The sequence below is a fragment of the Carettochelys insculpta genome, chromosome 29 (assembly GCF_033958435.1).
Source record: "Carettochelys insculpta isolate YL-2023 chromosome 29, ASM3395843v1, whole genome shotgun sequence".
Lineage (NCBI taxonomy): Eukaryota > Metazoa > Chordata > Testudines > Carettochelyidae > Carettochelys > Carettochelys insculpta.
Genome location: NC_134165.1, coordinates 7023886 through 7091949, shown reverse-complemented (window position 1 = coordinate 7091949; position 68064 = coordinate 7023886). Strand labels below are relative to the sequence as shown.

The 68064-nt window shown below is 63.7% G+C and overlaps 1 protein-coding gene across 1 annotated transcript; it reads left to right on the top strand.

The window, feature by feature from the left end:
* The first annotated feature begins 12831 nt into the window (after positions 1-12831).
* On the top strand, positions 12832-59152 carry NOTCH3 (notch receptor 3). Its single transcript, XM_074979555.1, has 34 exons — positions 12832-13000; positions 20433-20514; positions 26853-26995; positions 27223-27558; positions 28571-28693; positions 28981-29214; positions 31242-31397; positions 31693-31878; positions 34103-34216; positions 35237-35350; positions 35881-36114; positions 36543-36653; positions 37008-37200; positions 39033-39178; positions 39252-39365; positions 40200-40319; positions 40396-40548; positions 41219-41447; positions 45761-45962; positions 46314-46467; positions 46948-47132; positions 47470-47602; positions 47778-48029; positions 48556-48668; positions 50214-50743; positions 51295-51615; positions 52421-52569; positions 52781-53003; positions 53241-53325; positions 53577-53739; positions 53975-54279; positions 55724-55871; positions 56243-56340; positions 56595-59152. The coding sequence occupies exons 1-34, from the start codon at positions 12916-12918 to the stop codon at positions 57918-57920; spliced, it is 7260 nt and encodes a 2419-aa protein (XP_074835656.1). The 5' UTR covers positions 12832-12915; the 3' UTR covers positions 57921-59152.
* Positions 59153-68064: the final 8912 nt, after the last annotated feature.

Sequence of the window (68064 nt, the reverse complement as noted above, 5' to 3'; positions counted from 1 at the left end):
GGTGAGTCCCACACTAGCTTTGGGGCCGGGGAGTCTGTGGGTGGAAGGGCTTGCAGGGATCCTGCCTGTGTGTAAGGGAGGGGTCCATGGGAGAGGAGGAGTTGTCCGGAGTCATCAGTACAGGGTTATAGGCAAGGCTGGGGGCTGCCCGGCATGCTGTGAACCTTCCAACAGGGGGCTAGTTTTCCTGCAACCCAAGGAGCTGGGGCCTGCCCTGTGCAGCTATTTGTGTTCCACTTCCTCCTGCCCTGCTGCCCTTTTCTTCCATCCTCCTGTATTTATAATAACTTGGCCTCCACTGACCCACTCATTCCCCAGCATGGGAGCCAGGACTCCTGGGTTCTCTGCCCTGCTCTGGAAGCAGAGGGACAGGGCGGGGGTGTGTGTGAGAAAGCTGAGGGATGGGAATCAGGACTCCTTGGTTCTCTGCCCTGCTTCAGGAGGAGGAGAGCAGGGAGGTCTAGGGAGCTGGGGGGGGGGACTGGGAGCCAGGACTCTTCGGTTCTCTGTGAAGTGAATGGGGGTCTAGTGGTTAGAACAGATGCTTTTGTGAGGGAGCCCAGTGCAGCTGGAGACAGCACCATCCTCTCCAGCCCCACCAATGGAGGGGTGAGCAAAAGAGCCCATGGATGGATCAGTGACAGCAGTGCTGTGGTTCCCTGGGGACTCCTGGCTGCAGTCTCTTCTAGCCCCACAGCCATGGCTGGCACAGAGCTTGAAGCCTGTGGACCCAAAACTCAGTCTGCCCACCAGGTTTCAGCAGCAGAGGTACTATGACACACAATGGAACTGTTCTGGGTCCATCTGGTAGTAGGCACCACACGCTCTCCTATACATCAGCCTAGCAGGGGCAGGGCGCTGTCACCTGGTCCCATTTACCGGGGACAAAACAGGCACTGAGATGGAGAGTGATTTGTGCCCCCTCCAGGGGTTAATGACTTTTTTCCAGCCAAGATCTGGGGGTTAAGTCCAGGGCATCCCACCCTAGAGATGGCTGCATCTCAGCACCAGGGACAGGATTCCTCTCTAAACAAACAGCTCCACGTCTCACCTCAGAGGTGGCTGCATTCCAGTGCCAAGCAATGGACCATTGTATAAACACACTGTCAAGTAACTGGAGCTCTCTGGATGTGAAGGAGCCCCACCAGGAGTGGAGTTCAGAGCAGGACCTTAGGCGGCTGTGTGTAAATGAAGCACCCTGCTCCCAGCAAGAAGGGGACTCATGCTGCAGTTCCTTCCCTGAGCTGCAGGCTGACCCTGTGGCCCTGGCAGGGATGTGAGGTGGGGCAGTGTGGATGAGATGCAGCCTCACCCCCTTGGACGATGGGGCAGATCTGGAGGGTCACGTCCCTGGCACTTGGATCGAGGTGACAGACACTGAGCTCTGGGGGTTTGTCTGAGCAGGGTGTTTGCCCCTTGAAGTCAATGCTGAGGCCAGAATGGCATTGGGGTGCTGTGCTGCAGGGACAGGGTGGCGATGCCCCAGGGTGGGGCTGAGGGGCACTGTGCCATGGGGACAGGATGGTGATGCCCGGGGGGGGGCTGGAGGTGCAGTTCTGTGGGACTAGAGTGGCAATGCCCAGGGAGGGTAGCAAGCACTCCCTTCTCTGGCTCTGGGCAGGGCTCCAGTCTAGGCATACAATGGGCTGCTGTTCGGACCTGCTGCCACAGCTGGCCCCTCTGCTGGAACAGCTGGCTGCCTGGCTGCCTCTCCCTGCTCTGCTGGGCTAAGGACCCTGGGCAGAGCCAGGAGCAGCTGGGAGCTGACCTTCCCCCTCCCCTCCCCCGGCCACCATTCCCAGGGCCCCTTTGCAAGGGGCACCAAGGAGATGCTGAGCAACAGGCCTGGGGGCGGGGCCTGAAGGCTGGGGCGGAGCAAGAATGAGCACCTTGGTATGCAGACGTAGTCTCCTGCCAGCCCCCTGGGTCCTAGAGTCCCCTGTGTCCCTTGGTCAAACAGTCCCTCTTCTACACCACCCCTCCCCCCCCACCTCCAGTGTTACATGGACACCCCGGTCTCTGTCCAGGTCACTCACAGCCTCCTCCCCTACGTCCTGTCCAGTTCCCAACCACCCTCCCCCCGCCACAGCCTGTCCTGGGTGCACAGACTTTCAGCCCTTGTCCTGGTCACACAGACCCACCCCCCAGTTGCCCTCCATGGTTCACACAAACCCACTGTGGCCCTATGGGGCTCACAGACCCCGGCCCCTCCCCAAGTCGCACAGAGCTCACGGTTTGTCTCAGAGTCTCCTCCCTGGGGTGTCTCTCCAGCCTGGGCAGAGCTGGAAAGGGGCTCAGACTGGGGCAGCTGGGGTCAGATGAGCCCTGGGCAAGTGAGCCCAGCATCGGGCAGCCTCTCTAGGTCTGACTCGGCGGTTTCAGGCTCCTGGTCTGGGCAACTCTGGGGCATCACATGCAGATCACCCAGCTTGTGCAGCTACAGAGCCACTTGGCAGAGCCAGGCAAGCTGCTGCCAACCTCCCGCCAGCTCTGCCTATGCTCCTCAAGCGCTGAGCTAGCCCAGACCTGCGACCCCCAGGCCTGGAGAGGCACATAGGTTCCTCTCTGCTGCCCCCCATACCAGGCCCTGACCCCAATGCAATGGGGAGGGCTCCCAGTGTCTAGAGGCAGCAGGGGGTGCGGGTGGGGGGGTCCAGCTGCCCTGGAATGTGCCCGGGCAGCTTTTCCTGTACGTCCTCCCTGCACCAGGGCTGGGCAGGACCCGCTGGTTCCCTGCTGCCAAGGGCCAGCCTGGGGTGGGGGGGCAGCCCCCAGCACAGGTGCCTGGAGCTGGAGAACCAGAAATTCCTGCTCCCTGCAGGAGCTTGCCTCGTCAGAGAGGGGAGGAGAAGGAGGCCTTGGGGTGTGGGCAGAGGGGAGGTGTGTGGGGGAGGGTAAACAGGAGACCCAGGGAGTATGGGGGGCAGAGGGGAGATGCAGTGCAGATGGGGGCAGGGGGAACCCTGGGGGGCAGAGGGAGGTTTGGGGAGATAGGGGCGGCAGGAATCCAGGGGGCAGAAGGTGGCTTAGGGGATTGCAGGGTGAGGGGGAAGCCTGGGGGGGCAGGTAGAGGGCTGGCTAGCAGGGGCCAGGGAGACCCGGGGGAGAGACAAATCCATCCCACCCATAGTCTGGTTGGGGCAGCTGTCCCAGGCCCTGCATTTTGGGGGCCCCCACAGCACCAGCCTCAGCTGTCCTATGGCTGGGGCCCAGTGGGTTACCTGGGAGCCCTGGCACAGGGCAGCAGCTGGAGTTGCCCACCTCCCACACTACAGGCAGTGGCAGGAGCTGGAGTGAGTCTGCAGCCTTCTCCACCCTCTCTGCCTCATTGTGCAAGGGGAGGGGAACCCTGCTGCCACCCCACGCCAGGTCCTCTCCAGGTGATTGCCTGGCTTGCATTGCTTGGGATGGGAGGTGGCTTTAGGCAAGTGGGGAGTAGGAGCAGGTTTGGGGAAGGGGTGACATGGAGGTGGAGCAGAGGCAGGGCAGGGCCTGCGGGGGCTGGCATTAACAGGGCATGGGGAGGGGTTGCTTCAGACCTGTGCCTCTCTAGAGATGGCCTGGGGCAGAAGGATGCCCCAGGAGACCCCAGGGCCAGGGTATCAGTTCAGTGGCTGACCTAGAAAGATCCTGAGTACTTTGGGAAGCAGCGAAGGAGCTGGACGTGGCCCTGGGCATGTCCCTCCCCAGCAGCACCTGGGCTCAGGACTAGCCAAGGGGCCTCTGCACAAGCTCTGTGGGAAGGGAGCATGTCCCAGTGGTTACAGCAGGGGCACTGGGAGCCAAGGCTCCTGTGTTTTAGCACTAGGAATAGGAAGGGAGTGGGGGTGAGTGGTTAAAGCAAGGAGGAGGCTCTCAGTGGCTCACACTCCACATAGGAGATTCTCTCCTCACCCCTTGCCTGAGTCTCTGCAGCCCAGTGGCTGACCCCAGGGATGTGGGAGAGGGACCCTGCATGGGAGCTGCCTCTGGGGAGAATACAGTTCCCCTGCTGGATCCAGGGCAGCCAGAGCATGGTCCCACCTCCTAGCCTTTGGGGCTGGGTTTGGATTGTCTGGGAGCAGGGAGAAGCTGAAGGGGGGATGGAGGGTGGCCTAGGGACAGCAGGGGTTGCCCACCAGACCACTCTGGGGTTAGCTGGGCAGCTCATGACCTGAGGCTGAACCCCCAGGTGGAAGCAATTCACAGCTCAGGCTGTCTGTGCTCCTGTCACCCCACGCCTCCCTGCAAGCACTGGGGCCTCTGACCTCCGCTGCAGGTCCCTGACCTCACCCGCAGGGCAGAGTGGGGGCCTGAGAAGGGGAAAATGAAACTTCTGGGTCTTCCCTCTCTTTGCTTCCCAGCTCACCCAGTGATTCCACTGCGTGAGCTGGGCTCTCACCAGAGCCCACGTGGGGAAACTCCCTGTCACAAATCATGAACGGACGGCTGGCAGGACCAGCCCAGAGCCTGGGAAAGGGGAACCAGCGCACTGCAAAGGCCTTCCCCTGCTCCTCCTCGCAGCATCCTCATCTCATCCCTGCCCTCAGCTGTACCTTCTGCCCACAGCTTCCTCAGTTGCACTCCCAGCCCAGCTGTCCCCCTCAGCTGCACCCTGCCCCTCCACTGTACTTCCTGACCCCTCAGCTACACCTGTGCCCTGACCCCTAACAAGAGTCCCTTACTCCCCCAGCCAGTCCCTACCCATCATCCCAGACCCCCAGCTTGAGCCCCTCAGGAGAGCACAGTGCCCCCAGCTTGTCTGCCAATTGCAATCCTGGGAATTAGTGCTCCTGTGCAGAGACTATCAGCCTCGACCTGGAGGGGAGGGGATGCTCTGTGTGTGTGTGTGTGTGTGTGTGTGTGTGTGTGTACCTGTGCACACACTACAGAACAGGGACTTGGTTCCCACCTTAGGGGCTACTGCACCCTCCCCCCAACTGCACTTTTTCTCCCCGTTGTTCCTCTTTCCGTGGGGGGCGGTGCAAGGGGCTGGAATAGCTGGAGACTGTGTCGGGACTGAGGGGCATTGGAGTTGCAGTGGGTTGTCAGGACTGAGGGGCAGCGCAATGATGTGGGGGGGCTGTGTTGGGACTGAGGGGCACTGCAGTGATGTGGGGCTGTGATGGGGTTCAGGGGTCCCCCTGCACTGCACCCCGTCCGCTGGCAGGAGTGACTCTCACTCAGCAGGTACAACAGGAAGTTTATTAGGCAACAGATGCCCAGTTTCTCACAGAAGCGTCAGTACAGCAGTCAGAGACAGTCCTTCCAACCTGTCCTGGGGAGAAGACCCTGAGGGGTGCCCCCCTGGGGTGTAGCTTTCCCCCTCCTCAGGCTGGCTGCCTTCCAGCTCCTCTTCCCCTAGTCTCTAACTGCCGCCCCCGATTCAAAAACCCAGCTCGGCTCCTCCCTCCTCTTTGTTCAGGGCAGAGGTGTTACCTGCCAGTTGTAGCCCCAGGGTCATCCTTAGCCACTGGGAGCTGCTGCTTGCCTCAGACATCCAGCCTGACTCACACATGCACCCCCCCCACTCCATCACAGGGGGGCTGTGTTGGGACTGAGGGGCACCGCAGTGATGTGGGGGGGGCTGTGTCGGGACTGAGGGGCACTGCAGTGGTGGGGGGCTGTTTGTTGGGAAGGGGGCTGTGCCGGGGAGAAGTGAGAACAGCTAAGAGCCAAGCAGAGCTGGGCCTTGCAAAGGTAATTAAAAACGAGAGTAAAAGAGCTAAATACATAAGAAACACGGAGAGAAGACTGGAGCTGCTCAGCTCTGTGGACGGAGTGGAGATTGGAGGGAGCCTCGGCCTGGCCCAACACCTCAGTGAATATTTGCCTCAGGTTTTAATGAGACCAATGAGGAGCTTAGGGGCAGTGGTAGGGTGGCTAATAGGAATGAGGCTATGGCAGTCGAGATTGTCCCATTGGAGGGGACATCAAACAGCCTAATGGGACTACATCGGGGGCCCGATAAGCTCCATCCAAGAATATGACGGCCACTGGCGCATGGAGGTGAGCACCAGGGGTTATGTCCTGCGGCTGGAGAATTGCTAAAACAGTTCTTCTTTCAAGAAAGGGTGAAAAAATGGTGGAGGAAACAACAGGCTGGGAGGTTTCAATCTCATTGTATGCAAGGTCTGGGGACCAATGTTGAAAGAGAAAGTAATTAAGGCCCTAGTGATGAAGGGTAATTGGGATAAAGTACGACTTGGTTTTACAAAGGGTCAGTCGTGCCAGACCAATCTGATCCACTCAGAGATGGTAACTGAGCTTTAGACACAGGAAATGCAGTAGCTCCAGTCTCCCTGGGTGCCCCGAGACCTGTGATACAGCCCCGCATGGAAAGTCCTCGCTTCCTTTGCAGAAGGTGGGTACAAGAACTGAATGGTGCACAAGGAACTGGGGAAAGGGGGGTCTCCAGCCGATCACACTGACAGGTGACCTGTCACGCAGGAGGGAGGTTATGAGTGGAGTTCCACAGGGACCAGTCATAGGGAATGGTTTATAACTGAGCTTGGACACAATCTGCATGTGACACAAAGCTGGGAGGCTCTGCCAGTGAGGAGGAGGACTAGATGAGGATCTGGATGACCTTGAAAACTGGAGTCATAGAAAAGGGATGAAAAGGGATAACGCAAAGTGCAAGCTATAAGCTGCGGGCTGAGAGGTTGGAGGTGCTGGAGGAGGAGAAAGGCCTGGGCGTGCGGGCTGATCGCAGGCAGACAGGAGCTGTCGCTGGGATACCCCTGTGAAAAGGCCAATGCAGTTCTAGGCTGCACCAGGGGAGGTGTTTCCAGCAGGGACGGGGACGTTTTGGTGCCATTGTACAGGGCCCTGGCGAGCCCTGGTCTGGAACACTGTGAGCGGGTCTGGTCTCCCGGGTTTCAGAAAGATGAATTCAAACTGGGGCAGGTGCCGAGGAGGGCAACCGGGGGGCCCACAGGACGGAACCCAGCCTGGGGCGAGGAGACGCAGAGCGCGTGGCTTGTTCAGCCCAACCACACGCGGCCGGTGAGAGGGACAATTGCTCAGTGTAAATCCCTCAGCGGGATCACTACTGGCAAGGGAGGAGTTAGCCAAGTGACGGTCAATGGCAGCCCCAGAACAAATGGCTCTACACGGCCCAGCCCCAAGTTTAGGTCTGAAATGGGAGGAAGGCTTCTAGGCATTGGAGGGTGATGTTCTGAAGCAGCCGCCCAAGGGGAGCCAAAAACCCAACTGGTGCAGGATGGAGCCTGACGAGTTTCGGGGAGGAGTGAGGACAGCACATAGCTGATTGGCGACTGCTAGCAGCAAACATCCCCAATGGGGGGACAGGACACTCCTTGGGGAGGGCTCTGGGCTGCTGCAGAGAATTCCTTCCCAGGGGTCTGGCCGGTGGCTCTTACCCATCTGCTGAGGGTCTAGCTGGGGGCTAGATTTGGGGCTGGGAAGGAAGTTCCCCAGGTCAGATGGGCACAGAACCTGGGGGGGGCGTGTCTTCCCTGGTCACAGAATCACAGGGCTGGAAGGGACCTCAGGAGGTTATCTAGTCCAGCCCCCTGCTTCAAGCAGGATCAACCCCCACTAAGTCATCCCAGCCAGGGCTTTGCCAAGCCAGGACTTAAAAACCACTAGGGATGGAGATTCCACCACCTCTCTAGGAAACGCATTCCAATGCTTCACCACCCAGCTGGTGAAAGAGTTTTCCTAATATCCAACCTGGGTCTCCTCCACCGCAACTTGAGGCCAGTGCTCCTCTGTCACCAGGGAGAATAGCCTCTCTCCATTCTCTCTGGAACCCCACTTCAGGTAGTTGACGGCTGCCATCACAGCTCCCCTCAATCATCTTTTCTGTAGACTAAATAATCCTAAATCCTTCAGCCTCTCCTCATAAGTCATGTGCTTCAGCCCCCCCCCACATCATTTTCATTGCTTTCTGCCAGACTCTCTCCAACGCATCCATATTCTTTCTGTAATGAGGGCCCACACTTGGACACAATACTTCAGATGTGGTCTCACCAGTGCTGAATAAAGGGGAACAATCACTTCTCTAGATCTCTTGGAAACGCTCCGCCTAATGCACCCCAACATGCCATTAACCTTCCTGGCTACAAGGGCACACTGCTGACTCATCTCCCTTTTATCATTCACTGTAATACCCAGGTCCTTTTGTGCAGAACACCTGCTTTGCCAGGAGGTCCCCCGCTTGTAACGGTGCTTGGGATTCTTATGTCCTAAGTGCAGGACTCTGCACTTGTCCTTGTTAAACGCCATCAGATTTCTTTTGGCCCAACCCTCCCACGTGTCTATTAGGGGCAATCAAACTTTTTACACCAGGCCCGACTTTTCAGGTCCCACCCCATCCCTCAACCTGTCTAATGAGGTGTGGGGGATGTGGGGCTGGAGGGATTTGTAGGGTGTGGGGCTGCAGGGGGCAGGGGATGTGGGGCTGGAGGGGAGATGTGGGGTAGTGATATGGGAGTGCAAAGGAGCAGGGGATGTGAGGCTGGAGGGAAGGTATGAGGGATGATGTGGGGTACGCAGGGGATGTGGGGCTAGAGCAGAGGTGTGGGGGCTGATGTTGGGTACGCAGGGGATGTAGGGCTGGAGCGGAGGCATGGGGGGATCTGGGGCTGCAACGGGGCAGGGGTGGCTGGAATGTCTTGTTCTGAAGCTGAAAAGATGTGACTGTGCCATGCGTGTCTAACCAGGGAACAGCTGCAACGGTTCCAGCAAAGCTCATCTGGGCTGGGACTCAGCAGAGGCTGCTGGCGGGGCATCCTGGGAGATGGTTACAGACAGAAAGAGCCTCCGCAGACCCTGCTGCCCCAAGCCTGCATCCCCGTCCGTCCCCCCACGTGCATGGCCTGCAGCCACCAGCCAGTGCTGAACTGCAGTCACCTCTGGGGTGGGTAGGGGGCAATTTAACAGTCCCACTGCAGCACACGGCCATGCAAACATGGCTGCAAAAGATCAGCAGGTCACAGCTGGAGAGTTAGCATCTGGCTCCCTGGAGGAGAACCTGGCCTGTCCCTGGGGGCAGTCCCTAGAGGACCCTCCCAAGGGTGGCACATCAGTCCACCCTTCCCCTCCCCCCACCCTGCCACTGCCATTGAAGTAGTTCTGACCCACAAGGGGTGGAGCCTGGTCAGGTGGGGGTGGAGCTTACCTTCTAGCCCTGCCTCCCAGCAATCACTTTTAAAGGGCCTGGCCTCCACCTTTCCCTTCCCAGATTCAGCAATGCACTCCTGGTCATGGGGTGGGGGGCAGGCCTGAACCAGCTCTAGGGTATAGCCTGGGCACCCTAACCCCTCATTCTGTGATCCCCTCACACACCCACACCCTCACTGTGTGACTTCCCCAGACACTCCCAAATCCTCACTTAGCACCTACAATCTCTCACTGTCTGAACCCCATATGAACCCTCACTGCGTGAGCTCCTGGACACCCCCAAACCATCATGGTATGAGCCCCCCCACTGGCACTCCCAAGCTCTCATTGTGTGAGCCCCCCAATGGCATCCCCAAATCCTCACTCTGAACCCCCCAGGCACCCCAAAACCCTCACTGTGTGAGCCCCCTGGACATCCGCAAACCCACTGCTGTGTGTGCTCCTCATCCAACTAAACCCACCGCTTTCCAGCCCCATACCCTTCACAGGGAGCATCTAGGCACCAGCCCCCATCCACCATGCTCCCCAGGCCGCCCTGTGCACCCCCAGCCCATTGCTCTTGCTGCACCTTGGCACCCCAAACCCATTGCTGAGGCTGCCCCCAGTCCCTCAAACCTCTGCATGTGCTCCAGGCCAGCTGGGGGCTTGGCAGCTCTCTCCCAGCGCCCAGGCTCTGGCCCTGCCCCACAGCTGGCTTCAGCACTCACACAAGAATGACAAAGAAAAATAAATAAGCTCTGAGCTGTGAGACTCAGCACAGAAAGCGGGGAGCAGGGAGAGCTCACCAAGCAGAAGGCTGTTCGCAAATCCTGGTGCAGCAGGATGGGGAACTAATAGAGGGGCTGTGGCTAGTGTCACTTGCAGAGATCACAGCCCTGACCCTGTTCCCAAGATCCCAGGCCTCCAGTGCTGTGACGCTGGCGATGCCCAGCACAGGACATGTCCCTGTCTGCCTGTAACAGTCCTCGTGATGGCTGTGTCTTGGCCCTCAAGAGATGAGTTGGCTGGGCCTCAGCCTGGAGCTCAGGATTTGCCCCCCTTCCCTCCCCACAAACCAGCCCCAGGTTGGCAGCCTCAGCAGAGATGAATCCTTAGGGCCTGATTTTAGGGGTGCTGAGCACCCATAAGTCCCATGATTGCTCAGCACCCCTGAAAGGAGCCCCACAGCTCCAGCTGTGCCTCATATTCCATCCCCCTCAGTGTCATGCAGAGATCAATCCAGGGACAGGAGCACGGCCTGCCCTGTGCCAGCTGCTGGGTGCTCTGCCAGTTAGCCACAGGGTGCCCCATCCCCACGTGTGCTGTGCGGTAAAGGGCCACCTGGGCTGGCGGGAGTCGGCAGGGGCTGAGATGGCAGCAATGCTGTGGCTAGTGAGAGTAAAATGGGTGTGGGGCTGTGCCATCCCCACCCGACAAAGTGGGTCTTGAGGCCTAGGCAGAGCTGCAGCTCCACCTGGCCTACAAGCCCAGCCAGCACTGCCCTGAGTCCCACCCCACTGCTCCCGGGGGAGATCAGTGTCACCCCTTGATACTGGGGTGCTGAGGCACTTTGAGAGTGGGGACCTGTCCAAGGGCAGCCAGTGCGTCTGGGGTCAGACTAGGCACCAGAATCCAGGAGCACCCCTGCCCCCAGTGAGCCTGAAACCTCAGCCTGACCAAGGACCTTCTTGTTAAGGACAATGGTTCTGCCAGATACAACCCCCCACCCCGCCAGCTTCTCTGGGGCAGCAGGACTAGGACAGCTGTGGGGCAGGGATTCTCCATGCTGCTGGGCACACTGTCAGGGGCAGACAGGCCAAGCAGTGCAGGATGGCCCTGTGAGGAGGGCAGGGGGCTAGCCCCCAACAGACCTGGGTTCTCTTCCTGGCTGTGCTGCAGCTCTACAGGGTCACCTTGGGCAGGTTGCCTCCTCCTCTGGCCTGTTTGTTCTCCCAGCCTGTGACTCGCTCTCCTTCTGCCATGCAGTAGGGCCCTGATCTCACCACAACTCTCACCATTCCCTCTGAGACTCTTGGTCTGGTGTGATGGAGCAAGCTCTTGGAGGCAGGGCAGTCTCTGCTGGGGGTTGGGAACCTGGAGCAGGCAGCTGTTTGTCCCACATGCTCACTACTAGGGTGGTGGGAGGAGGGGAGCTGTCTGTGCCAGGGGGTTGGCACTGTTCCTCCTCTGACACTGACTTGCTGAAGGACCTTGGGTGACTCACTTCCTCTATCTGGGTTTGACCCCCTTTCCTGGGATGTTATTTCCTGCTCCAGAGTTTGGAGGAGGAGGAGGGGGTGGGGACAGCTCTCAATGGGCAGTGAAGCTGCATCCAGGTACAATATTAGTGGTGGGATTAGAGCCCACAGCCCGAGAGACACCTGGTTCCTGGGTCACCCTAGTCAGACAGGAGCTTCCCGGAAGGTGATTGCCCAGGGAGGTGGCACACAAGCCTCCCTATGGCTGGGCCAGCCAGACTCAGGACCTTGGGGGGATCCAGGGGCAGCCCCTTGCCTTGCTATAGACAAATGCTCAGGGCCTGATTTTCAGAGTGCTCAGCACCCCTGCAAAGAGCCCCACAGCTCCTTAGCTCTGCCCCATAGTCCATCCCTTGGGCCCTCCACTTCCTCTAGCAGGAGTCGCACTGTCTGTGCCCACACAACTGCCTCCTCCTGTGACACTCGGCCTTCTGGAGCAGGGCCGAGCTGCCTCTGGCCTCCTGGAGCCCAGCTGCCTTGTCTGAATTGCTTCAAATTTTCCAGGAAAGCTCTGTCTTGCTGGAGCAGCATGAAGCTGGAGGGCTCTGGGCTGGGGACCTTTCAGAGGGGGCAGGGCACAGCTGGCTGGGCTCCAGCCGTGGTGGAGCCAAGGGGGCTCCGCACCGAGGGGGAAGTGGCTCTCTCCAGCCCTTGAGCAGCCAGGACAAACGGGGCAGGAGCTGCCCGAGTCCCCCCGAGGCTAACGGCCCCAGCACCTCTCTTCAGCCTGCCCCGTCTGGCTGGGCTCCCGCGGCAGCCAATGGGTTCAGCCAGGGGCTGTCTGTTAGTCTGTCTGGCTCCCCCAAATACTAACAAGCAGCAGGATCCCAGCAGGCCTGCGGCCGCCCCAGTGCCAGACCCCCCAGTCGCCAGGGCTGGAGTTGCCTCGCCGGAAGCGGGGGCGAGGGGCCGCCCCTCCCCCGCCAGCCAGCCTGGAAACTTTCCCTCCTTGGGGACTTGGATGCTCATAAGAAAACAACCGCATTTTTGGTCACGTTGGACCGAGGGTTCATGACTCTGTGGGAAAGGCCGAGGGATGGGACCGGAGCCAGCCCAGCTCTGTGACCCCAGGGCGCACATCCCCCGGGCCTGCCCCCTCTGGAGCCCCCTGCCCCAGGGGCCGGAGTCCCGCTGCTTCCGACCCCTCCACAGTCATCTGCCCACCGCGGCCCGAGCCCCACCGCGCGCCGCGGGGACCCCTCGGCCCGGCTGCCGCCAAAGAGCCCGGCCAGCTCCCTACCTGCCAGCGCCGGCTCGGGCAGGGGGCGCTGGCTGGGGCTGGGGCTGGGCCTCGCCGGGAGCGGAGCAGAGGGGCCGGGAGGGGAGGAGGCAGCGGCGTGAGAGCCTGAGGAGGCGGCGGCCGGGCCCCGCCCCGCGCAGAGGAGGGGCGGCCGGGCCGGGCCGGGCCGGGCCTCAAGCCGCTGGCGGGGCAAGTTTCCCAGGGTCCGGGAGGGAGGGACGCAGCCAGGGCGCGCTGGTGTGTGGCTCTGCGGCGCGGGGCTCGCGGCCCCTCCATGGATCTCTAGGGCGGGGGCGGTGGAGCAGCGGGATGGGCTCGGGACCCGGGGCCCGGGCGCTGCTGGGCGGCGGCCTCCTGGGCATCGCGCTGCTGGCGCAGCTGGGAGCCGGAGCAGGTAAGCGGCTGGGGAGAGAGGGGGGGACCCGGGCGGGGATCGGGCAGCTGCGGGCGCCAGGGGACCCCCTCTCCTGGGGAGCTCTAGCAGCGCCGCCCGCTCTTGGGGTACTTTCGGGGTCCCCTTGGCGGGGAGGGGCTCTCGCGGCGTGTGGGGGCCCTGGCGGCTTTGGGGTTCCCAGGGTGGAGTCGCGTGGGGCGTCGTGTGCAGGGGGGGGGGGCTCTCGGGCCCCTTCGCTTCCTCCTTACAAACTTTGCCCAACTTTTTTCTCCGGGCGGGGGGGGGGGGGGATCAAAGCCGTGTGCGGGGCCGCCTCCTGCCCCCCCCCCGGCACAGATCGGCGGCTGAATGGGGGGCGGGGGGGCGGCTCTGTCCAACTTGGGAGCCGCTTGTAACTCCTCTGTGGGGCTGCCCCTGCCCGGAGCCCCCTCTCCTGGCCGCGCCGGGGCGGGGGCGGGAGCGGGAGCGGGAGCGGGGTCGGAGCACAAAGGAGCCCTGCACCATTGTGTGAGCCGCGCTCGGGGAGGGGGCGCCCGGCCCCGCCCGCGCACTTGGCTGCACTGATTCGAGCTGCGCGGAGCGGCCCCGCGCTGCGCCTTTTTCCTTACCGACGGGAACAAACTTTCCTCGCAGCCTGCTCCAGCCGCCGGGAGCGCGGGGAAACCCGGCCCTGGAGCGCGGATCCGGCTCCGCCGCTCGCTTCCCGCCCTCCTGCGCTCGCGGCCTCCTCCCCGGGCTCTCCACGCGCCGGAGGGGGTGCAGGAACCCCGGGCCGGGGGGCAGCTGGGACTGCCGGGAAATGGCTTCCCACGAGGGGGGCACTGGAGCTGGCACGTGTGGCGGGCGGCGCGTGGGATGGGGGAGGAGGGGCTGAGGTGCTACACAGATGCCCCAGCAGCTGCTTTGCCTCCTCCCCCCAAACTCCTCTGTGTTGGTTGGAAGGAGTCCTGGGGCGCCCCAAGAATGGCCCAGTCCGGGCTCCGGCCGCTCCCCGGAGCTGGGTTGTGGGGAGCACCCAGGAGGCCAGGTGAGAACTGTGAATGCTGAGGGGGTCTGCTGGGCCGGCTGGCACCTGGCTCTCCTGGCCACCCCTGCCAGGCAAGTAGCAAAGTCAGCAAGAGTCCTGGGAGCCCAGCCACCCCCGCAGTAGCCCAGGCTGCCTAGTGCGTGAGCTGGGAAAGGTGGTGATGCATAGGGGAGATAAGATGATTTAATTGGGTGTCATGCACAGACATGCCAGCACACGGCAATGTGCCCGTGATGAGAGAGTTGCTGCGAAGGGTAAATATGGTGCAGGGTTGTTATTCAGCGTGGGTTTCGCTCACCCATGAAGCCACCCGACTGGTCTGTGCGGCTGCGGGTGCCCATCCTGCTGCTGCACTCCCAGCTCATGGGAGCGCATGTGGCTGGGCCCAGGGCCTGTGGAATGGCTGCTGCAGGTTGGGATGCCCTGGAGTATCATCCCCCCCACCCCCCTCCGCCTGGCTGGACATAGACCAGCATTGTTCTTGTTGAGCAACTCGCTGCGCCGCGGGAGTCCCGCCGTTGGTTTCTCAGCACTGCGTGGCCCCACGGCTAGACAGGGATCTGGGCACGCTGCTCCCGCACAGACTGCTGGTGTCAGCCCCCCCCTCACGGAGCCTTGGGACATCTCAGTCCTGCAGCCAGGAGCCAGTCTCCAGACAGTGCTCTCGCTAGGGAGAGGTGGCCCTAGCCTGTGTGCCAGCCCCTGTGAGGACAAGGCCTTTGTAGCTGCAGCTGCTCGGACCCCTCCTCCAGCAGCCATGGGGGCTGGGCAACAGGGGGCTCAACTTGGACTGCTCTGGGAAAGAATATAAGAATGGCCATACTGGGTCATACCCCAATATCCATCTATCCCAGTGTCCTGTCGTCTCCCTGGACCAATGCCAGGTACCCCAGAAGGACTGGACAGACCAGGCAATCATCAAGTGATCCAGCCCCCATTGCCTATTCCCAGCTTCTGACAAACAGGCTAGGGACGCCTTCCGTGCACATCCGGGCTAATAGCCACCCGTGGACCTGTCCTTCACGAATGTATCTAGTTCTCTTTTGAACCTTGCTACAGCCTTGGCCTTCACATGGCAAGGAGTTCCACAGGTTGACAGTGTGAGGTGTCAAGAAAGACTTCCTTTGGTTTATTTTAATCTTGCTGCCTGTTCATTTCATTTGGTGACTTGTAGCTCTTGTGGTATGAGGAGTAAATTATACTTCTTTAGCTGCTTTCTCAACGCCAATTCCTGCCTGGCACTGTAGAAGTAGAAATCAGGTTGGGGGGAGGTGGATTTAGTGCGCCCCCCCCCCCATCCTAGTGTGCCTGGGGCAGCAGCCTGGGGTACTCTTGTGCTAGGGATGAGCTGCAGGGCTATGGGGAGTGGTCTCCCCCTTCTGGAGTTGAAATCTTGGAGGGACCGGCAATAGCCCATAGCTTTGCCTGCATCCTGGGGCCAAGGTCCTACCTTTCAAATATCAGAGGGGTAGCCATGTAAGTCTGTATCTGCGAAAACGACGAGAAGTCCTGTGGCACCGTATGGACTGAGATTTATTGGAGCAGACGCTTTCGTGGGCAGAGACCCGCTTCCTCAGACGCATCTGTGAGGCTATAAGGTGCCATAGGACTTCTTGTTTTTACCTTTGCAAAGCTGCTTGCTTCACTGAGCCTGCCTGTTTCCAGGGCTTTCCCGTGTGGTTTTGGTCACCCCATTTGTATTCCTCTTTCCGCCAGACCAGCCTGGCTCAGCTTGGCACTCACCAAGTGGCTCCTCTGTGCCCGCGTACGGCACTACAGGCTCCCTGGGGTGTGGGGTGTGACAGCTTGTGGGCCTGCCTGATGTTATCCCCTAGATGAAGGGGCTGGAGGGAGTGGTTGCCTTGCTAGCCCTGTGGAATGGGTGGGGGACAGCAGTTGGGTGGCAGTGGGTGGGTGTTCTCTGCACCTCTCCTGGGAGCTGGCCTGTCACTTCTGCACCCTCAGACAGAGTGGAACCCTGCCTCACTGGCACCGGCTGTGCCCGGGGAGTGTGTAGAGCCCAACAGCTGCCTCCCCTCCAGATGCAGAGAGGGCCAGCCGGCTGAGCCATTCACTCGCCTGTCCCTTTCTTCTCCCCACTGCGTTGCTAGCCTGCGAACAAAGCCGCTAGGCAGCTGGAGAGCTGTGGAATCTGGAGAGGGCCGCGGAGCTGCCTGAACAATCACACTGTCTAATCCGGTTGTAAACACTCCTCCCACAAAGCCATGGGCTGCAGTAGTGGGGAGACCCAGGGACCCCACTGATGTGCTCTCTAAAGTTTTCCTTCCATGTGTGAAATAAATTTTGTGTGGGCCGAGGCATGTGTGATGTGCACCACCAGTAAAAACACATGTTGCTGGCTGAGGGTGCTCTGCTAATTGTCTGGGCAATATTTGACTCTCTCCTGGGTGGCCATTCAAGTGCTCAGGTAGTGGTGAAGGCTGGACCTGACCAGCCCTGGGATGTGTGAGGCTGGAGGCTGGCTTGCCCCAGCACAACCAGTGGAGGCCACATGCTCCCTTGCTCTATCTGAAAGGACGTTGGGGACCTGTTCTCAGGGGATCTCTGCCTGGGCAGGGAGCGCCTTCCCCTGTGGTTTGGAACTGGGGCCTGAACCTGCTTGTCCACCCAGGGTGGGGAGCAGGAATCCAGGGGGCTGGAGTGTGCATCTCTCAAGCCCCCTACTCTCAGGGTTTTTGACAAAACTCAGCCCTTCACCTGCCATGGGTGAGCCTCCCTGGGCTTGCTGATTGCACCCAAGGATGCCTTCTGGGGCCAGTGGTGCGACTTGTGCTGTGCCTTGGGACTGGAAGACAGGACCTGACACTTCCATCACCCCTGCATCTCTAGATCCTTCTCTTCACCTGCCTTCCCCTTCAGCTGGATCACAGCTGGCACTTGCTAGAGGCGAGAGGCCTGGCTCTCTCAAACTAGCCACTGAGTTGGAGTCAGTGGCACTGTTGGGGCAAGGAGCAGTTGGCCAGGTCGAGATGCCAGCCCTGCTGTCCCATCATAGTCAGTTCTGGTCCAGCTATGGGTCCTTGGCTGGCAGAAACAGCCCTCCCCCTGCCCTAGGGAGCTGTAGCAACTGGATCCCTGACCAACAGCCTTGGGCACTGGCCGCACCTTCCCTGGGACCCTGAGCAGGTCAGGGCTGCTTCTGCCCCGGCAGAAATCTCCCTCGAGAGGCAAGTGAGTAGCCCACTTGTTGGCAGCGTTTCAGATAGAACCCAGGAGTCCTGGCTGCCTCATCTCACCCCCCTTCACTTTTCCCCTGGTCTGGATCCTGCATCCTGCTTGGCAACATCCACTCGGTTGGATTGGCCTTTGGGTCCCCCCGCTGCTACTTCAGACAGCTGGGAAGTATCTGCTGGCGCAGCTGGCGGGTCCCTGCCTGTCTGCAGTACTTTCACTGGCTCTGCTTAGGCCACCATTGGGAAGGATCCCAGGTTGGTAGGTGGGGCTGCTGGGCAGTAGGGGTTGCTGGGGGGCGACCCTCACTAGGGATGCCCATCAGGAGAGCCTGCAGGCCCCTGGTGCAGAGGGATGGGGGGCTGTGGCCCAGCGTGCACTGCGCTGGGGGAAGGACCCTGTGCTGCCCGTCCCTGCTGTGTGGGGTGAGAGCGTTCTGGGGGCGGGAGGGCCAGGGCCAGGTGTGCGTTGACACGGTGCGTGCCTTGCTATCCGGGAGCCCCTCACTGCCTGCGGCACCTCGCAGTAGGGACTGCCGGGGGCAGGGTCCCAGACCCCTCCCCCGAGTGAGGGGCTGGGGGCGCTTGTGTTGGCAGCAGGTGCTGTGTTTGAGGTGCCCTACCCTGTGGGAAGTGGGGGAGTTCTGTGTCTGTCCACCCCCCTGGGATCTCGGAGCTCTCTAGGGCAGCAGAGCCTCCAGGGTCATCCTGGCTGACCCCACCTTTGGCAGCAGGAACTCCCCAGCTTCCCACAGGCTCTTATCTCCGCCGTCCTTGAATTTCTGCACTGATGGGGCCTCTGCTGCTGCTGCTGCGGGTGGTGGCTTTGGCCTGGGTGGTGGGGGAGGGGGAGAAAGGGTGCTAATGGGTTAGAATGGGAGGTTGGGCAGGTAGTTGGGACTCCTGGGTTCAGTCCCTGGCTTTGGGGGGGAAGTAGGGGTAATGGGTTCAAGTTGGGGGTGGGGCTGGAAATCGGGACTCACAAGTTCTACGGACTCTCTGGGTGACTGTTGGCAGCCCCCTTCCTAGTTGTGTGCCTTGAGCTCTCGTTGGTGCCCTCTCTGGGAGGCAATGATGGGTGCATGCAGAGGTTGCCCCATGGTGCTTCCCATCTGGCCTCCCTGCTAATGGGCAGTTGGAGCTGGCACCTGAAGGGTTAACGTTCTAGGACCCCTCCCCCCCATTCTCTCTGTAGGGTGGAAGAAGTTAGGACTCATCTTAGAGGCTTTCAGGCCCCCCGCCCCCCTTGGGAGGCAGGGGGGACCCCCCCGGCACACAGTTCAGTTTGGAACAGGCCCTATTCCACTGTGGGGGGCCTGGGCTGGGCTGGGCTGGCTGCTCCCCAGACACATTGGCCTCTGTGCCCGACAGGCTGGGGCTTCCCTGCCGTCCCGGGGGGGGCGGCAGCTCCCCAGGAGAATGAGTCTCTCTGCGGCGTGTCCCCCTCTCCCAAAGCTGCCACGCCTGGGCCCCTGAGGGCGGGGGTTGGCGCCAAGGGCGAAGGAGCCCCGGGATCGGGGTGGGGGCGGGAACTGCCTCAGGCTGATGCCACCCGTGTGGGGAGGGGGCTGGCTGGCCCGCAGAGTGAATTCCACCGCAGTGCTGGCTCAGGGGCTGCCTGGCGGAGCCGGCTGGAGTGGGGGAGAGGGGCGGGGGCTGCATTGTCTCTGAGAGCTGATCTGTGTGCTGGGCACGCAGCATGCTCCAGTTGGGTCTGGAGGAAATGGCTGGTAGGGGAAGGAGTGAGGCCTCTGAGCCCCACGTGGCCTGTGGGGCCCAGGCCTGGGGTGGGGTGGGAGTGGGTCTGTTGGATTTGTGCCCCCCTCCCCAGCCATGGAAAACTGGTGCTGGTTTCCCTTTGGGATCAGCTGCTTTATGAGCCCTGGAGCTTCAGCCATGGGGCAGAGAGACATCTGATCCCCATTCATTCAGGGGCTAATCCAGCCAGGTCCCCTGGAGAGCTGGGAAGACTGGGACCTGTGTGCCTCATTAACAGCCCAGGCAGTGACCCGTTGTGTGTGTGTGTGTTTGGTGGGGAGGATCTTGTGGTCTGCTGGCACAGCTGCCCCAGGGTACGGGGGGACAGGGCTCCTGGAGCTGGGTGCTGTGCCCCTTTGCTCCCAGACTGGGTTCAGCCAGGGCTGGCAGCCGGCACAGGCAGCCTGGCTCAGCCCTGGCATGGGGACACTGATGGAGCTGCCCTGGGCAACAGGTCTCTGGGCTGTGGGCTGGGGCAGGCATTTGGGGACTTTGGCTCCATGCCCTGGAGTGACCCACCCAGCACACAGGGTGGAGACACCTGGCAGGGCTGGCTGTGCAGGGAGCTGGGAAGGTGTCCTGGCCTGTTTGTTGGGGAGCCTCAGGCAGTAACCATCCCCTCTGTGCCCTTTTTTGAGGGCTGAGATGCCCCACCTCTGATCTATGTTGCCTGTAGCCCCTGGCACAGCACGACCCGGCCCAGCTCAGCCCGGCCCATCCCATGGGGCAGGGTGGGGGTGTCTGAGCTGAGGCTGGAGCTGGCAGGTTACTGCTGCAGGAGGGGCAGGGATTAGCAGGGCAGGTTGCTGTCCATTTGATGGAGACACTGGGCAGATTGTGAGGCCCTGACAGGCCCCACATTGGCTCCTCTCCTGGTGGGGTCCTGGCAGCCTGGATCCATGTGCCACAGCTCTGGGGGCATCTCTCCCATAGCCCTGGGGTGGGGGGACCCTAGCATCTGACCAGAGCCTGCAGGTCACTCCCAGGACCTTGGACATCCCCTCTCTCCTGGGGGCAATGGATGGCACTGGGAGCTGGGCAGGAGGGGGTCACACAGACTTCTCTTGGTGCAGCGGGGGACACTGCCAAGCTGAACTTCTAACTGGGAGTGGAACTTATCCGTCAGCTGGGGGTGGGAGTGTCTCTCCCCTTCCCCTCTGCTCCTGGGCTGCACTGCACTGCACAGCTTAGCACCAGAGTCCTTGTGGCCTAATGGTGGCTGTTGAAATCCCAGCCCTAGTAGCAGCTCCACCCGCTCCAGTGTTTCCTGCGGCTTGCCCTGAACGGCTGGACCGAGGGCCGTCTGGGTGTGGGAGCCTGGCTGTGAGGGGTTGCTGCTAGGAAGCCCTCTGGATCCCAGCGACTTGTGCCCACCTTCATGCACTAACTACGCGGGGCTCCCCACCCAGAGGAGCTCCTCTGCTTTAATGGGCCCTCTCTCGCTCTTCCCCTGCAGCTGTGCAGTGCCTGGAAGGCTCCATGACCTGTGAGAATGGCGGCCAGTGCATCATCTACTCCAACGGGAAGGCAGCCTGCATGTAAGTAATCCCCAGCTCTGCAGGTCGGGAGCTGGACGCGCTGCTGTGCAATGCGGGACAGTGAGCATGGTGGGCTCCATGGCTTGGGGGCACCATCCACAGGGTGTGGGGGCCTTTCCCACCTTCCCTGGGGTGGGTGGATGGGCGGGTCTGAACCAAGGGGACGGGAGGCCTGGGGCTGGGTTAGCAGGCGGGAGGGACCTTCCCTGCAGTGGGGCTGTAAGGTATAAGGACAGTGAGTCCGGTGCCTCGGCTGGGGCCGCACAAACCCAGGTTTTAGCGCTGGGCTCTGTTCCCAGCTCGGCCCCACCTTGCTACGCTGTCACCTGGCGCCTGCAGCCCCTGAGCTCAACACAACCCTGCCCCAAGGAGCTGGAGGTAATTGGCGGGTGCCAGGCAGAAGGGAGGGGCCCTGGCACCAAGCCCCAGATGCTGCTCTGCTCCGTGGGGCTGGCAGAACTGCCCAGGGGTAGGAAACACTGGCAGGGCAGAGGGTTCATGGCTGGGGGAGTGTGGGGAGCAACGATTTACGGTGAGGTAACTTCTGGTCAACTCCTCCAGCCCCTGCCAGGCCAAGGGAGGGGAGCAGACCTGCGAGAGTGGCCTGGGAGGGTTGGGGGCTGCTGTTGGGAATGGGAGTGCTGGAGGTGGGGAGGGCTGAGGGAGGAGAAATCAGGGGGAGGGCGGGAGTGAGGCCTTCCCACTGGAGCCTGGACAAGCTGGAGGGAGTGGGGAGCTGCAGAAGAGGGAGGGAGAGCTCAGTGGTTTGAGCATTGGCCTGCTAAACATGGGCTTGTGAGTTCAATCCTTGAAGAGGCCAGTTAGGGATTGGGGCAAATAGATGTCAGGGATGGTGCTGGGTCCTGCCAAGAGGGCAGGGGACTAGACTAGATGACCTCACACAGTCCCTTCTAATTCTAGGGGATGTGTATCTCCAGTTGTTTTCATTTATTTATTTGAGAGGTGGGTGGGGGGCCTGGTGACAGATGGCCTGGAAGGTTCACGGCCCTTGGCTGCCAGGTGGGAATGAGCTGCCCTGCTAGCTCCCTGGGCAGGGAGTGGACAGCCTGGGCTCACCTCCAGGGTTTCTCGGCCTCCCGCTGCTCTGGGCACTATCGCTGCAGCCAGCCCTGTGCCCCGAGGGTTTGGGGCATGTCTGGGACATGGCCCTGGGGAGTGCTTCTGCCCAAGCTTGGCGGGAGTGGGAGGCACGCTGGGGGCGTTCCCTTTCTCCATGCTCCCCTGAGGTGCTGTGGGGCAGGCACGTGTCCTGGCGGCTGTCCCTCTGGGGAGGCCAGGTCCCGTGCTGCTCCTCCCCTCCCCACCCATCACCCTGCTGGCAAAGGGGCCGGGAGCTGCCCCCCCAACTGCTATTTCCTCCCTGCTGCGTCTGCTGCATTCCCAGATTGCAGCACTGTATTAGCAGTGGCATGTGCTCTCCCCCCGCCCCCGCTGCTCCCCACTTCCTGCCCGTGGGGCTGGGGGGCATTCCTTCTGGCCAGAGTCTCCCAGAGGAGGGGGCCTCTTTGCGAGGGGCCCTGGAGTCATTTGATCCCAGGGGCTGCAGACAGCGCTTGGAAGAGATGCAGCTGCTGGTCTGCAGAGCTGGTGGAGGGTATGTGAGGCTGGGTCCAGGGCTGGGTTGACCCTGTCGGGTTAGGGTGACTGGGCTACCCATCCGTGCAGCACTCATTGGAGCAGCTGGTCTCCTGGGAGAGGCCAGGAAGAAGTGTGCTGAGTTTCCTGGTTCTTACCCCAGTAGGGGGATGAGTCCCCTGGAGAGGGGCTGGCAGGAGGGGTTGCAGGCCCTGGACCTCAGTGCAGCTAGCGACGCCGTAAAGGTGTGTGGGGAGCACACGCAGACCCCAGGGAGGGGGCTGGGAACAGAGGTGAGGTGGCAGTGGGCCGTGGGAGTCCCTGGCCTGCTACAGTGGGGCTCCCGTCGTGCCAGCCACAGTGGTCAGTGCAGATGGGAGATGGGTGTGGCAGTGCTGTGCCATTCAGTGGGCTCGTGGAGCCCTGGTGAGCCACCTGCAAGGGTTGGGGGCTGCCTAGGTCAGGGTGAGCGTCGTCAGCCCTGCTTGGTGGGAGCAGAACTGGGACAGAACCTGGGAGTCCAGACTTCGAGTGCCCCTGTTCTGCCATGGGCCCTGCTGTCTCTGAGCCCAGCGACTGCCTTCTCGGGACCACTGCCGTTTCCTTCCTGCGTCTGGCTGCAGCATGAGCGTGGGGTGTGGAGGGAGCTGTCAGAGGGCAAGGCAGGCTGCATAGCTGGGGTGCCTCTCTCCAGGCTGGGGCTAGTTGGGGCCCGATGGGGCTGAGCGTTGGAGGCCAGGTGCAGGTGGCCTGGGCAGCTCCCAGCAGAGCTGTGCTCTGAGGATGGTGGTTGGCTCTGCACTGGCATCCTGGGTGGCCTCATGCCCCCAACGTCCTGGCCAGCAAGTCAGGAAGAGCTGGACAGCTCTGGTGCTGTGCCCTCTCCGCTGCCCCTAGTGCCGGGCCATGGCACAGCCGCTGCGCTGGCAGGTGCTGGAGTGCTCAGTGGCAGGTTCCCCTCCTTGCTGCCTGCTTTGGAATGCCAGACAGGTGGCTGGGCCTCTTGCCCCGCCCAGAACAGGTGAATCACTGGCTGCCACGCTGCCCCGGCCTGGAGCAGGAGCAGGATCTGGATGGGGCTGCACTTCCTGGCCATTGGAAGACACGGGCTGGAGTGTGGGGCTGGAGTGCCATGGCCCAGTGCTGGAAGAAGCATAGTGCCCCCATTCCCCTGCCCCATCTCACTGGAGCAGGCACTTCCTGTGCCTCTCGATCATGGTGCTCCGAGAAGCTGGGCAGGGCAGAGGGGAGCTGCAGGGGAAGCGGGGAGGCAGAGAGGGGCAGCTAGGGGGTGGGCAGGGGCAGAGGGGCTGTTGGGGGGGGGAAGGCAGAGGGCAGGAGGGGGGCAGCGCAGCCATGGGGAGGGGGGCAGGCGGGGCAGCAGGGTGCAGTGGGGAGGGGGCAGAGGAGAGAGGACCTGCAGGGGGGAGCACGGGAGGCAGAAGGGAGCAATGGGGAGGGGGCAGAGCAGAAGGAACTGGCCGGGGGAAGCAGAGGGCAGGAGGGGGCAGCGCAGCCATGGGGAGGGGGGCAGGTGGGGCAGAAGGGTGCAGTGGGGAGGGAGCAGCCAGGGCTCTCCCTGCAGTTGGCTCAGTGTGATGCTGGAACCTGTCAAACAGGTTGTAGCCGAGCTGGTGCTGGGGGCGGGGGAGAGCAGATCTCCTTCCCAGTGCGAAAAATCTGCCTCTCTGTCTCCCTCCATGTGTGGGGCCCCTCACAGGGGCAGCTTCCCCATGGCTCTGAGAGCCCCGTGGTCCCTGGCGTTCTGTCCTGGAGCTGGGTTGGCAGCTGGGTGGCTCTGCCAGGCCAGGTCGTGCCCACCCAGGCGCTGAAGGAGCATAGGACCTGAGTTGGACCAGGACTCAGAAAGAAGGGGGGGCACAGGTGGGGAGCGGGATTGCAGCAGGGGCTGATGGGAGATGGGTGGGAGGGCTGTGGGGGAATGCAAGTGGGATGATGGTATTGGAGGGCATCAGGGACCACTGAGGAATGGCTGGGGCCACATTCCAGGGCAATCCCCATCTGGCAGGCAAAAGGGAAATCTGGGAGCAGCAGGGCAGTGCGACCTGGTGGTCAGAGCAAGGGGAGGAGATGCTGGGAGTCAGGACTCCTGGTCTGTCTTCTCTGAAGCTGGCCTCTCCCTCCGGCGGCTGGGAGCTAAGGGAAGAAGTTGTGTCCCTGCGCGTTCACGTGCCCAAGGGCATCCCACCCTTCCAGGAGCATGGACCTCATGGCAACCAGTGGCGTGACTCATGGGGTGATGTGGTAGTGGAGTTGCTGCGTCACTGCCCCAGGCAGTGGGCTGGGTGCTGGGCTCTGCTCCCCAGACCTGAGCAGGCAGGAGCACTGCCGGGGGGGGACTGCCTTCCCCCCGGGGAGCCTGGCTCTGCCTGTGGGGGAGGGGGCTGCCAGGTCCTGGGATGCTCCGCTTCTGCTTCCTGCTGCAGGGAGGCCTGGTGCTCCAGCTCCTTCCCCCTGCCCATGGCGGGTGGGTGCAGTGAGAAAGCTCTGCCAAACCCGCCCTGCGCTCAGAGCACCCTTGTTCCCCCACATGTGGGGAGTGGGGCATCAGCATCTCACCCAGGGCTGGAGGGAGACGGAATGGAGAGGAGTTGGGGGACAGGGCATCCCTGCTCCACTGGAGCTGCCTGTGTCACTGCTGGTGGTGGGGGAGGCGGGGGGGGGGGGGGGGGGGCTGGAGGGCCGGGCTAGCGGGTGACTGTTGCTGGAGCAGGCATGGTCATCTGCAGGCTCCAGGGAGGGAGGGTCAGGCAGGGACCTGCACACCAAAGGGGAGAGGCGGCATTGGGCCATGGGTCTGAGCCAGGCCAGGTGGTTCCACTTTATATGGGCCAGTGGCTTTGCTCTGGCAGAGAGCAGGGCTACCAAGCTGGGTGGGTCTGCCGGGGGAGGGCTCAGGCCTGTGCTGTGTCTTCCATCACTATCCCTCTCCCCGGCCCCCTCTGCAGAGCTCCCAGCATGCACTGGTCCAGCTTGGCCTGGCCCCACTCAGCCATGGCCCTTGGGGTCAGAATTCAGGGCCCCTGTGTGCAGGGAAATGGGGAGCAGAAGGTGAGGCTCCATGCCCTGCTCCTTGCCAGGCTCTCCCTGGAGACGGGTCTGGACTTGCTGGCTGAGCCGGATTCTGCTGGGAGCAGGCACCTCTGTGGACGTGCTCTTGGCAGCAGGTGCCTGGATCCTAGGGGAGTCCTAAGGGTGCAGGTGAGCTCCAGGCAGTGGGTCCCTGGGAGATTCTAGGGGTGCAGACGAGCTCGGATAGTGCGTCCCTGGGTCTGAGGTGGTCTTAGGCCTGTGGACGAGCTCTGGGAAGTGGGTCCCTGAGTCTGAAGCGGGGCTGGAGCTGGGCAGGTGCTCAGAGGTATAGCAGCAGGTGAGTGCTAAGGAATGACAGGGCAGTGTGGGGGGTAGGGGGCAGGGAGGGGGTCTAGACAGTGTCTAGTGAATGGGCTGATTCTCCTGATGCAGGGTGCCAGTACAGCCCATGTGGGGTGCCGCTGTGGGGTCTGACAGTACCCTTACTGGCCTAGCACATCTGTGCAGGGACAGCCATGCCACGAGTGCCCAGGCTTGCAGCTGGAGCCATGCCTAGCTGAGGCCGGTTTGCCTGCAGACCAGGCCTCTGGGGCAGAAAGCAGAGCCTGGCTGGGTGGCCCCTTCTCCCCTGGTCAGGGCTAACAGCTGTGGCCAGGAGGCTCGGCTCCCTCTGGTGGAGCAGAGAGGAGGGGTTAATGGCTTCAGTGGAGATCTGGGGGCAGAGCGATCAGCTGGCACAAGTGAGTCCAAGCTGTTGCCATGTGAGGCCCTGCAGAGGCAGCTGAGCTCGCAGGGCGAATGGGCAGCGCAGGGGAGGGATGTTTGGAGACCAGTGCCATGCAATGGGCATTAGAGGGAATGGCCTGAGCTCAGGCGCAGCTCCCACGTCTAGCACCCGGGGGCTTGTAGCAGGCTGGGCGGCCCCACGGCCGGGTGAGCCCACGGCTTGGCACTGCGTGCTGGCTGGGTGCACGCTGGGGGAGGGTGGGTGAATGAGCTAGGCCAGGGATCACTCCCCCCACCCAGGGACCTCGATAACCAATAAAAGCAAAGGAAGTTGGTAGATTGTACCCCCCCCACCCCAGAAAGGAGACCAGCCAGAGACGCCCTGGCGCTGACCCGAGGTGATACAAGAGTGGCTGTGTCAGGTCAGACCAAACGTCCATCTAGCTCCGCTTCCCGTCTTCTGACGGGCCAATGCCGCGTGCCCCAGAGCGAAAGAACAGAACCGGCGGTCACCAGCGATCGCCCCCTCGCCCAGTCCCAGCTTCTGACAAACAGAGAGGCTGGAGCGACACCACTTGCCTATCCCAGCTAATAGCCACGGACCTCTCCTCCACCATGTTTCTAGTTTCTTGACTCAGGAGGCGGCGCTCAGATGCGGTGGGGATGGGCATGTGGCTGTCCTGTGCTGCTCCGGGTGCTCATCTGAAGCCTCCCCAGGGTCCTTGCACATTTTTGCACCTGTGGGCAGAATACATTTTGTTATTTGCACCAAGGCCTGTGCCGATGTGCACCACCATCAGACAGGCTGGCTACCAGCTGGGTTCAGCTGTGGGTGCTCTGCTGGTCGTCTGAGCAGCGCCTGAATCTCTCCTGGGCATCCACCCAAGGGCTTAGCTACAGGGAACACTAGTCTCCCCCCTCACCCTGAGGGGGGCTTACACCATTGCTCCCCCTCTTGGCAGGTGCCAGCCCGGGCTGATTGGGGAGCGCTGTCAGTTCCAGGACCCCTGCCACCAGTCTCCCTGCACCAATGGGGGTGTGTGTGAGAGCTCCCTCAAGGATGGCACTGTGCAGTACCAGTGCACCTGCCCCAAGGGCTTCCGAGGTGAGGGGTCCGGGGGGCAGGTGGGGACAGGGACATGCTGGTCTTGGGGGATGGAGCCCAGCTTGGAGGAGGGCTGGAGAGGAGACCCTGTGCCTTGCAGGCGTGGGGGAGATGGGGTGAGGGGAATGGAGCTGGCACGGGGGGGAGGATGTGCTGGGCCTGGGGGAAGGGCTTTTTGGGGTGTCCTCATGCCCAGCCAGCCCCCACTCACAGACCCCTGCCCCCAGGTCAGGACTGCTCCCTGGCGGATGCCTGCGCCAACAACCCCTGTGCCAACGGGGCCCGTTGCACCAACTGGAACAGCCGCTACAACTGCACCTGCCCGCCGGGCTACCAGGGCCGCAACTGCCGGGCGGACGTGGATGAGTGCCGGGCGCCGGGGGTGTGCCGCAACGGGGGCACCTGCTTCAACACGCCGGGCTCCTTCCGCTGCCAGTGCCCTGCCGGCTTCACGGGGCAGCTGTGCGAGAGAGTCTACACACCCTGCGCGCCCTCGCAGTGCCTCAACGGGGGCACATGCCGCCAGACGGGCGATCTCAGCTACGAATGCGCCTGCCTGCCGGGTGAGGCGCTTGGCGGCGCTGGGAGGTCTCTGGTTGGGGGGGCGCCATCCCCTCCCGCAGTCCTGGCTTGGGAGTGTGGCTCTCCCTGCCTTGGCGCGTGGGCCACAGGGCTGGCGGTGCCGGGCAGCCCTGCAGGAACCTTGTCGGAAGCTGTAAATGGAGCTGGCGGAAGCTGGGCCCCAGCCAGGAAGGAAGCAATCCCAGCGGCAGGGACAGAGCTGGCGGGGGAGGCAGGGCACTGTCCCTCCCAGCCCTGGGCCAGCCCCGCCTGCCCCGAGACACCCCCAGTCCCCGCCCAGCGAAGCCCACTGGTTTTCTCCCCACTTCCCCTGCATAAAGGCTGACTCTCGTGTCAGCCACAGCTCTGCTCCTGCCCAGCCTCCTGTCCTGTCAGCTGGCCTGGCCCTGGGGTTATGCAGTAGGGAGGGTGCAGTCTGGTGGTGGGTTGGGAGGGTGGACCGGGCACTGTGGCCCACGTGGGGAGGGCAGTGCACTGGAGGGAGCTGCGCGTGGGAGCGGGCGCAGGCTTGGGGCATTGCGTGGGGGAGGAGCGGGATGAGGGGCTTTGCTTGGGTGTGTAGGTGAAGTGGGTTGGGGGGTGCTGGAGGTGCATGTGGGAGGCTTGTGGCCATGGGGGCAGGGAGCTCTGTGTGGGTGGGGGGTAAGTGGGCTCAGGCACTGTGTGTGTGGGAGGGGAGTGCAGTCTGGGGGGCGCCATGTGCGTGGTGGTGGGCCTGGAGAGGAGTGCGTGTGGGGTGGTAGGTTTTGGGGTCCTGTGTGTGTAGGGAAGAGGGTGGGGTGCTTTGGGCATGGGGGAGGGCCAGGCTCAGCACCTGGGTCGGGGGGGGGAGTGCTGTGGGAATGGGGGAGGGTCAGGGCTTCAGTGCTGGGGGGGGCGTGGGGGAGGGGCCGGGGTTCAGTGCCGGGTGGGGATGCTGTGGGTGTGGGGGAGGGCAGTGGGCGCCGGCAGAGCCCCTGCCCGCACTGACTGGGCCGGGCTGTCATCCTCCAGGCTTCGAAGGGCAGAACTGTGAGGTCAACATTGACGACTGCCCGGGCCACAAGTGTCTGAACGGGGGCACCTGTGTGGACGGGGTCAACACCTACAACTGCCAGTGCCCACCCGAGTGGACAGGTACCAGCCCCGGCCCTGCTCAGCGGCAGCTCCCCCCGTGCTGCCCACCCCCAGGCGAGCAGCCAGCGCCAGGGGCCCTGAGCCTTCGAGCCAGGATCCAGCCCTGCAGCAGGGCCGGTGTGTCCAGAGTCCTCAGCTGCCTGGGGACAGGGCTGTCCCCCCCCGGGGGCACCGGCTCTGCCCAGCCCAGGGCTGGGGGCGGCTGGCTCTTGGGGTGGGGACCGGGGCCGTCCCCGCCGGGGGGCGCCGGCTCTGCCCAGCCCAGGCTAAGCCCCCTTCTGCCTCAGGCCAGTTCTGCACTGAGGACGTGGACGAGTGCCAGCTGCAGCCCAACGCCTGCCACAACGGGGGCACCTGCTTCAACACCAATGGCGGGCACACCTGCGTGTGTGTCAATGGCTGGACGGGCGAGAGCTGCAGCGAAAACATCGATGACTGCGCCACAGCCGTCTGCTTCAACGGGGCCACCTGCCATGACCGTGTGGCTTCCTTCTACTGTGCCTGCCCCATGGGCAAGACAGGTGGGTGGGCAGGGGCTGACTGGCTCTCTCCGGTGTGCCTCCCTGCGGGATTGTCCGCCTCGTGCCTTCCCCGCACCGCACCATGGCCTGCTGGGGATATGGGGCTGGCGAGGGGAGGGCAGGGCGAGGTGAAGGGGGCAGGGAGGTTGGGGGAAGGGTGACGGGGTGGCCCAGTGGAAGGAGCTGAGGGCTGTGAGGGGCTTGGTGTGTGGATGGGTGGGTTGGTGTGGGGACTGGGGGTGGGGGTGGATTGGTGTGTGTGATGGGTGAGGGCTGCGGTTATGGGTTTGGGGACGGGCTGGGGGTGGATTGATGCGTGCGTGTGTGTGGAGGGCTGTGGTTATGGGGGTGGGTTGGTGTGTGTGTGGGGGGAGGGATGCGGGTGTGGGGGTGGGTGTGGGTTGGTGTGTGTGTTGGGGGATGGCTGTGGGTGTGGTAGGGGTGGGGAATGGAGGTGGGGGTGGGTTGGTGTGTGTGTTGGGGGATGGCTGTGGGTGTGGGGGACTGGGGTTGGCGGTGGGTTGGCGTGTGTGTTGGGGGATGGCTGTGAGTGGGGGGGGTGGGGACTGCGGTTGGTGGTGGGTTGACGTGTGTGTTGGGGGATGGCTGTGAGTGTGGGGGGTGGGGAATGGAGGTGGGGGTGGGTTGGTGTGTGTGTTGGGGGATGGCTATGGGCGTGGGGACTGGGGTTGGCGGTGGGTTGGCGTGTGTGTTGGGACGGCTGTGAGTGTGGGGGGTGGGGAATGGAGGTGGGGGTGGGTTGGTTTGTGTGTTGGGGGATGGCTATGGGCGTGGGGACTGGGGTTGGCGGTGGGTTGGCGTGTGTGTTGGGACGGCTGTGAGTGTGGGGGGTGGGGAATGGAGGTGGGGGTGGGTTGGTGTGTGTGTTGGGGGATGGCTGTGGGTGTGGGGACTGGGGTTGGCGGTGGGTTGGCGTGTGTGTTGGGGGATGGCTGTGGGCATGGGGAGTGGGGGTGGGTTGGTGTGTGTGTCGGGGGATGGCTGTAGATGTGGGGAGTGGGGGTGGGTTGGTGTGTGTGTTGGGGGATGTCTGTGGGTGTGAGGACTGGGGTTGGGGGTGGGTTAGTGTGTGTGTCGGGGGATGGCTGTGGGTGTGGGGAGTGGGGGTGGGTTGGTGTGTGTGTCGGGGGATGGCTGTAGATGTGGGGAGTGGGGGTGGGTTGGTGTGTGTGTTGGGGGATGTCTGTGGGTGTGAGGACTGGGGTTGGGGGTGGGTTGGTGTGTGTGTTGGGGGATGGCTGTGAGTGTGGGGGTGGGGAATGGAGGTGGGGGTGGGTTGGTGTGTGTGTGTTGGGGGATGGCTGTGGGTGTGGGGACGGGGTGGGGGTAGGTTAGTGTGTGTGTCGGGGGATGGCTGTGGGTGTGGGGACTGGGGGTGGGGGTAGGTTAGTGTGTGTGTCGGGGGATGGCTGTGGGTGTGGGGACTGGGGGTGGGGGTAGGTTAGTGTGTGTGTCGGGGGATGGCTGTGGGTGTGGGGACTGGGGGTGGGGAAGGGTTGGTGTGTGTGTGTGGAGGGTTGCGGGTGTGGGGGCTGGGGGTGGGTATGTTGTTCCTGGCAGGGGGTCGGAGCTGGTGTGGGGGGGAGTTGTTTGTGCAGGTTGGAGAGACCAGGGCTGGCCCCAGGAGGTGTTGGTGGGCGGGTGTGTGTGTGGGGGAGTTGGGGGCAGACTGGGACTGGCTGGGGGCATGTGGTGGGTGTGTGTGTTGAGGGGGAGACCAGGCTGGCTGTGGGGGCAGGTGTGTACTGGGATGGGGAGTAGGGCCAGCTGGGGGCTGGTTGTGGGTGCGTACGGGGGAGGGTGAGGCTAGGCCTGGCTAGGGGTGGGTGCGTGGGCAGGGGACAGGGGCTGCCTGTGGGGGTTGGTGTGTGCAGGTGGGAGGAGGGCTGGGGGAACGTTACCCCAGCCTGCTGGGATGGGTCTGCTCCCTGAGTCCAGCCTAGTTGGGCCCCTGCTGGACGGCTGCCCCACTCCTGCGCGTGCCCCTCACGCCCTCCCTGTGCCAGGTCTCCTGTGCCACCTGGATGACGCCTGCGTCAGCAACCCCTGCCACGAGGACGCCATCTGCGACACCAACCCCGTGAATGGCCGGGCCATCTGCACCTGCCCCCCAGGCTTCACCGGGGGGGCCTGCGACCAGGATGTGGACGAATGCTCTATCGGTGAGGTGCCCTATGCCTTGGCACAGGCGAGCGGGTGGGGAGACTCAGCCGGAGGCCTGGCAGGCCTGTCTCTGCTCAGTGCTGGGGTAGGGGAGGCTGGGCGGGGGTGAAGGGGGCATGAGTCTGGGTGGGGGGCTGGCCCTTTGCTCAGGGATGGGTCAGGGTGGGTGGGGGCTGAGCCAAGATGTCCCTTTGCTCGGGGCTGGGGCCTGGCCCTCCTTTGTGGGGTCAGGGAGAGGTAGGGGCAGCAGGGTCTGGCCCCAGCCCCTCTCTGACGTGGCCACGTGCCCTGCAGGTGCCAACCCGTGCGAGCACTTTGGCCGCTGTGTGAACACACAGGGCTCCTTCCAGTGCCAGTGCGGGCGCGGCTACACCGGTCCCCGCTGCGAGACCGACATCAACGAGTGCCTGTCCATGCCCTGCCAGAACGACGCCACCTGCCTCGACCGCATCGGCGAGTTCACCTGCATCTGCATGGCGGGTGAGTGCCTAGACCCCTGCCAGGCCCACTCGGCCTGCCCCGTGGCCACTGCACTGCCACCCGTATGCTTGAGGGGCAGGGCCCGGCTCTGAGGGAAGCCCGGCTTCCCCGCTCTCACCACGCACATGCCAGGACCCTGAGCGCAGCCTGCGCCCGGGACCACAGGTTGCCTGGGACCAGGCCCAGTGTGTCTCCCAAGGCACCCAGTGCTGGTTAAGTGATAGCAGCGTGGGCTCCAGGACTCCTGGGTTCTCTCTTGCTGGGGGAGGCGAGCGTTGTCCTGTCGGAACAAGGTCTGTGACTCTCCCCTCTCCCTGCAGGGCAGCTGCAAAGCATCATGCTCTCACCCCCCACCCCAGCGACTTTGTTGGGACTCAGCCTAGTGCCCAGTAGTGGGGGGTGTGGGTCCCCGCCCTGTGTCCCAACTGGTTGGAGCCAGCTTCCTTGCTGGCAGCCCGAGCAGAGGCCAGGGTTGGGTGGGTGCTGGGTGCCCCTCTGTGCCAGGGCTCCCCATGGGCAGTCTCTGGCCTGGCTTGCATTTCTTTCCCACACCTCGGCTCGGCCCCACAGGAGCTAGGAGCCCAGGCGGCTGTGGCAGGGCTCCTCCCCTGGCAGCTGGAGGGTGGGATCCTGGACCAGGCCTGGCAGGGGAGGCTGCAGGACCTAACTCAGAATGAAGGAGGTGCATAAGGAGAAGCAACAGTTCCCCCCCGCAGCCTGGCCCAGAGGGCGCCCGAACTCAGGCTGCCTCACCCTGGCCCAGGTTAAGCACTGGAGGGCTGGCGGTGCAGCTGGCCCCTCGCCCGGAGGTGCTGGTGGGCCAGGGCCTGCAGCCGGCAGCCAGACGGTGGGAGCGCAGGGCTGTGCCTGGAATACTAATGGGGCGGGGGGAGGCCTGCGTGGGGCTGGGCTGCTCCTCTTTGTCTCCCCACTGCCCCCTGTGGGGAGGAATCAGCCGTTAATTTTAGCCTTTGTGAGGCTGGAGTGGGGGAGGGGCATGCCGGCGCTGGGCTCGCCAGGGCACCGGGTCTCTCCCCCAGCCCAGCGCCGGGTGCTCGGCTGGGCCACGCTGCTGCCCGGGCAGCCCAACGGGAGGGGTTGCACGTGCTCCTGGCAGCATAGGAGGGGGAGGGAGCCACGTAGCCTTGGCCCCAGTGCCAGCACCAGTGGTGTGGGGATGGGGAATGCACAGAACCGGCCCACAGATCCCCCTGCCTATCGCCTGGGCACCCTGAGCACCACGCATGGCGCTTGGCTCAGCGCCTACAGCAGGATCAGTGTCCCCCAGCTCGCAGTGGGGATAAGGACTCCTGGGTTCCACCTCCAGCGCTGTGGGGGGGCGCGGGGCCTAGTGGGTAGAACTGGGGGGCTGAGGAGCCAGGACTCCAGAATTATGTCTCCCCAGCTCCACCACTGACCAGCCTGGGCCATGGGGGGCGCGTTCCCTCTGCGCTCCCTGACCCGGCAGTACCAGCTCCTGGCCCTTTCCCACCCAACCCCCCATGCCTCTTGGGCTGGTGTCCATGGGGCAGCGCTGCGGGGATAAGTGTTCAAGAGCCCCCAGGCTCCCTCCAGTCACAGCCTGGGCAGCCAGCATGGGCAGCTCCTGCCGGGCCAGGAGGGTTCTGGGGGTCGGCCCGGATTTATGGGGCACAGAGGCACTGGGACTTGAGGGGAAGGGGGCTCCCTGGCTTTAATGGAGGCCATGGGAGAGGAGCACTCAAGTACTTTGTGGGTCCCCACCCACACACAGCCAGCCACAGGAGGGGCGAGTCCCATGGGAATGGGGAGAGGCACCCCTGCTCCCCCACACTGCTCCTTCCCCAGCATCTGTCAGCAGCTGCCCCCGCCTCCCCACAACACTGTCCCTTCACCACCCTATCCTGTCCCACCACAGTGGGGCTGAGCGCCCCTCTGCTGCAGTGTCTGCCCCCACCCCCACACTGGGATACCACAGCACTGGGGCCTTCCCCACAGGGCCTCTGCCCCATGGTGCAACCCTAACCCCACATAATCTGCTGCCTCCCCAGCCCTGTCCTCCCTCTGCATAGTCTGTGACTTCCCCCAGGGATGCCTTGTCCCTTTAGCCTGCCCCTTCCTCACCTCTCCAGCCCTGTGGCACTGCCCTGCCCCCCGTAGCCTGCCATGACCCTGCCTCCCCTGCCCCATGGTGCAGCCCAGCCCCTCCCCCCTCACTAACACTGCCTCTGGGTTCTGGCCCCAGGGTTCAGCGGCACCTTCTGTGAGATCAATGTTGATGAGTGCGAGAGCAACCCCTGTGTCAACGGCGGGGTCTGCCACGACGGGGTCAATGGTTTCAGCTGCACTTGCCCCTCCGGTGAGTCTGGCTTCTCCTGGGACCCTGGGGCTGGGGTGGGCACAGAGCTCCCAGTGCAGCCTGGGGCTGGCGGAGGGATGGGGACAGGCCTGGAGATCCCAGCCTGGGCTGGGCCCATGGAAGCACCCTGGGCCAGGCAGGCTGGGCCCCACACCAGTGGGCCTGGAGGGAGCCCAGACTGGGTACGCGTAACCACCCCCGCCTCACTGCTCCATTCACCTCTGGTTCTGATGGACAGCCAGGCTGCAGCTCTCCCTGCTGACTGGGGATGATGGCACCTTTGTTCTCCTGGGGCCACCTTCCCCGGCTGGCACACAGCTCCCTGAACCCAGTTTACATGTGGGGCAGATGCTGGCCGGGGGATGGGAGGGGAGCCGACCTGTCCCATTGCTGGGCCCTGTGTGGAACCTGTGCCATGGGCCTGCCTGCACAGCCTCCATCCATCTCTGGAGCTCTATGCCAAGACCCCCTGCCCCCAGTTGGCTCCTGCTTCCCCAAGCTCACACCCAGCCGCCTATCCTGGGGCCCCTCTTCTGCCCGATCCCCGCTGGAGCCTGCGCCCTGCCCCACCCCTGGACTGCACTCCACCCCGAGCATCTCTCCTGCCCCGGTTCCTCAGGGCCACTGGGGTCAACCCCCTGGCCGTTTGTCCACTTGGCCCATTGCTGTCCCCACCAAGCCACAGCCCACCCCAGCAGGGCAGGCCCTCGAGTACCTCTCTCACTTGGCAGTGCCCCTCACCACCTGAGTCCCTGGCCTGCCTGGCCAGGCCTCCCTTCCTCTGCCCGAGCAGCTGTGCCTGAGATTACAGCCCTGAGAATGGCCCCAGGTGATGCACCAGCCTTAATGAGCTGCCTGTGCAGCTGAATGCGCCAGGGCTGGTGGGCTGGGGGCCCTGGGTGCTCTGCCCCACCCTGGGCCCTCCTCCAGCCCAGGGAGGCGTGGAACCTGCCTGGGAGCCAGGCATGGCTCTACGGTGCCCCCGACCCCTGTCTGAGCCCCGTGCCCTGCTGTGCCCAGGCTTCTCTGGTTCCATGTGCCAGATCGACATTGATGAGTGCGCCAGCACGCCCTGCCAGAACGGCGCCAAGTGCCTGGACCGGCCCAATGCCTATGAATGCCGCTGCACTGAGGGTGAGTGAGGGCTGCTGCCCAGCACCAGGTGGACCACAATGGGTCCTCCCATCAGCAGGGGCAGCGGTGCCCCCCAGTGTGGCTAGGGCAGACTGGGGCAGATCCTGTGGGTGCCCCCTAACCCGCGGTGTGTGTATTAAACAGAAGCATCGAGGGGGGAGTGGGTTGGGGCCAGGACAGTGCCAAGGCCAGGACTCTCCTGTCAGCCACATTGTTGGGGAGGGGGTGTGCTCTGCTTGCCCCATCAGAGCTCCCTTCCTGCACAGCAAGGAGGACTGAGGGCCAAGTCTGGGGCTGTTTGCCTGCACATGGGGCCCCCACTGACCTGTGGCTCCATGGGGCTGGGCTGGACCCCTCACCAAGGGGGCAAATCGTGCTGGGAGGCTCCGGGCGGCCCTGGACTCTCCAGCGTCTGGATCTACTGGAGTCTGTCCCACGCGGGCACCTTGGCTGCGCTTGAACCTGGCCCAGGGTGCTGCCCCACATCCAGGGTGAACCCCGAGCTCCCCCTCCCCTTGGCTCCCCCCCAGGCTTTGAGGGCACACTGTGCGAGAAGAACATTGATGACTGCTCGCCCGACCCCTGCCACCACGGCACCTGCATGGACGGCATCGCCAGCTTCACCTGCTCCTGTGCCGCCGGCTACACCGGCTACCGCTGCGAGAACCAGCTCAACGAGTGCCACAGCAGCCCTTGCCAGCACGGGGGCAAATGCATCGACCGCATCAACAAGTACCAGTGCAACTGCCTGCCCGGCACCTCAGGTGGGGCCAGGGCTGTGACCCCCCTCCACTCCCTGGGGCTACGGCCCTGCCCCACGGCCCCTCCCACAGGGGCTGCAAGCCTGCCCCACGGCCCTACCCCACCACACCCCCAGGACGGCCCTGCCCACTACAAGCCCAGGGACCGCAATCCCGCCCCATCCCATTTCCAGGTGCTGTGACCCCACCCCAGGGGCCCTCCATGGCCCCTCCCCCCCAAGTGTGTGCTCCTTCCCTCACTGACCCCTGAGATCCATGGCCCCTCCCCATCCGAGTGAGCCCCTGCCCTGGGACATGCACTGCCACAAAGTCCCCCCAGGCACGAGGTGCATCCGCTGCTCCCACCGTCAGCTCCCCTCACTCCCACCCGCCTGGTACTGGAGCACGTGCAGCCCCCAGCGCCGGGTTAATGGCCAGGCCCCTCTCCTCAGGTGTGAACTGTGAGGTGAACTTCGACGACTGCGCCAGCAACCCCTGCGACTACGGCGTCTGCCGTGACGGCATCAACCGCTACGACTGCATCTGCAAGCCCGGCTTCACAGGTGGGGGCCCGGGGCCCTCCGGTGGGGGCAGGCAGGTGCAGGGCCCTGGGGGCCGACCCCCGAGCTCTGCTGCCTCTGCGGGAAGTCCTGGTGTTGGAGGGCTGGGCAGGCTGGGGCCCTGGCCGGTGCTCCCAGTGAGCTGAGCGTTGGGGGTGGCCCGGGGGGATTCCGGGGCTCCCAGTTGCCTAGCAGAGCGCCTGCAGCTGGCAGCCTGTGTTCACTGGCCTGCACAGCCCGATTTGCTGCTGGCGGATAAATGGGGGACGGGGGTCCCAGCGCTGGGGCGGGGGCCTGGCTGGGGGAGGGGAGGAGGCGCTGGCTGGGTGTGGGGTGCTGAGCCGGCCTGTCTCGCAGGGCCCCTGTGCAACGTGGAGATCAACGAGTGCGCGTCCAGCCCCTGCCAGAACGGCGGCACCTGCGTGGATGGCGAGAACGGCTTCACCTGCCTCTGCCCCGAGGGCTTCCACGGCCCCCACTGCTACGCCCAGGTGGACGAGTGCAGCAGCAGCCCCTGCGTGCATGGCACCTGCCGCGACGACGTCAACGGGTGGGAGCCCGGCCCCGCCTCTGCCCAGCCCCGCCCCCGCCCTGCCCCTGCCCCTGCCCCCGCCTCTGCCCCTGCCCCTGCCCCCGCCTCTGCCCAGCCCCGACCCCGCCCTGCCCCTGCTCCTGCCCTCGCCTCTGCCCAGCCCCGACCCCGCCCTGCCCCTGCTCCTGCCCCCGCCTCTGCCCAGCCCTGCCCCTGCCCTGCCCCTGCTCCTGCCCCCGCCTCTGCCCAGCCCCGACCCCGCCCTGCCCCTGCTCCTGCCCCCGCCTCTGCCCAGCCCCGACCCCGCCCTGCCCCTGCTTCTCCCCCCGCCTCTGCCCAGCCCCGACCCCGCCCTGCCCCTGCTCCTGCCCCCGCCTCTGCCCAGCCCCGACCCCGCCCTGCTCCTGCCCCCGCCTCTGCCCAGCCCCGACCCCGCCCTGCCCCTGCTCCTGCCCCCGCCTCTGCCCAGCCCTGCCCCTGCCCTGCCCCTGCTCCTGCCCCCGCCTCTGCCCAGCCCTGCCCCTGCCCTGCCCCTGCTCCTGCCCCCGCCTCTGCCCAGCCCCGACCCCGCCCTGCCCCTGCTCCTGCCCCCGCCTCTGCCCAGCCCCGACCCCGCCCTGCCCCTGCTCCTGCCCCCGCCTCTGCCCAGCCCCGCCCCCGCCCTGCCCCTGCTCCTGCCCCCGCCTCTGCCCAGCCCCGACCCCGCCCTGCCCCTGCTCCTGCCCCCGCCTCTGCCCAGCCCCGACCCCGCCCTGCCCCTGCTCCTGCCCCCGCCTCTGCCCAGCCCTGCCCCTGCCCTGCCCCTGCTCCTGCCCCCGCCTCTGCCCAGCCCCGACCCCGCCCTGCCCCTGCTCCTGCCCCCGCCTCTGCCCAGCCCCGACCCCGCCCTGCCCCTGCTCCTGCCCCCGCTCCTGCCCCCGCCTCTGCCCAGCCCTGCCCCTGCCCTGCCCCTGCTCCTGCCCCCGCCTCTGCCCAGCCCCGACCCCGCCCTGCTCCTGCCCCCGCCTCTGCCCAGCCCCGACCCCGCCCTGCTCCTGCCCCCGCCTCTGCCCAGCCCCGACCCCGCCCTGCTCCTGCCCCCGCCTCCGCCCAGCCCTGCCCCCGCCCCCACTCCTGCCCCCGCCATGCCCCTGCTCCTGCCCCTGCCTCCGCCCAGCCCTGCCCCCGCCATGCCCCTGCTCCTGCCCCCGCCTCTGCCCAGCCCCGACCCCGCCCTGCCCCTGCTCCTGCCCCACCTCTGCCCAGCCCCACCCTGCTCCTGCCCCTGCCCTGCCCTGCCCCCGCCTCCGCCCAGCCCTGCCCAGCCCCGCCCCCACCCTGCCCCTGCTCCTGCCCCGCCTCCGCCCAGCCTTGCCCAGCCCCACCCCCACCCTGCCCCTGCCTCCGCCCAGCCCTGCCCCTGCACCTGCCCCTGCACCTGCCCCACCCCTGCTGCCTCCCAGCCCTGCCTTCACCCTGACCCTGCCCCAGCCCCAGCCCCCGCCCTGCCCTCCCTTGTCCTGCTTCTGCTCCCGCCCTTCCCCCGCCCACTCCACCCCTGCTCTGCCCTTCCCCGTTCTGCCCCAGTCCCTGTCTCAACCTACTGTGTGCCTGCCCGGCGCCTCCCCCGCTTGCCACTCCCTCCCGTGCCTTGATTCTGCCTGCTCTGCCCCCAGCTGTCCCACCCCGTCGCTTGCCCTGCCCTGCCCCACCCTGGGGGCAGCCCTGTGCCCACCTGCCCTCCTGGGGGTGCTGCTGGAGACGGGCCCTGTCCCAGCACATGCTGTGAGGACCCAGTTCCCCAGAGAGCCCTGGGAGCGTGGGGGCGGGGGGTTGGGGCGGTGCCTCTGCTGACGGCCCCTCCGCCGCAGGTACAAGTGCGAGTGTGAGCCGGGCTGGGCTGGCACCAGCTGCGACCTGAACAGGAACGAGTGTGAGTCCAGCCCCTGCCAGTTCGGGGGCACCTGCACGGACTACGTGAACGGCTACCGCTGCAAGTGCAAGCCAGGCTTCCAGGGTACGTCCCCCCACCCAGCTCCGCGCCCGCTGGCGCCGCCGCCCCGGCTCACCTCCGTCTCCCTCCTCTCCAGGGACCTACTGCCAGACCAACATCAACGACTGCCTCTCCAGCCCCTGCCTCAACAAGGGCACCTGCATCGATGGGATCGCCAGCTACACCTGCCTCTGCGACCTGCCCTACACAGGTGGGGCCAGGCTCCCGTGGGGGGGCCTGTTTCTGGGAGCCAGGAGGGTGGGGTCGGGGTCCTGGTGGTACTTTGGGCAAGTCTGGGCCAGGCAGAGTGAAGTGGGGGGTCCTTATGGTTCTCAGAAGGATGGGGGGCATCCATGTGGTTTTGAGGGGATGGGGGGGAGCCCTACGATTGAAAGGTGGAGGGGATCCCTGTGGCTTTGGGGGGCAGAGGATGGGATCCCTGTGGTTCGGGGGGGCAGGGAGAGGATCCCTGTGGTTCTGGGGGCTTGAGGAGGGATCCCTGTGGGTTTTTGGGGGTCAGGGAGGGGATCCCTGTGGTTCTGGAGACGGGTGGCAGAGGAGGGGATCCCTGTGGGTTTTTGGGGGGCAGAGGAGGGGATTCCTGTGGTTCTGGGGGGGGTGAGGAGGGGATCCCTGTGGATCTGGGGATGTGAGGAGGGTTAGGGTTAGGCAAAGGAGGGGATCCCTGTGGTTCTGGGGGTATGAGGAGGGTTCGGGTTAGGCAGAGGAGGGGATCCCTGTGGATCTGGGGGTGTGAGGAGCGTTCGGGTAAGGCAGAGGAGGGGATCCCTGTGGATCTGGGGGCGTGAGGAGGGTTCGGGTTAGGCAGAGGAGGGGATCCCTGTGGATCTGGGGGCGTGAGGAGGGTTCGGGTTAGGCAGAGGAGGGGATCCCTGTGGATCTGGGGGCGTGAGGAGGGGATCCCTGTGGATCTGGGGGCGTGAGGAGGAGATCCCTGTTGTTCTGGGGTTGGGACGGGCAGGGCCCCGCTGACTCTGGGTGGGAGAGATGGAGCTGCTCTTCCATCGTCCTCTTCCACCTGCAGGCCGCAACTGTGAGAATGTGCTGACCCCCTGCTCCCCAAACCCCTGTGAGAACGGGGGGGTCTGCGACCACACGCCCGACTATGAGGGCTTCACCTGCAGCTGCACCCCCGGCTGGCAAGGTAGAGACCCTCCTCTGCTCTCCCCTCCCCTCCCGGCCCTGCCTGCTCTGACCTCTTCCCTTTCCTGCCCCGCCAGGTCAGAGGTGCCACCTGGATGTGAATGAATGTGACCGGAGCCCCTGCCGGAACCGGGCCACCTGCACCAACCTGCTGGGCGGCTACAGCTGCGCCTGCCGCCCAGGGTACACCGGCACCAACTGCGAGACGGATATTGACGACTGCACACCCAGTGAGTGGGGGGCAGGGGCGGGGCAGGGGCAGGGTCCCACCCCCAGCTCACTCAGCTCAGCCCCCACGACCCCGCCAAGGCCCCAAGCAGGATCCGGCCCTGCTGGCTGCAGGCAGGGGCTCAGCCAGGCACACTCTCCCCTCGCGCTGCTTGCTGGCCCAGGGTGGTGCTGGGGGATGTTGTGCTGTGCCCTGGGGGGGGCGGCCCCCTTGTCATTCCCGCTGGCCCAGGGTGGCACTAAGGGGCGCTGTGCTGTGGCGCCGGGGGATGGGGGGTTGTTCAGTTAGGGGGAGGGAAGGGACCCGCTCTCGCAGTCTGCTCTGACGCAGTGCCCCAGGGTAGGGTAAGGGGCTCTGCCCTGCAGCAGCCCTGGATCACTGGAGGCTTCTCCCCAGGCCCTGCCCAGCCTGGCCTGCAGGTTCCCTTCCCCTCCCCCGGTCAGCCTGGGCAGCAGGGCTGTGGGGCTGAGGAATGGCGGTGGCTCCCTCCGCAGAGGGGAGTGGCTGAGCCAGCGGGGAAAGGCCTCTGGCCCGTGGGTGCCTGTGCTGAACGCTGGGGGGGTGTTCCCAAGACGGGGCCTGGCCCTGGAGCGGCTGAGCTGCCGTGACGCCTACTGGCAGTCAAAGGGCCCTGCACACCCCTTGGGACTCTGCTATGAACCTGCCCACAGACCCTTGCCTCAACGGTGGCTCGTGCCAGGACAGCGTCAGTTCCTTCTCGTGCACCTGCCTGCCGGGCTTCACGGGCCTGCGCTGCGCCAGCGAGACCAGCGAGTGCCTGAGCAGCCCCTGCCGCAACGGTGCCACCTGCACCGACTACGTCAACAGCTTCACCTGCACCTGCGCCCCTGGCTGGGCCGGCCTGCACTGCGAGCACAACGTGCAGGAGTGCACCGACAGGTGAGCCCCACCCCTCAGGCCAGGCCGGGCTCTGCACCGCGAGTGCACCGACAGGTGAGCCCCACCCCTCAGGCCAGGCCGGGCTCTGCACCGCGAGTGCACCGACAGGTGAGCCCCACCCCTCAGGCCAGGCCGGGCTCTGCACCGCGAGTGCACCGACAGGTGAGCCCCACCCCTCAGGCCAGGCCGGGCTCTGCACCGCGAGTGCACCGACAGGTGAGCCCCACCCCTCAGGCCAGGCCGGGCTCTGCACTGCGAGTGCACCCACAGGTGAGCCCCACCCCTCAGGCCAGGCCGGGCTCTGCACCGCGAGTGCACCGACAGGTGAGCCCCACCCCTCAGGCCAGGCCGGGCTCTGCACCGCGAGTGCACCGACAGGTGAGCCCCACCCCTCAGGCCAGGCCGGGCTCTGCACCGCGAGTGCACTGACAGGTGAGCCCCACCCCCCAGGCCAGGCCGGGCTCTGCACCGCGAGTGCACCCACAGGTGAGCCCCACCCCTCAGGCCAGGCCGGGCTCTGCACCGCGAGTGCACCGACAGGTGAGCCCCATCCCTCCGGCCAGGCCGGGCTCTGCACCGCGAGTGCACCCACAGGTGAGCCCCACCCCTCCGGCCAGGCCGGGCTCTGCACCGCGAGTGCACCCACAGGTGAGCCCCACCCCTCAGGCCAGGCCGGGCTCTGCACCGCGAGTGCACCGACAGGTGAGCCCCACCCCTCCGGCCAGGCCGGGCTCTGCACCGCGAGTGCACCGACAGGTGAGCCCCACCCCTCAGGCCAGGCCGGGCTCTGCACCGCGAGTGCACCCACAGGTGAGCCCCACCCCTCAGGCCAGGCCGGGCTCTGCACCGCGAGTGCACCGACAGGTGAGCCCCACCCCTCAGGCCAGGCCGGGCTCTGCACCGCGAGTGCACCGACAGGTGAGCCCCACCCCTCAGGCCAGGCCGGGCTCTGCACTGCGAGTGCACCCACAGGTGAGCCCCACCCCTCAGGCCAGGCCGGGCTCTGCACCGCGAGTGCACCGACAGGTGAGCCCCACCCCTCAGGCCAGGCCGGGCTCTGCACCGCGAGTGCACCGACAGGTGAGCCCCACCCCTCAGGCCAGGCCGGGCTCTGCACCGCGAGTGCACCGACAGGTGAGCCCCACCCCTCAGGCCAGGCCGGGCTCTGCACCGCGAGTGCACTGACAGGTGAGCCCCACCCCCCAGGCCAGGCCGGGCTCTGCACCGCGAGTGCACCCACAGGTGAGCCCCACCCCTCAGGCCAGGCCGGGCTCTGCACCGCGAGTGCACCGACAGGTGAGCCCCATCCCTCCGGCCAGGCCGGGCTCTGCACCGCGAGTGCACCCACAGGTGAGCCCCACCCCTCCGGCCAGGCCGGGCTCTGCACCGCGAGTGCACCCACAGGTGAGCCCCACCCCTCAGGCCAGGCCGGGCTCTGCACCGCGAGTGCACCGACAGGTGAGCCCCACCCCTCCGGCCAGGCCGGGCTCTGCACCGCGAGTGCACCGACAGGTGAGCCCCACCCCTCAGGCCAGGCCGGGCTCTGCACCGCGAGTGCACCCACAGGTGAGCCCCACCCCTCAGGCCAGGCCGGGCTCTGCACCGCGAGTGCACCGACAGGTGAGCCCCACCCCTCAGGCCAGGCCGGGCTCTGCACCGCGAGTGCACCGACAGGTGAGCCCCACCCCTCAGGCCAGGCCGGGCTCTGCACCGCGAGTGCACCCACAGGTGAGCCCCACCCCTCCGGCCAGGCCGGGCTCTGCACCACGAGTGCACCCACAGGTGAGCCCCACCCCTCCGGCCAGGCCGGGCTCTGCACCGCGAGTGCACCCACAGGTGAGCCCCACCCCTCCGGCCAGGCCGGGCTCTGCACCGCGAGTGCACCCACAGGTGAGCCCCACCCCTCAGGCCAGGCCGGGCTCTGCACCGCGAGTGCACCGACAGGTGAGCCCCACCCCTCAGGCCAGGCCGGGCTCTGCACCGCGAGTGCACCCACAGGTGAGCCCCACCCCCCAGGCCAGGCCGGGCTCTGCACCGCGAGTGCACCCACAGGTGAGCCCCACCCCTCAGGCCAGGCCGGGCTCTGCACCGCGAGTGCACCCACAGGTGAGCCCCACCCCTCAGGCCAGGCCGGGCTCTGCACCACGAGTGCACCGACAGGTGAGCCCCACCCCTCAGGCCAGGCCGGGCTCTGCACCGCGAGTGCACCGACAGGTGAGCCCCACCCCTCAGGCCAGGCCGGGCTCTGCACCGCGAGTGCACCCACAGGTGAGCCCCACCCCTCAGGCCAGGCCGGGCTCTGCACCGCGAGTGCACCCACAGGTGAGCCCCACCCCTCAGGCCAGGCCGGGCTCTGCACCGCGAGTGCACCCACAGGTGAGCCCCACCCCTCCGGCCAGGCCGGGCTCTGCACCGCGAGTGCACCGACAGGTGAGCCCCACCCCTCCGGCCAGGCCGGGCTCTGCACCGCGAGTGCACCCACAGGTGAGCCCCACCCCTCCGGCCAGGCCGGGCTCTGCACCGCGAGTGCACCCACAGGTGAGCCCCACCCCTCAGGCCAGGCCGGGCTCTGCACCGCGAGTGCACCGACAGGTGAGCCCCACCCCTCCGGCCAGGCCGGGCTCTGCACCGCGAGTGCACCGACAGGTGAGCCCCACCCCTCAGGCCAGGCCGGGCTCTGCACTGCGAGTGCACCCACAGGTGAGCCCCACCCCTCAGGCCAGGCCGGGCTCTGCACCGCGAGTGCACCGACAGGTGAGCCCCACCCCTCAGGCCAGGCCGGGCTCTGCACTGCGAGTGCACCAACAGGTGAGCCCCACCCCTCAGGCCAGGCCGGGCTCTGCACCGCGAGTGCACCCACAGGTGAGCCCCACCCCTCCGGCCAGGCCGGGCTCTGCACCGCGAGTGCACCCACAGGTGAGCCCCACCCCTCCGGCCAGGCCGGGCTCTGCACCGCGAGTGCACCCACAGGTGAGCCCCACCCCTCCGGCCAGGCCGGGCTCTGCACCGCGAGTGCACCCACAGGTGAGCCCCACCCCTCAGGCCAGGCCGGGCTCTGCACCGCGAGTGCACCGACAGGTGAGCCCCACCCCTCAGGCCAGGCCGGGCTCTGCACCGCGAGTGCACCCACAGGTGAGCCCCACCCCCCAGGCCAGGCCGGGCTCTGCACTGCGAGTGCACCCACAGGTGAGCCCCACCCCTCAGGCCAGGCCGGGCTCTGCACCGCGAGTGCACCCACAGGTGAGCCCCACCCCTCAGGCCAGGCCGGGCTCTGCACCGCAAGTGCACCGACAGGTGAGCCCCACCCCTCAGGCCAGGCCGGGCTCTGCACCGTGAGTGCACCCACAGGTGAGCCCCACCCCTCAGGCCAGGCCGGGCTCTGCACCGCGAGTGCACCGACAGGTGAGCCCCACCCCTCAGGCCAGGCCGGGCTCTGCACCGCGAGTGCACCCACAGGTGAGCCCCACCCCTCAGGCCAGGCCGGGCTCTGCACCGCGAGTGCACCCACAGGTGAGCCCCACCCCTCCGGCCAGGCCGGGCTCTGCACCGCGAGTGCACCCACAGGTGAGCCCCACCCCTCCGGCCAGGCCGGGCTCTGCACTGCGAGTGCACCCACAGGTGAGCCCCACCCCTCAGGCCAGGCTGGGCTCTGCACCGCGAGTGCACCGACAGGTGAGCCCCACCCCTCCGGCCAGGCCGGGCTCTGCACCGCGAGTGCACCCACAGGTGAGCCCCACCCCTCCGGCCAGGCCGGGCTCTGCACCGCGAGTGCACCGACAGGTGAGCCCCACCCCTCAGGCCAGGCCGGGCTCTGCACCGCGAGTGCACCCACAGGTGAGCCCCACCCCTCAGGCCAGGCCGGGCTCTGCACCGCGAGTGCACCGACAGGTGAGCCCCACCCCTCCGGCCAGGCCGGGCTCTGCACTGCGAGTGCACCCACAGGTGAGCCCCACCCCTCAGGCCAGGCTGGGCTCTGCACCGCGAGTGCACCGACAGGTGAGCCCCACCCCTCCGGCCAGGCCGGGCTCTGCACCGCGAGTGCACCCACAGGTGAGCCCCACCCCTCCGGCCAGGCCGGGCTCTGCACCGCGAGTGCACTGACAGGTGAGCCCCACCCCTCCGGCCAGGCCGGGCTCTGCACCGCGAGTGCACCGAGGGGTAAGCTCCCTGCCGTGCTGCCAGGCCCCACCCCCGCCACTGAGAGGCTGCACTGGGGCCCGTGACTGAGGAGTGGTATGGGGATGGGGCGGAAGAGAGGGCAGGGAGGTTGGGTGGCAAAGGGGGCGTGGAGCTGACTGCCTGTGTCCCTGCAGCTCCTGCTTCAATGGGGGCACCTGCCTCGACGGGGTGAACTCCTACACCTGCCACTGCCGGGCCGGCTTCACAGGCACCCACTGCCAGCATGAGATCGATGAGTGCCAGTCCCGGCCCTGCCTCAACGGGGGCACCTGCGTGGATGGCGTGGAGTCCTACCGCTGCACCTGCCCCCACGGCTACACCGGCGCCCAGTGCCAGGTGCGCCCGCCCCCGGGGTGGGGAAGAGAAGGGAGCCCACCTGGCTCTGTGTGTTGGCTTGGGGTGGGAGGACTGGCATGGGGGCCAGGGAAATGCGTTCTCCTCCCAGGGCAGGCACCTGCCCCCGGCCCTTGCTGGACTGGAGCGTTGAAACATCCCAGTGTATTGTGGGGTGGGGGGCCTGGCCCAGGGTGTGTGTGGGGATCCAACACCCCAGTGCGGTGGGGGTCATGGGGGCCAGGGTCTGGCCTTAGGGGGTCAGTGGGGAGTGGGGCCTGGGGTCAGTGACCCAGCCCAGCCAGCACTGTGTCCCCCCACCCTGCGGCTGTCCCCAACTCCCCTCTTTCGCAGACTCTGGTGGACTGGTGCCGGCACTCGCCCTGCCAGAACGGGGGCCGCTGTGTGCAGACAGGCACAGCCCTGACCTGCGAGTGCCCAGGGGGCTGGACCGGCCGTTACTGCGACATCCCCAGCGTCTCCTGCGAGGTGGTGGCAGCTCACCGAGGTGAGGGCTTCCCTGCGACGGGGCAGGACTGACTCCGCCAGGCTTGGGCTGGAGGGGGCCTGTCCTGGGCAGGAGCTGTCCTTGCTCGGGGGCTCTGCCCTTCGGCACCCCAGCAAGATGTGGGTGTTGGGGGTGCCACTGGGCAGCCATTTTAGGAGGAGTGTCAGCTCAAGCACAGCCTGGTCCTTGCCCTGCCCCAGCCACATGTGCTCATTTATGCTCTTGGTTCCCCCACGCTAGTCCCAGTGGGGAGGGTGAGGGGTCTAGTGGGTAGAGCAGGGGGCAGGGAGGTCAGGACTCCTGGGTTCTATCCCCAGCTCTTGGAGGGGAATGTGGTCTAGTGGTTAGAGCGGAGGGGACGTGACAGCCACACACTCTCCTTTTGTAACCTCTGTGCCCTGGTTGCCCGTCGGAGCTGCGCAGGGCTGGGGCTCGGGCTGGGGCTCAAGCGTGAGGCATCTCACTCTCTGTCTGGGGCAGGGGTCTCCAAGGAGCACGTGTGTCACTACCGCGGCCAGTGTGTGGATGCCGGCAACACCCACTACTGCCTGTGCAAGGAAGGCTACACGGGCAGTTACTGTGAGAGCGAGGTGAACCCCTGCCAGCCCAACCCCTGCCAGCATGGCGCCGCCTGCCACAGCTTCATCGGCAGCTACGACTGTGAGGTGAGCCCCGGCTGCAGGAGCAGTGCTCCTTGCGGGCGCAGCCGGGCCGGGGGATATTGGGCTCCCGCTGACAGGCCCGAGAGCCAGGACTGCTGGGTTCTCTGCCTGATTCTGGACAGGCAGTGGGGTCTAGTGGCTGGAACTCAGGAGCTGGGTGCCAGGACTCCTGGGTTCTAACCCAAGCTCTGTGCTGGGGGTGCATTGTGCTCACACCAACAGTGGTTGGCAGCATGAGGCCTTGTTGAACCCTCTGCAGCTGGAGGGGCTGGAGCCGAGGGCTGGGCAGCCCTCGCATGGGGCCCTGGCCCTGATGGGGCTGGTCTGTTGTTCCTTGCAGTGCCCGCCAGGGTTTGAGGGCAAGCACTGCGAGTACGACATCGACGAGTGCCAGTCCCACCCCTGCCAGAATGGAGGCTCCTGCATCGACCTCATCGGGCGCTACATCTGCTCCTGCCCGCCAGGGACCCTGGGTACGGCCAAGCTGGGCAGTGGAGGTCGGGGAGGGGCGCAGGCTGCAGGGCCAGGGGACAGGAGGGAGGGTGCCTGTGAAGTGAGGAGCTTGGGGTGCGGGGAGAGGCCCTGGTGATGGGCTGGGCTGCTGGGTGCTCCGGCTGTGGCAGAGGCTGCAAGGTCCATTCCCCCCAGGCGTCCTGTGTGAGATCAACGAGGACGACTGCGCCCCAGGCCCTGGCAGCCGGGCGCGCAAGTGCCTGAACAACGGGACGTGTGTGGACCGGGTGGGTGGCTACCGCTGCAACTGCCCCCCCGGCTACACGGGCGAGCGCTGCGAGGGCGACATCAACGAGTGCCTGGCCCAGCCCTGCCTGCCCCAGCACACGCTGGACTGTGTGCAGGGCACCAACGATTTCTACTGCCTGTGCAAGCCGGGCTACACCGGTGAGTGCGCTGAGGGGTGGGGCCACACCGAACGAGGGGAGGGGCTTCATGGGCCATGTGACCAGGAGCGCTGGGCTAAGGTGCATCCCGATGAGCCCGGCTCAGGGCTGCAGCAGGGGGAGATCTCTCCCCAAAGCTGCCGCCGCTGGGGGAGGAAGCCAGCCCAAGGCACGACCCCCTGCCCTACCCTGAGCCCACCCACACCTCGTGCACCCCACCACACCTGGAGCTGCCCTTCTTCACCCCAAACACCTCATTCCTGGCATCGCCCCAGGGCCTGCCCACCCGCCAGGGCCCCTGCCCCCCAGCTCCACCCCAGACCCACACTCCCAGCCAGAATCCTCACCCTCGGGCACCCCAGCCTTTGGCCCAGCAGACTGTTGCACTCGGGGTGGGAGACGTCAGAGGGAAGCTGGTGCAGGGGAGACCCCCGGTGGGCCCCTGGCTGGCACAGGGGCTGGGGGCTGTTCTGGGAGCAGTGCTGGAGGCAGCTCTCTTCTCCCTTGGGCTCCCCCCGACCCCGCAGGCCGTCGCTGCCAGAATGTCGTGAACACATGCGAGTCCCAGCCCTGCCAGAATGGGGGCCAGTGCAAGCTGACGGTGAACATGCCGCTGGGCTACACCTGCCGCTGCCCCCCGGTGAGTGCCGCTGGGGGCGGGGGCTCCTGCTCTCCTGCTCCAGGCCTGGTGCCGCAGGGCAGGGCTTGGGGGCTGTGCCCGGTGCAACAGGGGAGCTCCCATCCAAAGAGGGCATTCTGGTGCCACGGGGGGTGTTGGTCCTGGTGCTGTGGGGGCAGCAGGCTGGCCTTGCTGTGGAGAGGGGTCCATGGCAACTTGGGTGGGGCCGGGAGGGGTTGCCACAGCACTTGGTGGAGGTTGAGGGAGGGTTGCCATGATGTCTGGGGAGGCTGGGGGAGGGCTCCATGGCTCCTCTGGGGGTTGGGGGGGAACTGGGAGGTGCTCCATTGTACCATGGAGTGGGGTAGTAGAGGGGGTACATGGTGTCTTTGAGGGCAGGAGGGCGAGTGAAGGGTTCTGTGGCACCTCGGGGAGGTGGGGGGTGAAGGGTTCCATGGCACCTCGGGGAGGGTGGGGGCAGGTGAAGGGTTCCATGGCACCTCAGGGAGGTGGGCGGGGGGGTGAAGGGTTCCATGGCACCTCGGGGAGGTGGGCGGGGGGGGTGAAGGGTTCCATGGCACCTCGGGGAGGTGGGCGGCGGGGGTGAAGGGTTCCATGGCACCTTGGGGCGGTGGGCGGGGGGGGTGAAGGGTTCCATGGCACCTTGGGTTGGTGGGGGGCTCTGTGGGACAGGGCACTGGCCAGCAGGCAGAAAGTGAGCTCTGGTGCAGCGCTGAGGCTGAAGGCGCTAATGTGATTGTGGTCTGCCCAGATGGGCAGCGAGAGGTTCTTGTACCTGGCACTGGACCAGCGGCTGTGGGACCCTGTGTCCTATTCTGGTGCCCGTGGCTTGGGGTGCTGGTGCCTTGCTGAGGGGCCCTAAGAGGGGAAGGCTGCCGAGAGCTGCCTGGTAGCGACACACCTGGGGAAGGGGGGTGGGCTGGGGAGTGAGCCCTGGCTGGGAATGGGAGTTTGCAAACAGAGCTCCTGGGGCTGGTGCCCAAGCTCTGAGATGATTTAGTGGCTGGGAGCTGGGGCTGGACTCTGCTTCGTGGACCATTTGCAGTGGAGCTGGGCTGCGGCTGGCTGGCCGGCTCTCTGTCACGTGGGGATTCCTTCAGGGAGTTACAGCCTGTCCTACATGCACCCACCGGGTCCCATTCTGGTCCTGGTCCCACTGCTGCTGGGCGGGGGACGGTGCTGGTTCTGGGTTGGTTCTGCTCTGGGTCCCACTGCTGCAGAACAGGGGTGGTGCTGGTTCTGGTCAGGGTCCCAGTGATACTGAGCAGGGGGTGGTGCTGATTCCGGGTTGGTTTGGTTCTGGGTCCTGGGGGAACAGGTTCTAGTCGGGGACCAAGTGGTGCTGGGCAGTGCGGGGGCTGGGGCTGGGTTGGTTCTGCTCCAGTTCCTGGCAGTGCTGCTGCTGGTCAGGGTCCCAGTGGTGCTGGTTCTGGGTTGGTTCTGCCCCAGGTCCCGGCGGTGCTGGGCAGGGGATGGCTCGTTCTTCTCCACAGTCAGTGGGGGCCCAGGGGCCTGTCCTGACACCATCTCTCGCCCCCTTTGCAGAACTATTCGGGGCTCAACTGCGAGCGGAGCACACTGTCGTGCCGGGAGCTTGCCTGCCACAATGGGGGCAGCTGCCAGCACACGCCGCTGGGGGCCCGCTGCTCCTGCCTGCCAGGCTTCGCTGGCATCGACTGCCGCCTGCGGGCCAACGGCAGCTGCAGCAGCGCGCCCTGCCTCAGCGGGGGCACCTGCAAAGAGCTGCTCTCTGCCCCCCACTTCCAATGCCTGTGCCCCAGCGGCTTCTCTGGCCTGCGCTGCGAGCTGAGGCTGCAGCCCCCCGCCGAGCTGCAGTGCCTGCAGGAGGGGTGCAGCGCCAAGGCCGGTGACTCCTACTGCGACAAGGAGTGCAACAGCCCAGCCTGCAAGTGGGACGGGGGCGACTGCTCCCTGCTGGTGGATGACCCCTGGAAGCAGTGCGAGGTGCACCACTGCTGGCAGGTGTTCAACAACAGCCAGTGCGATGAGGTCTGCAACACGGCCGAGTGCCTCTACGACAACTTCGACTGCAGGAGCCGCGAGCGCAGCTGCAAGTAAGGGGGGGGCGGCGCTGGGGCCCGTGGGGGGCTGGGGGTGACTCCTTAGATGGCACTGTCCCATCAGGCTGCGCTTGGGGGCCTCTCCCCCTTGCTCCCCGCTGAGGGCGCTGTGCAGCTGGAGGTAGCGTCTGGCGGCGAGGTTGGAAAAGGTGGCCCCGGGCACATCCCCTGGTGTTTGTCAGGCTCAAGGCTGTATTCCTGCTGCCGTGCCTGGGCCCCTGGCGCAGAGGTGCAGCCCTGGTGGGTTGGGGTGCAGAGTGCCCAGAGGGGCGGAGGGGGGCTGGCCCCGGGTGGGGCTGTGCGCTGAGCCTGGCTGTGGGGCATGGGGGCTGGCTGAGGTGCAGGGCTGTGGTCGGCCCATCTCGCAGGGCTGTGCTGTGCTTTTGGAGCCAGTGCCTGGGGTGCTGGGCAGCGGGGGGCAGGTGGGGTCCTGCACGGAGCCTGGCCCTGCCCGGGGGGCCTGGTGCTGCAGTTAAGGTTCAGTGGGTGGGGAGCCGGGGCGGGGGGGGGGCATGCTCTGAGCCTGGCCTGGCCCTGCCCCCCAGCCCCGTGTATGAGAAGTACTGCTCGGACCACTTCGCCGACGGGCAGTGTGACCAGGGCTGCAACAACGAGGAGTGCGGCTGGGATGGGCTGGACTGTGCCCACGAGGTGCCGGAGCACCTGGCCAGTGGCGTGCTGGTCATCACTGTGCTGCTGCACCCCGACGAGCTGCGCCGCACCAGCACAACCTTCCTGCAGAAGCTGAGCGCCATCCTGCGCACCTCACTGCGCTTCCGCCTCGACAAGGACGGCAACTACATGATCAAACCCATCTACCGCTCCAGCCGCCTGCGGCGCCGCGAGCTGGACCCTGAGGTCATTGGGTGAGCAGTGGGCTGCAGCTGGGGTGGGGGAGACACAGCCCTGCGGGAGGCAGCGGGGGCGGGGTGTGTGCCGGGGGGCAGTTGGCACTGGCAGGAGGGACCAGTGGCAGCAGAGGAAGCAGGACTGGGAGCTGGCACCACGACACAGCCCTCTGCTCTCAGCGGTGCCACGTGGCTGACTTCCCTGCCTCACTGCCTGTGCTGGTGGGGGGTCTGGGTGGCTCAGCTGGTGTCTGTGACCTGCTTCCTGGGCTCTGATGGCAGCAAGGCCCAGGGGGACCAGTGTCGAGGGGCTTCCCCTCCTGCCAGGCCCTGGGGGCAAGGCCAGCGTCCAGGGGCCGCCCCTCCTTCCAGGCCCTGGGGGGCGGGGCCAGTGTCCAGGGGCCGGCCCTCCTGCCAGGCCCTGCGGGGCGGGGCCAGCGTCCAGGGGCCGCCCCTCCTCCCAGGCCCTGGGGGCGGGGCCAGCATCCAGGGGCCGGCCCTCCTACCAGGCCCTGGGGGCGGGGCCAGTGTCCAGGGGCCGCCCCTCCTGCCAGGCCCTGGGGCTCAGCTGGGAGCAGATAGGGCCTGGGCCAACACAATGGTGCGAAGATGCTCCTGGCAGAGTCCATGTGGTCCCCATGGCCTGAGCTCCTGCCGCCTGGGCCATGCCTGCCTGGGGGCATGAAGTTTTGGGGCTGGGCCTGCTGAACCAGCCCTGCCCCGGGGGCTCTGCATGGGGCGGGGGGTGCCCAGGCTGTCTACAGCCTGGGGCTTGGCACTGGGGGAGCCAGGCCCCTGGTAACTGTTCCCCTCCCTGCCTCAGCTCCGTGGTCACCCTGGAGATCGACAACCGCCTCTGCTTCCAGGCCTCTGACAAGTGCTTCCCTGACGCCCGCAGCGCAGCTGACTACCTGGCTGCGCTGGCTGCCGTTGAGCGCCTGGAATTCCCCTACCCCATCAAGGCTGTGCAGAGTGAGTGGGGCTGGGGGTTGAGCTGGGCAGGGGGCGGGCCAGGGTGAGTGTGGGGGTGAGGTCCCGGGCAGAGGGCAGATCTGAAGGGGGTGAATGTGAGGGGCGGTTAGTGGGAGGGGACATGAAGGGGGTGGGAGGAGCAGGGGGTGAGGTGTCGTGAGGGGAAGGGGGTCCCAAAAGCCAGGGTCTAATCCTCCTTCCAACTCCACAGGTGACAAGCTGCAGCCAGAGCCCCAGGACCCCATGCGCCTGCTGCCGCTGCTAGTGGTGGCAGCGGCCGTGATCCTGCTGGTGATCCTGGTGCTGGGGGTGCTGGTGGCCCGGCGGAAGCGGGAGCACAGCACGCTGTGGTTCCCAGAGGGCTTCAGTCTGAAGAAGGAGAACAGTAACAAGAACCGGCGGGAGCCTGTGGGCCAGGATGCCTTGGGCCTGAAGTACGGACCTGGCTCTCCCTGGGCCAAGCACACAGCCTGCTCCCCATGTGCAGGCCTGGCGCCCGGGGCAGCCCCATGGGCTGCTACAGCCGCTGCAGGCCCCCCACCACAAGGGGCAGTGTGCAGCCTCCATGCCCCACGGTTGCCTGGCCCTTGGGCAGTGGGGGTTGCCCCAAAGCCCCAGGTGGGAGGGGAGGTGGGCAGGGTGTGGGATCTGAGCTCTGTGCTTCCCCCTAGGAACATCAGCAAAGGGGAGAGCCTGATGGAGGAGCACTCCGATGACTGGATGGATGCGGAGTGTCCGGAGGCCAAGAGGCTCAAGGTATCTGCAGACAAGCAGCGAGCCCTGGCTCAGTGACCTGCTGTGGGCAGGATGGGTGCCGGGCTCGGCGATGGGGCGTTGGATGTGTGTGATGGCTCAGCAGCGTGCTGGGTGGGGTGCTGGGCTTGGCGATGCACTGGGGAGTCCTGATGAGCCCAACCCAAGCCCCACCTTGTGGGAGGGAAATGGGATCCCTCAGCAGGGCCAGGAGAGGACCGTCCAGCTCCACCACTGACTGCGCCTTCCCCCAGGTGGAAGAGCCGGGCGGGGACGCGGAGGACCCTGTGGACTGCCGCCAGTGGACGCAGCATCACCTGGTGGCAGCCGATATCCGCATGCCGCCCTCCATGGCCCTGACGCCTCCCCAGGGCGAGTTCGATACTGACTGCATGGACGTCAATGTCAGGGGACCAGGTAAGGGGGCTCCATCTCTGGGACTACAGCTCCCAGCATGCTGTGCAGGCACTCTTGGAGCAGTGCATCCTGGGAGAAGCAGCATCACTGACCTGCTTTGGGTGACGGAGTGGCTCCCTGCCTATGCAGCTGACCACAAGTCCCAGCATGCACCACTGCCCCAGGCCAGCCACATAGCATGCTGGGCCCCCAGCCAGTCCGGGCTTAACCCCATGGGGTGCGGCTCTCCTTGCAGATGGCTTCACCCCGCTCATGCTGGCCTCGTTCTGCGGGGGCGGCGTGGAGGCTGACCTGGCTGAGGAGGACGAGGCTGATGACTCCTCGGCCAACATCATCTCGGACCTCATCTGCCAGGGGGCCAACCTGAGCGCCCAGACCGACCGCACAGGCGAGACTGCGCTGCACCTGGCCGCCCGCTATGCCCGGGCTGATGCTGCCAAGCGCCTGCTGGATGCTGGTGCAGACACCAACGCCCAGGACAACACGGGCCGCACGCCGCTGCATGCGGCAGTGACCGCTGATGCGCAGGGAGTCTTCCAGGTGAGACCCGCTCCTTTGCCCACCCCACCGGGACACCGACGTCCATGGCCACTTCAACATGAGCCCCTTGCACCTGGGGGTGCCTAGGGCAGCCCTCACTGGAAATGCTAAGGTCCTGGAAGGCTGCGCAGGGGGAGCAGAGACTCCCAGCATTAAACTTCCAGACAGTCACAAACTGCTCCTTATGATTAAGACTCAAGCAAGAAATCCCACAGCCCTTTTGTTGCCTTCCATTTCTTGGGCTCCCAGACAGCCCCTCTGTCAAGTATAGCGAGATGGCATTGGAGAAAACTGCTTACATTCACAGCAAGGTTTGATCTAAAGGTCAGCCATGGTGCCAGGTCCCTATGGGTCTGGCAGTCACCGAACACACCACACAGCCGGCCAGACCTTCAATATCTGACCTAACAGTTTATTAGAAAGAAAAAGGCAAGAACAAGAAGAGAGATGATAAATGGCCAAAGTCCATCGGGTTCCCAGCAGTCCTGGTGAGTTTACAGGCTTGAGAGTTCCCTGGGAATGGTCCCCCCGCTGGGCTGGGTCAGCCAGTCCTTTGCTCAGAGCTTCTGTTCATAGAGAAGTTACTCCAGAGGGGAACTGTGTCAGGCTGTAGCTTCAGAAACGATACACAGTCCCGTGGTACCTTGGAGACTAACAAATGGGCAAAATCCACGTCCTTCGGTGGGCTGGAATTGAAAGCTGAGAATCCAGGGTATAGATAGTACAAAAATGCGCCAAGGAAGTTACCTGCCCTCGGTCGGACCACTTACTGAAGCAAGTTATACTGAATGTCCCTCATTCATCGCACAGGATGTAGAGGGGAGATTATCCTTGTAATGTGATAGCCGGGGAAGATCTTTATTCAAGACCAAGTAGGTAGGAAGCAGGAAAGAAGAGAAAGTGGGGAAGATGCAGCTCCTTTTAGGTTCCTTTGTCAAGTGGCTGGTACTTCCTTTATCCCAGGTGTAATTTGTCCAATACATGGCTGAGGAGGTCTGTCCCCAGCTGTGCTACCTGCCTTGCTGAGTCATAAGGTGTATCCCCTGCCTTCTCTCAGTGCAGCAGTGCAACGGCTGATGGGCCAGCAAACTGTCTGTGAGTGTCACCCAGAAACAGAGCACAGACAGATGCGCACACCTCTATGACCCCAGGTATGACGGTGACACACATGTATTGGAAATTGGCACCGTTGGCAGGTGGTAACCCTTGTGCAGCTGTTGTACCTGGTAGATCTGGCGTCACTCACCACCGTTCTACAGTCATAAGTCGTCACACCCCCACATGTCCCCCAACATTGAACAGCATCACAGCCGTGTCCCTCACCCCCTGCCTTGGCTCTGGCAGCCCCTGGCTGGCTCCCAGGGCCCCAGGCTGTGCCCACATTGGAGGCTTTCCCCAGATGCCACTTCTCGCTTCCCCATCTCATGCCCATCCCGCCCGGCAGATCCTGATCCGGAACCGCTCCACAGACCTGGACGCCCGCATGGTGGACGGCTCCACGGCGCTGATCCTGGCAGCCCGCCTGGCTGTGGAGGGCATGGTGGAGGAGCTCATTGCCTGCCACGCAGACGTCAATGCCGTTGATGAGCTGGGTAGGGGGTCTGCCGCCCTCGGGTCTCTGCAGGGAAGGGCCTGGACGGGACTATTGCAGCTCAGCTCTCCCAGCAGGGGACGCAGGCGAGAGTTGGGCTAGTGGGTTTCAGGTGGGGAGGGAGGGATGCCAGCAGAGCTGTGTTGCGGACTATGGGGATTGGGCTGGTAGGGGGCTGCGGTCAGGACTTATGGGTGCTGGCAGGAGTGAGCAGGGGCCAGTGGGTCATGACTGGGGGCACTGGTGGAGGTGGGAGCCTGGGGCTGGGCTGGCAGGGGCGGCAGGTCAGAATGAGAGATTGTGGCGGCAGGAGAGGGGGATTGGCAGAGCATCTGCTCCTGGCTCAGCACCCCTCATGGCTCGGCTTCTCAGGGAAATCTGCGCTGCACTGGGCTGCAGCCGTGAACAATGTGGAGGCCACAATCGCATTGCTGAAGAATGGGGCCAACAAGGACATGCAGGACAGCAAGGTGAGTGGCGGGTGGGCGGGCTGGGCGGGGCAGCAAGGGCTGGTTGTCATTCACTCCACAGGCCCTGCCCGCCACATGGGGCCCCCCTGTGCTGTTCCAGTGCTTGGGAGCGGGAGCCCTCTTGCCCTGGTGCCCCGCCACAGAGGGCTGTGGCCACGTTCCACCCTGTCAGGCATTCCCAGGGCTCCGGGGTTGGGGCAGCCCTTCAGCACAATCTGAACCCCTATGTCCCCGTCCCCATCTCCACCCCCCAGGAGGAGACCCCACTGTTCCTGGCTGCTCGGGAGGGCAGCTACGAGGCAGCCAAGATCCTGCTGGATCACTTTGCCAACCGGGAGATCACGGACCACATGGACCGGCTGCCACGAGACATCGCCCAGGAGCGGCTGCACCACGACATCGTGCGCCTTCTGGACGAGTACAACACGGTGCGCAGCCCACAGGGGGCACTGCCCGCTGGCCACACCATGTCCCCCCTCCTGTGCCCGCCCAACAGCTTTCTGCCCAGCCTCAAGCCCACGCCTCAGGGCAAGAAGAGCCGGCGGCCCAGTGCCAAGAACCCGGCTGGGGCTGGCAGCAGCGCCAGCCTGCCCAAGGAGCCCAAGGGGCGCAGCAAGAAGCTGAGCCTAGAGTGCCAGGGCTCCCTGCTGGAGAGCTCCGTCACCTTGTCGCCCGTCGACTCGCTGGACTCTCCCTACGTGGCCAACCCCACCTCGCCCGTCCTGGCCTCACCCGGCGTCTTCCACCCGGCTGGCTCCTCCATGTCGGTGGGTTCCGCGCCCATGGTGCACAGCATGATGGACGGGCCCTTTGCCATCAGCCTGGCGCGGCTCAGCGACCTGGGCGAGGTGGCATCGGCCCAGAGCGCCATCCTCTCCATGAACCGGGTCTCCATGCCTTCGCTGCCGCGCCAGCCCGGCTGCCTGGGGCTCAGCCTGGGCATGGTGAGCCCAGTGGCGGTGCCTTTCGACTGGCACCCCCGCGCCCCCACCTCCCAGTGCAACCCGGTCATTGGAGTGGTGCACCCGGCTGCCTCCCACCCCAACCTGCACCAGCCGGCCCAGCCCTTCCCGCAGGGGCTGCTGCTGCCCAACCACCTGGCCATGGTGCAGAGCTCCCAGGTGCTGGCCACCCCCAGCCCGGCCAAGGAGCAGCCCCCGCCGGCGCCCACCCCTGGGCAGCCCATGCCCCCACCACCCCCTGCAGCCCCCACCCTGGCCCGTGCCAGCCAGCCCATCTCACCCAAGGAGGGGCAGGGGGGTGCGCGCCCGGGTCCCCCACCACCTCCGCAGTATTACAAGGCACCCAGCGGGCAAGGGGCAGAGGATTACCCCACGCCCCCCTCACAGCACAGCTACACCCCCGGTCAGGACGGCACCCCCAAGCACTACGTGCACCTCCGCAGCGAGCACCCCTACCTGACGCCCTCGCCCGAGTCCCCGGAGCAGTGGGCCAGCCCCTCGCCCCACTCGCTGTCCGACTGGTCTGAGTCAACCCCCAGCCCGGCTGTGCTGGGGCCCTCCCAGACCCAGCTCTCCCACCTGCCCGACCCACCCACCAAGATGCAGGTGTTTGCGTGACAGCCCCCACCCTGCTCACCCACCTGGGGGCCAGTCCTGGCCCCGCCCCCCACTGTAAAAAGATAAAGATCCTGCTCTCTTTGGGTGGGGGCCGTGGCCCCCACAACTGCCATGTGGGGGATCTGGCTCCGCCTGGACCCCCTGTCCCCCAGCTGGGGGCGTGTCTTTTTTTAAAAAAAAAAAAGTCTTTTGTATAGGAAAAAAAAAAAGTCATTTTAAACAAGCGCTTTATTTTTACAAAATATTATATGTAAAGTGTCCAGTAGGTGTTGCTAAAGCACCATGGGTGGGGGTGGGGCTGTGGCGGGGAGGGTTATCTTTGCCCTCTCCCTCCTCCTCACGGTGGCTTGGTGGGCAGAGTGCCCCCCACGTTGGGGGGGAGCCCGCTTACTGTAAGTGTGTACTGGGTACGCGGCATTAGCCTGTGGCCGCCACCCGGGGCACGTGCCCCCCCCCGCAGTGTGGGGGGGCTGAGCCCCCACCCCCTCTGCTCATGGCCCCCGCAATGCGGGGGGACTGAGCCTCCCCTGCCTGGGGCCAAGCCGCCCCAGGCCCCTGCCCTCCCTGTCGTCTTTCTTGGCACTTCATCACATTCCAGGTTAATTTATTCCTTGGAGATGCCCCTGCCCAAAGGGGGCCTGTCTGGTGGGGAGCTCAGGGCAGCCGCTCTCTGAGGCACCACTGCCACCTTGGGCCCAGCCAGGCACCCCCGGCTGCTCCCACCCTCCCGCCCCAGAACGGCAGCTTGCCTGCTTGCTGGGGCCTGCTGGCGGTTCGGTGCCAGGCAGCCCCCTGCCAGCCAGCCAGCCTCCAGCCTTCTCCATTCCTGGCCTGGCTCGGCTCTCACTAGCTGTGAGCAGAGCCCAGTGTCTGGGCAGCCCCTGTGCCCGCTGTAGTGTAGAGGGGGCTCGGCCCCCATGCCTCCCTCCTAGGAGAAAGCATAGCTCATTTTTAAACTATTTTTTAAATCTCTGTTTAAATCAAGTAGCTTTGAACCAACTGGGAGCCGCTGTACAGAGCTTGGCCCTGCACCTAAGCCCCCTGGGACCTGCTGTACAGGGGCCCTCACCCACATCTTTTCCCGCAGAGGCAATCCTGCTGGGACCCACTGCAGAGCCTGCCCCTGCGCATAACCCCCTGGGACCCACTGTACAGAGCCCACCCTGACACTATCCCCCGGGGACCTGCTGTACAGAGCCCGGCCCCACTGTGCCTAATAAAGCTGTAGTTAACAAGGACCCTGTCTCTGCCCCCTCTGTGCACCTGTTCTCCCCACACCCCTGTGACTCCTCCCCCAGCACCATTTGCGGTACTCAGGGCTGCTCTCGCTCAGCTCTAGCTGAGCAGCCCATTTCCCTGGGGTTATCTCAGCTGGTCTCTGCTGGGCAGCCCCTGCTGTGGGGTGGCCCTGGGTCTGTGCCGGGGGCTTCGCGCAGTGAGGCGAGTGGCGTGGCTCTGGGCAGCGCGCTCTCTGTTTCCCTCTGGGAGGAGCAGGAACAAACAGCCACTGGCAGAAATGCCCATCCCCTCCTCCCGCGAGCTCTGCCTGCTTTCCCTGGGCCAGAGCTGTGTCTCTATCTTCCAGCCCCTGGCCTGGCTCAGTGCTGAGCTGCTGTGGGCACCCCTTCTTCCAGCTGTCACTGCCGTTGCACTTCCCACCACTGATGCCTGGTATGCAGGGGGCTGGAACTTGCCCACCCTGTGCGTGGGACAGGACTGAACTGCTTGCTGGCAGGCAGGGACCTTCCCCCCCCAGGTCGCTGGTACAAGGCACAAGGGCTCAGCTGTGCCACAGGGGGGTGGGGGGGCATGGCAGCTCTTGGCTCTCAGGAGGGCAGTGATTGGCCCAGGTTCAACGCCACCCACCCCTTTGCCTGGCACCCTGTCTCCACCCTGCCCTGCATCTCCAGGGCTCTGATCTCTCCCTGGGGGGGCCGCAGCAGCCCAGGCAGGAAAACAAATGGGCAGGTGCCAGCGAACCTGCATCATCTTGAGAGGTGTCAGCATTCCGGAGCAAAGCAGCTGCAGCATCCCTGGTGTGGCGGAGTCAGCACCAGCTGGGACGGGCGTCACTCAGTCTGTCCTATGGGGAGTTCACTGTCACAGCTCCTCCCGCCTCAGTTTCTGCAGCCCCCTGCAACGCGGTATCCACGCCGCCATAGGCTTCCTGTGCTCGTGCGCAAGTCCAGCCGGAGACGGGTTGTGAGGCAGGCAAGCCAGCCTCTAGTGCAGCCGCTCCTATGTACCCTGCTCACCTGGCACCCTGTCCCTGTCCCAGCCAGCCAGCCCTATCTGCAAACTGCAGATCAGCCCCCTGTGAGCACAGCTGCAAATGCCCCAGGAGCTGCTCCAGTGTTAGCAGCCAGGTGGCAGGTCCCAGAACAAGGGTTGCCCCTGGGCTGCTCCACCAGCATGTTGCTGGGCTGCTGGCTCCTGCGCCTGCAAGGCAGGGCAGGGCAGTCTCTGCCAAGCACTTGCCTGCAGCCCCGGGTCTCTGCGGGGGAAATCCTGAATTACGTTCCCTGCACCATCCCACCATCAGGTCACTATTAGCCCTAGTGCCTTCCTGGCTCCAGAAGTCCCATGGTCCTGCCTGCAGCCTGATCTGCCAACCTGGCTCATCCCCCACCAGCTATTTAACCGTGACATTCCTAGGGGAAACTGAGGCACACTGTACTCAGATGAAGTGCTGCAGAGAATTCCCATTTGGCCACAGCATGCCTGGCTGGCTCTGCCCTTTTCTCAGGGTGCTCTGAAGCCCTGTCAGAGCTGGACCACCCAAGCTGGCTGCTAGAAAGTCCTCTCTGGGGACATGAACAACACCGGATCAGCCTCCTAGGCACTTCCCCATTGCTGGGTGTCAGAAAACCAGCTCTCGATGTCTCTTCTTGAAACTGGAGCCCACCGGTGGGGCCAGTGTTACCCTTTGGGCCATGCAGCTACCCAGGGCCATGCAGGGTTGTTTCCAGAGGGGCAGGAACCTCTTCAGGCAGTTTTGGCTCTGATTCACATGGAGGCTTGTTTCCCTGGACAGAGCAGGAGTGAACAGCATTTGTCAAGTTCCCTGCTCAGCAGTCCCCAGGTCTGTGCCTCCCTCCAGCTCTGTGCCCAAGAAGCAATATCTCTGCTTTCCCCCAGGCACCTTCTTACAGCTCCTGCCCCATCCTCCACCCCACCCCCACTACGGCTGTACCTGCATTTGCAGCCAGGCCCACATGGCTCAGCTCCAAGCTGCCTCATGCCCCAGGAAGAGCTGGTTTGGAGCTGGCTCTGCAGCAAGGCACTAGCTGGCTTGCTCCTAGGATCCCTGCAAGAGTCCTTGACGCACGTGGGCTCTGATGTCATTGACGATTCCCTGGGCCCAGGACCGCCCCACGACTGGCAGCACCACCTGGCATAAGAGGGCTGCCCCGAGGGCTGGCTGAGATGGAGTGCCTGCCTCAAACCTACCTCCAGTGCTGGATGCAGACAGGTCTGGGGCAGGAGACAGCCCCACAGCAGGACCTGGGTCGGAGCGGGGACAGACACTGGTCACAGCTGGAGCTAAGGTGCAGCACCAGGAGAACCAATGGCTGAACTGGGAGGAAGGAGGGTGGACGGAGTTGTCACCCTGTGTGTGTGTGAAAGGGCCCTGGGCGCAGGCTGTTGATGTAATGATTTTTGTGTAAGTTGTCTTCCAACAGCGCAGCAGCCCCATGCCACTGCCCTACCCCCGCTGACTCTCCCATACCACATGGTTCCCCCGACTGAGCCCCTGAGCCTCCCTGACGCACACCACCCCCTGCACGCCTGTATCACATATGGCCCTTGCTGAGCCCCTGAGCCAGCCTACCACAGGGCACCCCCTGCTGAGCCCCTGAGCCACCCTACCACAGGGTGCCCCCCCGAGCCTCTGTGCTACACACCACCCCCTGCCGAGCCGCCAGTAACGAACTTACACACTGTTTATTAATACGCTAATTATGAAGTTTAAAAGGTGGGACTGAAGTGCTGGTGAGAGGGGGCGCACAGACCAAAGTACGGTACAAAGCAAAACGAACACAAGCTGTGCCAAATACATTAAAGAAAATAGCTACATAGAATCTCGCACCCTAAAAGTTGTTCTGATAATCTCCACAGATGAGGCACCTTCCAGGGAGCCCTGGTGCTTTCCCTAGGTCAGGCTCAGGCCAGGCTTACTCCCCAGGGGAAGGTCGAGTTAAGGTACACAATTCCAGCTACGTCATTAGCATGCAAGAGCCTTAATTTGGGTTTCTGTGCGGTCGCCACTCAAAGGTGGACTGTAGCCCGTGCTCCTGTTGATCTGCCTTACTCCTAACGGGGGCAGGAGTACTGTGCCTGATGGGGGCGCCCTGCGACTTCAATTTCACCCATCCCCACTAGGTGCGCTAAATCTGACTCCAGAAGATGGACTATGGCAGGGCTGGTCTTCCCTGGGGGGAGGATGTACCCTTAGTGGCTTCCAGCCATCAGCTGGAGTGGGGAAGCCAGGGAGACCTGCCAGCCTGGGCTACCTCCCTCCCCACCCTTCAATAGGTTTCACAATGGGTGGGACTCCTTTGTGTTCCCTCTAAATGTACCCTCTGCTCTTGGGGAAACACGGCATCCAGGATGCTTTGCAGCATCAGGGGGCATGGTCACATGGCTCTGCAAGGCCCAGTCTCCATGCTTAGGGGCTGACCCACACTGCAGTAGGAAGGTTAAGCTCCATTGTCTCTTGCTAATGAGCCATCACAGCCCTGAAGTGTGATCAGTGGGAGTGACCAAAAGCCATTGAGATACTCAGGTGAGCTACAAAAATGATACATGCACACAAATGGGATAATTGTCTGCAGTAGATTACAACCTTTCCAATGAAATCTCACATAAAGCAGAGTCCGGGATTCTTATATTCATAAGCGCATTCCCACAGACTAGGGAAAGTCCTGCCACGTGGGCAGGGTCCTCTTGCACCCCCTCCTGCCCTTTCTGGGCTCTCTTAGGATATGGATACACTAGGAGATGGGGCTGAATTTACTAAGGTTGATTTTTAGCATCTGATTTGTAAAGTCAAGGGTGCTTGTCCGCACTGGCACACGAAGGCGATGGCGCCCCAGCTTCAACTTTGTCAGCAGTGCCTGCTGCCCCCTGCGTGCCAGGTTAAGCGCCCAGGGTCTGATGGGCCAAAGCGGTGCTACGGGAGGTTCTGGAAATGTCATCGGCCTCCCATAGTGCACTTATCTCCTCCTCTCCCCCTGGAAAACAACAGCAAACTGTGTTGTGACAAGTATTGTGAACAGCGCGTGCGCTGTGCCCTGGTATGTCCTGAACCAAAGCAGCAGCCGTCCGAGCGATGAATATTCTGAGGAGAACACAGACGTACACAGATATGAAACATTGGAGGAAACAGGGAGCTGCTGGCTGCGCTTGATGCTTCGTACACAGTGAAATGCCAGGTCTGGTGACATGAAACAAGCTCAGGCTGAAGGATCCACGTTGTTCTTCAGGTCTTGGCCAGTCAGCAGTGGGTACCAATGGGCCACCCTCTTCCATGGACCTTTGCGAATTGTCCCTGAAGTGTGACAATAGCAGAACGAGACCGGTTCTGACGGTTCAGAAGTGAGTGGCTTTGTGGAAGGTTGCAACTCCTGACCAGGGCCAGGGCCAGGGCCAGGGCCAGGGCCAATCAATATATAAATAACAAGTATAAATATATTGTTGGAGAATGCCAGGGAGTAATCAAGAAAATGAAAACAATTGGAACTGCAGCTAGCAAGGGATGTGAAGAGTAACAAGAAGGCTTTTTATGGACATGTTAAAAGTAAGAAGCTGAGCAGGGTGTGGGGCAGTTACTGGATGAGGGAGATGACAGATGATATGGGAAAAGCGGACGTACTCAATGCTTTTTTTTGGCCCTGTCTTCATGGACAAGGTCAGCTCCCAGACTACTGCATTAGGCAATGCAATATGGGTAGGAGCCGGGCAGCCCTCCATGGGGAAAGAACAGAAAAGCTAGATGTATGTAAATCCATGGATCTGGATTTAATGAATCCAAGGGAACTGAGGGAATTGGCAGAAGTCAGTGCAGAGCCATTATCTTTGAAAACTCATGGAGATCAAGAGAGGTCCCGGATGACTGGAAAAAGGCAACTGTAGTGCCCATCTTTAAAAAAGGAAAGCACGAAAATCCAGGGAACTATAGACTGGTCAGCCTCACCTCAGTCCCCAGAAAAATCACGAAGGGGATCCTCAAAGAATCCATTTTGAAGCACTTGGAAGAGGGGAAAGTGATCAAGAGTAGTCAACATGGATTCACCAAGGGCAAGTCATGCCTGACCAATCTGATTAGCTTCTCCGATGAGGTAACTGGCTCTGTGGAGGTGGGCAAGTCAATGTATGTGATATACCTTGACTAGAAAAGCTTTGATACTGTTTCCCACAACATTCATGCCTATAAGTTAATGAAGTATGGATTGGATTCATGGACTATAAGAGGGATAGAAAGCTAGCTAGATGGTCAGGTCCAACAGGTTGCGATCAATGGCTCAATGTTTGGTTCAAAGTTGGTTTCAAGTAGAGTGCCCCAGGGATCAGGTCTGGGTCAGTACTGTTCAATATCTTTATTAATGACCTGGATGAGGGGATGGATTGCACCCTCAGCAAATCTGCAGATGACACTAAGAGGGGGGACAGGTAGGTACATTGGAGGGTAGTAATAGGGTCCAGCATGCCCTAGATAAATTGGAGGATTAGGCCAAATGTAATCTGATGAAGTTCAACAGGGACAAGTGCAGACTCCTGCATTTGGGTGGAAGAATCCCAAGCATTGTTACAGTCTGGGGGCTGACTGGCTAAGTGGTAGTACACCAGAAAAGGACCTGATGATTACAGTGGATGAGAGACTGTATATGAAGCCAAGAAGGCTAACCGCATATTAGGATGCATTAAGAGGAGCATTTCCAGCAGATCTAGAGAAGCTCTTATTCTGCTCTGTTCAGCACTGGTGAGATCACTGTATTGAATCCAGTTCTGGACCCTCAGTACAGTCATACCCTGAGATACACCCATTTGGGTTATGAGAATTCAGGTTTACAAGGAGTTTGATTTAAAACCCCTACGTCATCTTACGAGGCATTTCCTCGAATGTATGAGGACCGATTTCAATTTCGTGTGCCTCAGTGGGATGCGGATGCCCTGCTGCAGGAGAAAGGCTGCGGCTCCACACAATGGCTGCCCGTAGCTGCATCCCGCCTGGCGCGTCTCTCCGCAGTGCCCGGCGCTGGTTTCCCGGAGCCCCCAGCCCAGCCTTTACCTGTGGCTGGTCTGGGCCTCCGCCTTGGCTCTGCAGCAGCGGCGTGCCCTGGCCCAGCTGGCAGCCGCAAGCTCCCATGTGCTCCCGCGAGGCGTGGCTGGTGGGCGTGCAGCCCATCCTGGCCCCGCCCCTGCTGCTCGCTCCCTGGGCGGCTAGGGGCCACTGCTGACTGCCCTGCACAGCTGTGCCTCGGGCGCTGCTTGCTGCCTGTGGCATTCCTTTGCATTTAGCGCCTTGGCTGCTGCTGGTGGGGGCCTCTCCGCCATGCAGCCCTGCACGAGCGAGGCATCGCCCCTCGCCACCTGGGGGGCCTCCTGTGCCTGCCTAGCTCCCCACGCGGCCAGCCCCTGACACCACCCCCTCCCCACTTAACCTAAGCTGTGCTCAGGCCGGGCTGCCTCCCCGTGCCCTGCTTTGCCCTGCTCTGCCCTGCCTGACCCCTTGCACCAGCCCCCCTGCCAGGCACTCTTCGATTGCCGTTACCCTGTCTCTGCAGGTAAACAGACACATGGTAGAGTAATTAATGAAGGGGAAATGCCTTGTTAGGTTGTGTTATGATAACTAATGTTAACTATTGAAGTAATTGCGTTCATTTTAATGGGATTTGGTGTTGTTTTAGCGTAAACGGGTGTAAATTTTGGGGCTCAGGAATGCATAAAATTTTTTCCCATTGAAATTAATGGTAATTACATTTTTGCCTTACAAGAATTCGCCCTAAGAGGAGTTTTTCAGGAACGAATTACCCTCGTAAGGCGGGGGAAGACTGCATAGAAAGAATGTGGACGCATTGGAGCAGGTTCAGCAGAGGGCACCAAAAATGATTAAGGAGCTGGAGCAAATGAACTTTGGGGAGAGGCTGAAGGAGCTGGGCTTATTTAGTTTACAGAAGAGCAGAGTGAGGGTCAATTTGATAGCAGCCTTCAACTTCCTGAAGGGGGGGCTCTAAAGAGGACAGAGAGGGGCTGTTTTCAGTAGCACCGAATGGCAGAAAAAGGAGCAATGGTCTCAAGTTGCAGTGGGAGCGGCCTAAGTTGGATATTAGGAAAAACTATTTCACCAGGAGACTGGTGAAACACAAGAATGCATTACCTGGAGAGGTGGTGGAAACTCCATCCCTAGTCCTGACTTGAGAAAGTCCTGGTTAGGATGATTTAGTTGGGGTGATCCTGCCTTAGCCAGGGGGCTGGACTCAATGATCTCCTGAGGTCCCTTCCACCCCTAGGATTGCATGACTCTGTGAATTTGGAATGGGCAAATCTATAGTGGGGCTGCTGTAATCCAGGTAGCCAAGGCAATCAATACCCTTCTTCTACAAAGGACAGTGACTCTGGCAAATATGCAGGACATAGTGGCTGATTTTTCAGTGATGGGATTCCCTAACTGTGGGTCAGGGGATCAATAAAAGGAACACCCCCACCAATAGTGGTACCAGACCATCTCGCCACAAGGTTCTTTCACCAACATCAACGTGGGATGGTTGGGACAGGAACATGATGCAAGCATCTTTAGAAATCCTGGTTTGTTCAGAAAGCTGCAGAATGGAACTTACTTTCCAGACCAGAAAAATCACCTGTAAGACGTGGAGATGCCAATAGTGATCCTTGGAGCTCTTGCTTACCCTTTGCTCCTATGGCTTATGAAGTCATACACAGGCAGCCTGGACTGCAGTGAAGAGCATTTCAACTACAGGGTGAGCAAGAGGAAAACGGTAGCTGAAAGTGCATTTGGCTGTTTAAAAGCCAAGTTCAGAAACCTCCTGACTTGAGCAACATTCCCTCGTGGTGGCAGCCTGCTGTGTGCTCCATAACTAATGTGAGAGGTGGTGGGGAAATTGCATGCCAGGCTGCAGGGCTGAGGCAGAGCCAGGTGCAATGGTCTCAAGTTGCAGTGGGAGAGGAAAAAATATAACCACTATTTATGAGCCTCCAGGCACCAGGGCAATAAGGAGAGCACAGCACGAGGCACTGCTAATCATGTAGGCTTTGAACAACAGCTTTTAGAATGACCAGTCAGTAACATAACAGTTATGTCTGTAGCTGTTAAGGAGGTGCCCCCGTGTGATGTGTGCTGGCCTATAAACCCTATAAAACACACATCCCTCCCCATCCCATGCAACACAAGCAATAAAGACACTGGTTTTGAGAGTTTATGTGTTTTTATTCAGGGGACGAATGAAGCACATGGTAAAGGAATTCATGGCAAGAGTGTCAGGTGGGTGAGCAAAGGCAAGAGATGTTTTGTATCACAGCAGTGGGCGTGTCAGCTTTCTGTTGTGGGAAACATCTCTGGGTGTTGAGTGGAAAAGTACTCGACTTCCTCCCAGCCATGTATTCTGGGGCGCTGTGTGGGGGGAGTACGGAGCATCGTGAGGAGGGCATGTGGTTCAGCATAGGCTGCAGTGGGACTTTATGCTCCTCCGCTAGGTACCTCAGGAGCACTGTTTGCTGCACCATGAGCTTCAAAATCTCCTCCTTCGTCTGGGCTTCATGTTCCCTGAGTGCTCTGCTCTCCTCCCAATCGACCCTCCTCTCCCTCATAGTGTGGTTCTACGCCAGGCATTTAACAGTGCCACGTGGGCAGCTTGCAGGTACTCAAGGAACACGTCTTTCTTGGTCTGTTTATGCCTTCTGATCTGTGCCAGCCTAACATCTGGAGGTAGTGGTGGCGGTGGTTGGGAAAGAACCTGTTGTTGCAGACACTGCAACAAAAATAAGTGAAGGACCGTCATTAGGGCGATACATTCACTGTAGATGAGGTAAGTTTTTCAACACACAAAGTAATTTCATGGAAGAGCATCTGTGGAAAACGAGGGATGTGTTATGTACAAGGTAGTAGGCATCCTTCGATCCCAAG

What these genes read in the sequence shown, in the direction of transcription:
- NOTCH3 (XM_074979555.1), top strand. Translation starts at nt 12,916, where the DNA reads ATGGGCTCGGGACCCGGGGCCCGGGCGCTGCTGGGCGGCGGCCTCCTG. An exon ending in GTGCAAGCCAGGCTTCCAGG is followed by an intron (nt 39,179 to 39,251) that starts GTACGTCCCCCC and finishes CCTCCTCTCCAG; the next exon opens with GGACCTACTGCCAGACCAAC. An exon ending in CCCCATCAAGGCTGTGCAGA is followed by an intron (nt 52,570 to 52,780) that starts GTGAGTGGGGCT and finishes CCAACTCCACAG; the next exon opens with GTGACAAGCTGCAGCCAGAG.